This window comes from Platalea leucorodia (genome assembly GCF_965183815.1).
Source record: "Platalea leucorodia genome assembly, chromosome: 1".
NCBI classification, from domain to species: domain Eukaryota; kingdom Metazoa; phylum Chordata; class Aves; order Pelecaniformes; family Threskiornithidae; genus Platalea; species Platalea leucorodia.
This window is the reverse complement of record NC_138823.1, coordinates 93,940,356-94,012,444: the sequence shown is the minus strand read 5'-3', so window position 1 is coordinate 94,012,444 and position 72,089 is coordinate 93,940,356. Positions and strand designations below refer to the sequence as shown.

General features: G+C 40.4%; 1 protein-coding gene across 2 annotated transcripts; it reads left to right on the top strand.

Annotated features, from left to right (window-relative positions):
* Positions 1–35,037: 35,037 nt before the first annotated feature.
* On the top strand, positions 35,038–69,148 carry ECI2 (enoyl-CoA delta isomerase 2). Of its 2 annotated transcripts, none has more exons than XM_082337624.1 (10): positions 35,038–35,108; positions 54,373–54,535; positions 55,808–55,906; positions 57,538–57,729; positions 58,555–58,624; positions 60,505–60,607; positions 62,243–62,363; positions 65,483–65,572; positions 67,653–67,796; positions 68,621–69,148. In XM_082337624.1, exons 1-10 carry the CDS (start codon positions 35,047–35,049, stop codon positions 68,774–68,776), a joined length of 1,200 nt encoding a protein of 399 aa, XP_082193750.1. In that variant the 5' UTR covers positions 35,038–35,046; the 3' UTR covers positions 68,777–69,148. The 2 variants fall into 2 exon arrangements, with proteins under 2 accessions (XP_082193750.1, XP_082193751.1); XM_082337625.1 differs by lacking the exon at positions 35,038–35,108 and adding an exon at positions 35,175–35,217.
* The last annotated feature ends 2,941 nt before the right edge of the window (positions 69,149–72,089 follow it).

The window sequence follows — 72,089 nt, the reverse complement described above, 5'->3', positions numbered from 1 at the left end:
TTCTGACTGTGTGTCTAGTTAACATTGTTCATTACAAGTGAAAACCAAAGCTCCTCCTGGCCCTCCTGATTTGCAAAAAAAGGCTCAGCACCACTTTGCTGCAAATAAACTATATTGCAGCACACACAGAGCACAGCTACCGATTCTGAATTTTGTCCAACCAAACGAGCTCAGTTAGGAAGCACTCCAAGGTTGCACAGAAGTTGGCATTTCCGATTATTCGAGCTGAACGATTCCTACGGGTCAGTTGTCAAGCACAATTTGCAAAGGCTCCTGGCACACTGACCAAGGGGGAATTTCCCAATTTATGTTATAACACAGGGAGCAGCAGTAACATTTTAATCAGATGGTGGAGCCTGCTGGGAAGCTCCATTATAAAGCACTATTATGCCCAACAAGACTGCAGTTCGATATGGCCAGGGAGTCTACAGTGGGCTGTGTTTCCTTAGTGCAGCCACTGTGGATATCAATGCAAAATTAAACAAAAGATGTTTCCCCTCTCCCTTGACACTTACACACTACAGTAAGTGACTGTAGTAAATTACTCCCTCTACATAATAGTATAAGCTATTTTAAGAGCTATCTGCTCTGAAGTTAGATCAGGGAATACCTTGTATGTTAACAAGGGAAGTCCCAGTTAGGGAGCAGAGACAGAGGTCTTAATCTGGAGGACTCACAAAACATGGGTGAAAAATGGATCCTGACAGCTCACTTTGGGCACTTAAATGTGTGTTAAGCGTGAGTTCTCCATCTATACTAAACTTCTAAGTTATGTTAGTGAACACATTTTTGCAATCAGGCCTTTAAATCAGAAGTAGAGTATCTGATTTGCTTTTATGTCAAAACTATTCTATCTTTTAAAGACACTGAGGAATGGAAGGGCAACAATATCAGCCTTCATCTCATTGTCTAGCTGAGGAGGCCTCAGTATAAAACCAAAAATACTTCAAGGAAAAGGGAAGAGGAACAAGAAGAAAGAAACATAAAACTATGGATTCAGTAGAAAAAGAAGTAGTGTATTTAAAAAAAAAAAAATACAGTTCAAATTGAATAAAAAATATATAACCTTGAAATTTATATCCTATAAGTACAATAGTTCCTAAGTTCATGTTTTAAATACATGAACTAGAATTTTTCTTGAAGGAATTACAGTATTCCTAATTAAATTGTGGCTTTTGTACAGTAATATCAATTAGCTCTTTAAAAAACACATTATTAATTTATCAAGGAGACAACTTGATAACATGGTGAAGGCAGTAAAATAGATCAGTCTGTAACGCCCACTGCTTGAGGGAACAGATTTCATTCAGAAGTACACGGGCAGTGAATCTCCACTAACTTCTGTAGAGCCACACTGACTGACCCCTCTCAGGATAGGATCTGCCTTATTAACACTAAAACTTTCTTCTTTATATGTTCTGTTGCCTGTTTTCTTTGTACACAGCCATGAAGAAAATCATATTGTCGTAGAGTATGATCTGTAATAAGGTTGTGTTATAATGGGTTCTTCTTTCGTGTAAAAATGCATGTCAGTGTGAGGGGAAAGAAGATCAGGGCAAAAAATAAGTGTGGAGGGAGAATGAGAACTGAAATCAAAACAAAACAAAACAAAACCCCAAAAAACAACTTCTGCATTGAAAGGTATTTTAGCTACTGATAATGAAGTTTCCAGATGAACCAGAAAAGAAAGGAGGAGGATTGGGAAGTACCTCTGGAAGCTATTTATGAACAGGAGACAGATGGTTGGGATGTCTTGCATGTGCTTGACAGCAGCTACTCTGTGGAGTAATAAAGGAATAAGAGACAACTAGTTGATCTGCTGGTGGGTTTGGATGGCAGAGAACTGTCTGCACTCAAAGTGGCACTACTTTATGGGAAGGAAAATGTACAAATCCTCTGAGGAGGAATACAAACAAACAAGTGCAGAGGGAGAAGTAGGACAAGCTTCTCCCATTCCCACGGAAGTATGTATGCCCCAATCTCTCTCACGAGTGTTACAGGAAAACTTCTTTGCAGCTCCTCGTTTACCAGGCTATTATACTGGCAACTGTATTGACGTATATCTCTCTTTAAATCAAATGTTTGGTGAGTATTTCTCTCAGTTCTGCTTGCTACATCTTGCCAATTTCATTACTCCTTTCTGTTTCTTCTTTTGACCAGATTTCTAACATCGTTTCCTTTAAGCATTCTTCGAGAAACAATTTCTTCAGCAGAGCCCCACAAACATCTTCCTGGTTTGCAAAGGCGTCATTTGTATTTACATGCATGTTTGCGGGTCAAAAACCAAGCTCCAAATCACTTCAGCATTTGCCTGCGATGACTTGGTGATGTCGACATATACCCGCTTTGGGCCACGCGCGTAAAGCATAACGTACAGCTCCACCTGCTGCTGGAGGTGCCTCCCGCTTGGCTCCTCACCACACAGTTTCCTGCAAATACATTTAGGGAGGACACAAAGTTTGTACTGCTGAATGGTCTTTGGGTCTTTTATGTAGTCTGCCATTCACGCAGGCTTCCAGATGAGCCTGTCAGCTTTGCTCCCATGCTTAGTTATAAGGCTGGCCCTCAGCACTGAACTTAGACTACCAGCAACCATCAGGCCCCAAAGCTGCCCTGCCTTGGCTTTACAGGTGCTCTGTTGAAGGCTTCTTGCAAATCCCTTCACTTGCAAACCAGAAGTATAGAGGAAATATCTTTTTCAAAGACACTAAAGCACACTTTCTAAACTGGAATATATTTTCTTGAAGCTGCTCTGTAGACCTGGAAAGACCAGCAAAGAAATGAGAGTGAAAGTCAACTTCACACTTTGGAAGACTGTTTATAAGAATTCACGAAAAAAAATCTGAGCTTCTGATTTGGTAAAAAAGTATGAAATATTGATTTCTACCAGGTTTGTATTAAAACCCTTTTTTTCTTAAGAAAATGGGAGTAGGGGCAAAAAAAAAGAAAAGAATGAGAAGGCAGAACAAAGAGACGTTTCCCTCAAATGAGAACATGTCATTTATTCACAGCTTGGCATAATAACAAGGATCTAGTTCTCAAGAAGTCTGGAAGAGACTTCATGCTGCTCTGTGGCTTATTACCACAGCTGGAGGCCTCCAAGCCTGGCCGGGTCGTCAGCGTGGCAGTGTCCCAGCAGGAGCACTCCCGGCTCGGCTCCCCACGGGAAAGACTCTGCTGAGCTGCAGGGGCTGGGGCTTCAGAGTCCATGAGCTCTGAATGTCTGTCTGATAAACACTGTCTTGGGTACATAAAAAATATGGTTGATGAACTCAGCCTCTGCCAAATGAAATGTTTGAGTCACAGAATTGTCATTTTCTGGGGGGGTAAAAATTGCACCACTGGAAAATTTCTGTTTTTTTTTTTTTTCCTGGAAAATTTTTTACCAAAAATTCAGGGGGTTTTGGTGACAAAAGCCACCTGAATCCTCTGGAATGTGATATAGGAAAATGGTTCCCACTCTTCCAAATTTCTTTGAAAGAAGTAGGTGTGCAGGCAAAAGCTAAGCTGGTAAGCAGATATTAGAGACCCACAAAATATTCCAGCAGGATCATGAATTATACTGCAAGACAAAGTCAGCCAGAAATTTAAAGTTTAATTTTGTTTTGTTAAAATTTTCTTCCAGGAAAAGTGTTTTTCTTTACAAGGAATCAGCTACCTGGCAAGATTATTCCCATTGTGTTACAGATATCTAAAGTAAAATAAAAGCTATAAAAGTTGAGAGTACAGATCTGGGAGCAAGGTTTTTGTAGTCTAACTGGTCAAAGCAACGTTATTGAGAGAAGTAGGTAAAAGTTTTCAAGGATTAAGTGGCTTTTTGCAAGACTTATTAAGAACTGTGCTTTCTAAATGATAGTAATAATAAAGACATACACCATGCCTAGGTATAAAATTGTTCTTCTACTTTAAATTTGGAGATGATAATCACAATATGGCACAATGATTTCAATATGGCTGAAACAATCTGTGGTTCCCCATGACAGTATTCCAGATAAACAGGTAAACTTCAAATAGTTTCATGTTTGGAAGAAAACCAACATTTCTGGCAGGTTTGACCTGATACAAACGTATAAAACTCTGCATCTTCAGCTCATGTATCGAAAAATATACATTTCAGCTATCTCGTTTTGCAGTTAAGTCCCAAAACATCACTTCTCACACAACAGGATCAGGAGGAAATACAATTGTGAAAGACCTCTTGTCTAGCACACAGACAATCCCTATCACAATGCAGGGCTCTGCGAGAGAAACTTCTGCAATACGCCAAAGAGAAGGCAAGAAAAAGAGGAGAAAGACCTACTAAGCTGAAATGACTGGGATAAGTACATAAACCAAATGCTCATTGCCAAACAAGTTTGATCAAATCCAGGAAAGATGGAAAGAATTTTGCAAATGGCAAAGCTCCAAAACAGTGATGCCTTACATAAGGTTCGGGGAATGTTTCCTTTGAAGATAAAAGGTACTCAAGTGTGAAATCTGTGATCAATATAGGAAGCATAATGAAAAAGCAAACCAGCCACAAACGAAAATTTCTGATGGCATTTTAATTCCACACGCATTAGACAGCACGCAGGGAGAAGACCAATGACTGTATATACTTTAAATAAACTGCGTGTAATATATACTAAGTGTTCATCCTTGATAGTACATGTTTCCCTTATCAGTTAGGGGCTCCTTCATTTGCATTTTCTTTTTATTCTCTGAAGTCTTGAAAGAAGGAGATTTTATAAAATTAAGTAAGTCTACTCTTATTTGCTAGGGAGTATTGCCGATCTTTTTATGAACAGTCAGGAGTTTCATATAGCTATAAATATTTGCTCTTGAAGCATTTAGCAACTTCAGGAAGTATCATCAGCAATTAGAAGAAGAATGCATTAAATTAGGAATTAGATGGGATAAAACCTTGCACTATTCCCACTGAAATTTCTCGGGATGAAATATTGGCTGTATGATTTCAAGAAGGCATGGCTCCCACTGACACAAATAATCCAGTTAGGGAAAGCCTAGTGGATTGTCTGAAACAGCTTAAAACTCATTTTCCCACTGCTATATCTTTCAGAAATGAAGTACTACCAATTGGTCTCTTGACTAGGGACAGACCTAAGGAACAAAGCCTGGCTCCAAAGATCAATTTTCCTCAAAACTTGGCAAACATTTGGGTTTGGTTTTCTGATTTGTCTTCTGACTCCTGAAAATGAGATATAAAATTAGACATTTGAATATGATATCTTGTAGCTAATGCCTGTTTTGTTGCCAGTTAGAAATGGAAGTAGAGTGCTTCAGCACCTCAACTGAACACATATTTACTACTCTGTCCAATTTTACACATGTGAACAGTCTCATTGATTTTAATAGGACTACAGTCTATGTCTCCTAACAAGACAGAGAACAGAAGAATGGCTGACCTCCCAGGGCAAACTCAAAACACAGACAACAGTCCTTTCCGATGTGCGGTAAGTCGAGCAGGCATGGCAGGAGGCTGTTCTGGCAAACGTCATTCCCATTTGATGAAGAAAGATATGGGAAGCTACAGGCTGGTCAGTCTCACCTCAGTACCTGAGAAGGAAATGTAGCAAATCTTCCTGAACATCATTTCTGGACACATGAAGGAGATGATGGTGATGAAATGACTGATTCAGTAAACAAGGGGATGGAATTGGATGTCATTTACCTTGACTTTAGTAAGACTTTTGTCACAGTCTCCCAAAGCATCTTTTCAGCCTATCTGGGAAGGTATGGCTTGCATGGGTACACAACTAGCTGAACTGCCAGCCTCAAAGAGCTCAATGTCCAAAGGGCAGCCAGTTACTAGCGATGTTTCTAAAGTGTTGATCTTGGTACTGTTAGTACTTAACACCTGCATTAACAAACAGGGCACAACCAAGCATTGCCTGTTACCAACACACTACTAGCAACAGGACATGGTCTTGGCCAGAGAGCCTCAAGGCTGGAGACAGACATAGTCCTAGTATAATGCTATTGACTGGTGCCACTAGAAAGCATATATAGTAATTGCATAAACACACGTAACAACATATATCCAATATGTAAAAAATGAACTTACTTCATAGTGACCTCACTTTATTTGTTGTTCATCTGCCTAGACACTTCAGAGCAGGGAACAAATCTACTTCTTAGCTTTTTTGAGAAGCAGCTTCAAGAGTCAGTTGTGACTGGAATTTCAAGGAACTATCAGGCAGAGTACGTTAAAGTACTTAGAGCCACAAATTAGGAATCCTTTCTGACTTCCAGAAAATGGCCTCCTTGGATATAAGCTTAAAATTCCAGGATGGGATTTTTGATGGGTAGGTAGACTCACAAAAAATGCCTCAGACCTCTCAAACTTTTAATATGCAATTTAGGTGCCTAATTCACATTGATTTCATGCACTGTTTTGGCGTGTTTCTGTTCCAGAAGCTAGATGGAAATTGTCACTTTCCCTTTGCTTGTCTCACTTGTCAGAATATTCTCTGCTCCAGTCTTTTGGGCAACTACAGACGTCCTGAAACTTTTCTAAATATGAGTTGGCACTGTGAGGTGCAAGTCAGGGCATCATGTTTCGTTCTTTTAACTTCTCTATTACCAGCTCAAGTGACTAAGCATATTTGTCTAAGAACGTATACTGTATACACAAATACGAAGGATTTATTGCAATTTTTCCATTTCTTTAAATATGTGAATAGTATTCTGAGATGTTAATTCAAATGTTAATATAAGTGTTGGGAAAGAAATCTCCTTGATAAAGTTCTTTTTTTAAAAACTAGAAAATAATTTGTCTGGGAAGTACTCTTTATTATTCCTAGGGAAGTATAAAGCATTTTAAAAAAATCAAACAAACAGCCCCAAAAGATACTTCATGCCTCCTGCTAGTCTCTGGCATGACTGAGTAGAAGGCAACTGACAGATGCATGACAGATGGTGTTGGGCGTACCTCTTGGCACACACCTCTTCAGCTTCTGTCCACTGTAAGAGACCTGGACATACAAGGGCTTGTAGTCTATTAATTTCTGTAGGTCTGTTTGATGGTGCTGCAGCACTGCAAGTTTTGCTTGTTCACTTTGTTCCTGTCATAAGCCTCCATGAAAAAACACCTTGTGTGCATCGGATTAGCAACTCCTCTATGCTATATTCATCCAGAAAGCCTTGAGATGTAGGCAACTCATCCCAAAGACTTCCTTCAAGCCAAATACAGTCAGCTACAATGACACAAGTAGTACCTTCTGATGATTTGAGGCTGATGGAAGACTACTGTGGAGGGCACTGTGGATGAAAAGTGTTGCATTCATATCCAATTTTAGGTCTGCTTGCTGACTTTGTATCTCAGGTATGCACTAATGCTCTTATTGACAAGAAAACGCTTGGACACAAAACACTGCCTGACTGAAAGCATCTGTTTGATGCTGGATTCTGCTGGAATTGAGTTTCCTTGAACTATAAAATAACATCCCTCCTAGTTTTCTTATCCTGTTTATAATTTGAACTCATTCATTCTGGAAGACATTGACTCTGATAATTGTAAATGCAAATAAAAGACTCCTGCAACTTACCACTAACAGCAAAACCAAAGCAACAGTAAACCACCCAGAAAAAGCAATGATACCAATCTTGAGATGCACTGAGTAATGCATATACCTTAAACTACAGATTACCAAGCTTGTGCAATGAATTTTAAGATCTATTTGAAGGACTGTCAAAGAAAAGTTGCTGATCCCACTAACATCCATTGATTTCAACAAAAGTGTAGTCAGGATAAAATGAAGCACATCTAAGCAAGTGTATGCTGTCTATCAATCAGGAGCATGCCTAGATCAAGACTGGACACAATGCACTGAACTTTTGTTCTAATCCAAAGAAAAAAAAGTGTAATTTGTTACTGTTTTGCTCTTTTATAAGTAAATATTAAGTAGAATTATAAACGGTCAAACAACACATATAGTAAACAGCAGTTTCCAAGAATTCCCCTTAAAATGTAACTATACCTGTTTATCCATGCAAACAATATCTTATCACCAAACTTACTAATTTAAGTGGGGTTCCATCAAAAAGAACACCTGAACTTCAGCTAGCAGAGTAAAATCTCCAGTAAAACTGAGCAGTATCGAATTTGGGATCCTATATGAGGCTATGGATTTATCTTTAAAATTACTCAAGCAACTGACTGAAGTCACCTCCTTATTATTGAACACCAGGTTTTGTAATTATAGGTAAGAGATTTGTTCCAGCCTGTGAAGTTTGTTTTCAGAACAATGATGTCCTCTCAAATTAGTCCTGCAGTTTACAAAACATTAGTGCACTTGAATTTTAGTAATTGAAGTTCACGATGTTTTTGTTGAAGGCATTCACTGCCAACTAATGGTTGGGGAGGTGAAATAGCATGCATTTGAAAAAGTTATCAAGTTTACTAAAATTTAAATATACCTGAAATTGACTTAAGGGAAGGCACAAATACCTTAATATTCTGTTTCTCACTTGCTCAAAAAGAACGGCAGGGCACAAACTGGTCTATGATTTGTTCATAAAACTATTCATATCAAATACAATTATTATAGATTTCAATAGCTGAGCTGAGTATAAGCCAAGTTCTATTTAGTCGCATTTCTGTAATCCTTCTGGAGTTAAGGGCAAGTCAAAGAACTGAGGAAGTCAAAGAATTGGGCCTTAAATTTATCCAAAATATTAATACGCCTGGAAAGCTAAACAACAAAGTAATCTAATTGAAACTATGGGATCATTTATAATAAAGTCTGCTGGTTCTCAAGATCTTGGCCGTGATTACACTTCTACCAGCACCAGCGATGTGTAATTCAACTGGAAGCAGTGTAAAATGAGTAGGCGAGACCATTCATGCCTTTTGAGTCCAGTATCAACCTCTTCACAACTTTTATTTAAATCAAAAATTTTTTCCCCTTGATTCATATTACACTTTTCTTCCTAGAAATCCTGGCAGAAGAACAGTCTCTCTTATTCTTTCTGTCTTTTACTCTTTTTCCTCAGAGGTACATAGAAATTACGCAGCACTTAGAGAAGCTGCCAAGGACAGTTCAGCTAGAAGTGTCATAACAGGCATCACATTTCACATGTTCCTTAGCCAGCCTTGATGTAATGCAGGAAAGATCAGATGATCTTTGGCGTGTGTGAGTGGAGGACAGGCCGATCTACCAGGTCAAAGCTACAGCAGGAGGAAGCTGGTGTGAATGCAAGGAGTTTAGTTTACTTCCCTGGAAATCTTCCAGCCTCGAAACTCATGGAAAGCCCTTCAGGAAGAGCTTGAAAGCTTAGAAGACTGGGCAGGGAGCTGAATACTTGCATCTTCTGAATCTCTCTGTGGGCATTTACTGCCAAACTTGCACTGACCGGGTTACTACACATCAGACCGACTCCTCATTTCTGCCTCCTGCCTTCTCGTATACAAGCTGTAGAGTAAAGCAAGGGGCTCCAGGAACGGATAGGCCTGTAAAGAGGACAAGTCTATTAAAGGCCAGGCTGCTGGGGAACCAAGCAGGGACAGCAGAGAACCATGGCCAGTAAGAAAAGGGAAACAGGGAAATGTCTGTGACCTCTGTTACAACTCAGAGCACCTTTAACCTCTGTAATGCTGTGTTACTGACAGCCAAAGGTGAGCATCTGGAGGAATCCCGATTAAAATAAAATACAAAGCAGCTGAGCCCAGTTTTATGCCTCATCACCACTAGGAGGGCTGGTCTGGATCCCTTACCCCATCACTTGCTCTGTGCCTGATAGACACAGCTCCATCATCGGGCTGTACCTGCTGTAGAAGTGGCTGAATCTCACTTTTTATGAACAGCGTCAGTTTGCGTTGGCGTGCTTAGGAGACTTCCTCGTTGTTTCAGGAAGTGGCAATTACTACTGTCACGGGAACAACTCAACAATTTTGCAGAAAATTTGGAGGGTGAGTAAATAAATTAAGAATGGACATTTTAAAACTTTGGTCTGTAAGAACTTGAGCCAAGGATCACCAAAGACAGCAAAAACACCCTGCTGCAAAGCCTCTGCTGGTGCAGCGACACTGTTTCCAGATCTCAGGTAATCTCTGTACTCTAGACAGAACTACAGCCTACAGATGGAGTGGCTCAGTTTAGAGATTGCTGCGTTGTTATCTGGGATACAGGCAAGCTATGGGCACTGTTCTGAGACAGATACACATGGATTTTGAAACAGCATGTGTACCATCGCAGTGGTAGTTAGCTGACAACAGCAGTTTTTTCCAGGAAACTTTATGAGAATTCAGGAGAAAATAGGACTGTCCCTACATCGGTCTATTTGCAACACAAGTCCCACAGCTTTTTTAGCATCTCCTCCCACTACAGATCTTAATTATTCATGTATCCAGCCTCATTTTACTGCATCTCAGACTCCTATAAAGGCTTTCGCACTCTTTTCAACTCTCATAATTCTAATAACAGCTTTCAGGAAAAATAAGTTTTTGGTCTGCTTACAAGGGTCTTCCTACATGGAATTAAGATTTTCAAAGTACTAAAAGTCCTTCAAATATCAGGTAAGTAAAATGTCAAGCCACCTCACAAAGAGTTCAGAGGTAGCCGGTGTCTGTTGTGACTTACTCCTTTGCGCAATGGTTGAGAGGGATTGAGGCAGGAAGGGCAAGCTCTTGCTGCACCAGCTGGAGCAGCGGAGAGGCTCCAGGGCAGGGAGGGAGGGAGGGAGGGAGGGGAATGAGGAGGGGGGAGCACCATTTTTCAAGACGGGAAGAGGAGAGTAACCTCTCATCTCCTTTAGCAGAGAAACACGGGTCTAGATGGAACATTGTAAGTTAATGCCTTCAAGTGCCCTGCTAAGGGATTCCTGCTAACCACAAGATTATTCTGTTGATGGCCAGCTTATATCCATTTGCTCTTGGGACAAGACCAGGAAGAGGCACATGCCTTTCCCTTATTTAAAACTCAGTGCTTGCTTGTTGGTAATAAAGACAGATAAAACAAGATGTTTGTTTCATTCTTATTTAAACAACCCTTTTATCTAAATAAATCCAGTTCTTGCACTTCCCTTCCCCCCCCCAAAAAAAAAATCTTAAGACAAAACCAAAATAGTCAAGACCTTCTTTTCACTTCTACTTTATTAAAAAGGCTGTTTAAAAAAAAAAAATAGAATTTTCTTCAAATGTCAGGGAGAGTTAAAAATAGCAAGGTACCAGAAAAGCCTTTTATAGCGCAGTCATAACAGTACCACATCATTGTTGAGTACCACAATTAAAATGATACATTATGACAGTGATATGATACATCTCTGCACTTGGTCTTTCAGGATGCAGCAAAAAATTAGTACAATTTTTGTTCTGTCTGCCAACCATTTTTTTTCAAATGGGGTACTCATATACTTTGAGATGGTAAAGTATTCTTTCCTTTAGATGCTGCGATATGGGTATTTCTCAAACACATTTTTCAGGTGTTAAATAACCTTATGGCATAGCCACCAAACCTGCTAAGACAAGAAAAGGAAGACTAAGAAAAACTCTGGAAAATGTAATACTTTTAGGTGGACTCAAGAGCCACAGTTTGTTTGGAAGACTGCGGCCAGGATAATTATGTTGCCTTTTGTGAATTAGATAAGAGTTGCAGGTGTGAAATTACTTTTGATATTTAGATAATTAAATTAATTTAGGAGACAAATTCATGCTGACATTTGTGAATGTGGATGCTGCTACAGTTCAGATTGAAAATGAAATATGAAAACTCTTTAAAGCCGAAGCCATTTAAAGAGGCGTTTGTGAATTATATGAGTACCATGTTTTCTTTACGGTGAAGGACCGTCACAAGAGAATTGTTTTCTTCAAAAACCAATTCTGTTCTATAATGTATAAATGATTATAAGTGTCTACGGTACACTAAAATTTAAGTAAGTCAATCTTAATTTATAACTAGGCTTATTAAGATATTCATGCATATTTTTTTCCTTTATAATATGTGAATTAAGATCAAGGAAAATTGCAAAGTTAAATGAATTTTCAGGTGCATTTATTAAGTAGATAAAAGGCAAAAAATTCACCATTGCACCAAATCTTGAATATGCAATGAATCACGCCAGTGAATGTGAATCTAAGTTTAAGCACTCATAGGTATTTGCAGTGCTGTGTTAAAAATCAGTGAGAACCCCAGTGGCCAGCCCATTTAAGACCCATGCTCATGAAGCTCCTCTCCAAGTTGACTTGGCCATGGAATCATCTGTTTGTGACATGAATGCTATGTACTCCAAGAGGTTTGGTTGATACTTCTTTGCAGAGAGGACTTTCAGAAACTGCAGATTTTTTTTTAATAGATGTTTTTGCCTATACAGATGACACAAACTTGCATACGTCAAGATCCAGGTGTCTAAGTCAGTAGTATTGCATCAGTGGAAAAATGTGCAGGGAGGTAAGAGCCTAGTTGCTGTTTAAGCAATGTAACTATTCTTTATAACTCTGAAGACTGGGAAATTTAGATTATTTATTTATCCAGGTTCAATAGATCAACACTACAATTGGTAACTCAACAACAGAAGTGATGTTGAAACTAGAAGACAATTCACAGAAGAGCATGCTACCAATGTGATAAAAGTGTTGCATGAATCAACACTGAGAAGTAGAGAATATAATAATGACATATAACTCTGAAAAAAGGCAACAGGGGAAAAAAAAAAACAAAACCAAACCACAACTATTTACCCTAAGTGGGGCAGAGGGTGAGGGGGGATGACATGTTAGCTAGGGCAGAGTAAGTTATTTCATATCATTACATCTGAAAAGGAACATTCATAGAAAAAAAAAAATTCCTGATGTTAATTGTAGTGGTAGGAACAACTGGTACATGGGACAGTATAAAGGCCATTTATAGAAGCTGCACTACTGGAAACACCTAAAAGTCAACTGAAGAATAAACTGAAACTATTAGAATTGGCAGTTTTTCTACCACCTAGACTGTAACACCCCAACCTGGGCAGAACGATGTGGTGTGAGACCTTGTCACCCTGCTAAAGTCAAAGTAAACAACATCCACTGCTTCTTCCTCATCCATAGATCTAGTCATTTCATTATAACATGAAGCAGGTCAGCCAAGCACGTTACCCTTGGCAAATCCACACTGTCTGTTCTCAGTGACCTTCTTCTCCTCCATGTGCTGAGAATTGGCTTCCAAGAGGACTTGGGCCGTAATTTCCTAGAGACGTAAGTGAGGTTGACCCATCTGGTCCCATGAATTTGTATGGATTGAGACTTCTCAGGTGAACCCTGACTTGATCCTCCTCCACTACCAGTAGTTCCTCTCCTGTTTGAACCTGTCTCCAGGCACAAAGGCCTGGGAGATGCTTGTAAAGACAGAGGCAAAGAAAGTGTTGAGTACCTCAGTCTTATTTGTATCTGCTGCCACTAATTTACTCGTCCCATTTAGCCATGGGCCTACATTTTCCTCATTTGTTCTTTTACTGCTAATGTAGCAGTAAGTGTGTCCTTGATCTTTATTGTCAGTTTCAGCTCTAGCTGAACTTTTTCTTTCCTACTACCACTCATGCCATCCTGGGCAACTTCTACCTTCCTTCTTTGTAGTCTGCTCCTGCTTCCGCCTCTTACATATGTTCTTTTTGCATTGGAGCTCAGCCATGTGTTCCCTATTTGGTCAAACCAGTCTCGTGATATGTATACTCTTTTTCCTGAGTCCTGGCATGGACAAGTATTTATTCCTTAAGGACAATATATTCCAAGTGAGTCAGCTCTTTTGAGCTCCTTTGCCCTTTGGTGCTGCCTTCTACAGGATCCCACCTACCCGCTTCCTGAATAAGCCAAAGTCTGCTCTTCTGAAGTCCAGGGTCTGTTCCCTCTTCTCTGTCTACCTCACCCCCCTCAGGATCTTGAACATCTGTTTCATCGTCACTAGGGACAAGGCTGGCATTGATCTCATCAACAAACCACATAATCTCAGATCATAGCGTTCAAAGGGCTGAGGTACTCAGTCCTACAACACATGTCATAGAGACCACTCCTGTAAGGCTTAAGTCCCAGAACTCAGCACACTTGCAGAGGAAGGTTCATTGTGCAGCAGAAAATGTATTTCTTTTTCTTCCTAAAAAATGTAAGAAATAGCAAAGATTGTACTGTATGTATGTATAGATTTCATTATTTAGGGGAATTTATATCAGCTTTTACAAGATACAGTTGTCAATCCTGACATGCCACATAAATACATTTATTCTTTATAGAACAGGGCACTGGGAGATTTTGAAGCTGTGCTCTTATCCACTTTCTTTTAAATGCCCAGCAATGACAACTGTACCAGTCTCCTACGAATTCAGAGGCAGCTGTTTATTTCTTTATGCTTCACTGTCTTTCTCCACCCTGTTGTCTTTTAAATTGTAAGCTCTTTGTGGCAGAAAAGCCTTTTGTTCATTGTTTTGTGGTGGGTTTTTTTGGACAGCACCCAGCACAATGAGGAATGAGGTTCCTAAGCTTTGCCATAATACTAAGCAACACATGCTCATGCATTGTTTTCTATTTTTATATCTATATAGGTGACATTTCAGAGCCTTTTTACCCAGCTCAGCCAAACTCCAGAAACTGCTCCACACACATCTTCCCAAAGATAGTGGTTTCAGCTGCAGTGAGCATAAGATTGTTCCAAATACTCTTCTTCAAATATGTATAATGTAAATATGGCCCAATATGTAACCTACAGTTATAATCAGCTTTCTGAAGAGAGACAGAGGCACAAAAAGATGACCAAGTTATGGGCTGCTATTGCCAGAGAGAGCAAAACGATCTTTGTTACAGTGAGTGGTTTTGTTCAAAAATAACAGAAGGACAAATTGGAAAGAACATGATATTGTTCTTCATGAGAGAGGAAGAGAGTTCTTATTAACTGCCACTGAAGAACTGGCATATTTGTACTTAAGTTTTTACGGTATGCACTTAGGCCTAGAGAGAGGTTACTTTTTATTTTTGAAAGCTTTGGAACACCAGAACAGCAGTGTTCTGTCATGCCTTCAGTGACACACAGTCATGTAGAATAAACTTCACCTTTAAAAAAATTACACACTCCCCACAAGTGTAGGTGCATATTTCATGGAGGGTGAAGAAAGTAAAAACAGTCTGTCTCTAAAGCCTTTGTTTCCCCTTTTCACAGGTACACACAGCGTTCCTTCTACAATTAGTTGCTAAGATGAGTTCCTTCCAAAGTTTAGCAAGGGCTACCTAAAATGCCACTACCTGCTGGGGAGAGGCAATAAAATATATACATTGCCTCTGGAGATGACACTACTCAGGTCAGAGAGGTGGTCCAACTACCTGACACCTGACCCGTGTTTTTCAGACAGTTCATTACTGACAGTCACTCTCATCTCAACAGCTGCAGTGTTTAAGAACAGAGTCTACGGCTATGTAGTCTATTCAAGCATAATCAAAACAGCACAGGATTTCAGGAATACTGATGAATGACTCTATATTCTCATTTGTGTCTATATGTCAGAACCGTTTCATTGTGGTGGTACTTTGGGTGGGACACCTTTTTGTTCCAGCAGTGACTATTCTGAGCAAGATTTGAAGAAATTAGTCTCTCCTTTCAGCTATGTGAATAAATTTCCAGCACTTTTAAGCAACTGCAAAACTAAAAATCAACCTTTCTTGAAGCCCGACCTGCATAATATTTTGTACTTTGTGTGTATTTTTCTTGAAAGAATCTCTCGTGCTCTGAAACCTGGGTTTATGCCATATGAATTTGTTAAAATTTCAGCTATTTAGGCCTGTAAACTGCATTAAATGTGTCTGTAATAAACTGCTGAAGCAAATTCATCACATCTACCTTCCTTACACCATGCAATTCTATCAAAGATTGAAGAACTAAGGAACTAGCATTATGTCTGAAGTGTAGCTGTAGAGCTCTTGCAGCCTGCACGTGCAAAACGTTTAACGTCTGCCTCTCAGAGTTTTTGTCTATTATCATTTAATAATTTGTTCCCAAGTCTGCTAGTTTTTCTGAGATGCTCATAATAACCACTTTACTTTAAGACATTACTTCCTTTTACTGCATGTGGAAAAGAAACAGCTAGATAATTTGAGCTCATTTTTAAGTGATCCTGCAAACAGCAAAGGATTCTTGTGCATCATCTTACAAGGCTGACTTTTCTTATTTGTTTTATACTGAGAATAGAGTCCCTCGCATCTCTACTGCCTTGCAGTACTCCACATATTTCAGCTGAGGACTCACAAGGGGAAAGAGACAAATGAAGTGACAGTTTTCTACCTCACCCCATCAGTACTGGCCATACCAGGACATCATGCGAGGCAGAAGACCGTGCTGCCTTTTCCCAGCCAACATCAAGTCCCTTAGAGTGATAAAAATCCAGTGAATCACCAGTGGTGCCAAGTCTATTTAAAGGGGTTATCAGAGTCTTATGGTATACAGGGTGGCTTTTCCATACGAGCAGCTTTTCTGAGATGGTCACTGACATCAACACTGAGTGCAGCAAACTCAGTGTTGCTCCTGCACCTACTGGTATTGCAATTATTTCCATAATACTAGCAAGTAACTGATGCTGTTTACAACAATACTGAATGCACGTTTGAAGGATAAATGCCGAAGGTATGGAAATAGCAATAGAGGAGTAACTAGTGCATGCCATTCTAAATGAGAACATGTAACATAAAATTCGCACAGCTTCAGAAGATCCAGGTGTCCACCTAGTGTTACTCCAAAGCATTAATTCATGGGATACTCTCCTAAGAGCTCCCCAGAGCTTCAATCACATTATAAATCCACATGTTGCCTGACCACCTGAACTAGACTTAAACAAAAGAGATTCAATAAAGTGCTGCACCCCTGTTCTCAGTGCAAAAGTGTTCAAATATTATTGTGTCAAAAGAACAAGGCAGCTATAATTTCAGCTAGGAATAAATTTCTAGGAAGCGACAAACAAATTTCATGCAAAACAACAATACAGAGGCAGAATGTTTCTTTTGTCAGACAAGAAACAAATGCTTCAAGGCACAAAGGAATCACGAAGGATTAATTACTTCACTGATATTGTCTACTTGAAGTGGGCACTTCAACCAATCAGCAGTACTTACGATGACATCTACCAAGAAAAATTTAATACCATCTTTCAGACTTATTCATTTTCACAAATCATACGTTTACTGAAGTGTTCTTTGCTTACCCATGAGATCGTAGTAATGGAAACCTAATCGTTTTTTGGATGTTTCTCCTCGGTATAATGCCCATCACGTCCTTACGAGTGGAGGCATCTAATAAAAGGAACTGGATGCTACAAGTGTAATTACTAAGGAGTCAGAGATTCAAGGCACAAAGGGCAAGACAAGCTGAACTATCCATGATATCTGTTTGTCTACAATGTACATACAATACTGGCCATCTGGTTGCCTACACACATATTGAAATAGAAGATTTTTGTTCAGATTGTATTTCAAAGCCCTTTTGAAAGTACTCCCTTAATCCAGGTGGATTCATGCTTCTCGGACTTCAGGCATTTTAAAAGGGTTTAGTTTTATGAGAGGACTAGGTATCACAGAATTGCTGACCACCAGAGCACTTGTATACAGACATTTGGGTAAACACAGTACAATTGAATAACTAATCTGAACTCTTGCAGATGACAGAGGCCTAGGATTCAAAGAGATCAAGAGGATGTTGCAATCTTGCTCAAAATACTCAAGAACAACTGGATGGATCCAGCAAGCAGTGATCAGGCAGCTGTCAGCCTCTAAAACTAGTCCTGCCATATGTTTCTTAGGAGCAAAGAGAAGACAGCTTCCAGATCTGCCTTGAAAAAAAAAAGAGAAATGTCATAGTAATACATCTACTAGAACTTTATATGGGTTTGGATCTACTCTGAAAGAAAAGGGTGCAGAGCTCTCAGGAAATAACGTCATAGTCAAACAAAACAGGTTTCTTTGGACCATGTTAAGTGTTGCTCTAATGTCTTATTTTTGCTCTGAGAACTGCCCTCCTCCCCCCATAGTAGGCTCAATTTCTATAAATCATGATTAAAAAGCCAGAATGAAGCATCTTCAGGAAAAGGAGCAGCAAAGAATGCAAGTCGTGCTAAAACCAGCCCCAGGCCAGGTTGGTATTATTGCTGGCATAAGTCTGAGCCAAAGAACAAACACTGCTAATAGTAATTTGCAGAGTTTGTGGAAAGTGCCTGGTCACTGGCAAAGCAAAACGGCGCAAAAACCTAGAATTGATGTGGTAATCCATACATGCTGGGGCATAGCAATAAAATGTGCTGACAGGTACAACAGAGACTTACGAAAGTGTTTGTTTTTAAGAACACAGCTGCAGGTCACAATATGATAGATGAATACTTTTTTTGCATAGCTTCATCAATAAACTGCATTTTATCAAATGCTTGACAAAAAGGACAGTTAAAAAGATATTACAAGCGGAAGCATGGCAAAGGTATCTATAATAGTATCAGCTCCTCTGCTTTACACTAGCCAAAGATCACTGTGAGGAAGCTTAACTCCTGAAATTATCTGTGGAGGAGAGATGCACTCCTATTATTTTGCTCTCAATAGGTACAAACAAATCAGTCATTTCTGAAGACACAAATGTCCCTGTACTCCAACCAGGGGAGTAGAGTGATGAAATCCTACGCAGTATCCCAGAAAAGGAGGGAGCGGGGGGGAAACCAAACCAAAGTTTAATATGAGAATATGCTCCCTTGGAATGGGTACATGCAAACCAGTGACTGGCCTTGGCAGGATTCCTGTTTACAACTTGCATCAGCACTGCTAGGGAAAAATGAAAACACCGTAGTTTTTGCAAAAACAGGTGAATTTATCAGCAGACCTCTTCAGAGCTTCAGCAAGTCTGCAGTTTTCCCAGCTCTGTTTCAGAATTTGCAGGAATTCACATGTCAACTATATGTCCCTAGAAGTGCAGCAACTGATAGTAGTAAAAGACATCGGCAATTCTTCTGCTCCAGAAAGCTGCTATTTCATTCCATACAGCTCCTGCTGTGCAGAAGTTACCTATACCAGCTTGTGCTCTATGCAGAAGTAAAGCTGGATTTGGGAGATTTCTGCAGTATTGGCCCATGGTATCAGTTCCAGACAACTAACTGGCTGTCTTGCAGCAAGTGACCTAGAACATAGAGCTGTATTAGCTATAAACTTACACTGTTCAAAAGACCAGTGAAGTAAAGGGTGCTAAGGATCATTCTGAGGCGGATTGGTGGGAGGAGCATTAGCAGGTTGTCTCAAGTTTACATTTAATTCCTTATAATTAACTGACAGTACATCTAGTGGCCTTTCTCCAAGAAGAAAGATACTGTGTTTATTTAGAAAACAATGGGTATGTGTTATATTTCCTAGATCCTGTTAAGAATCTTTAATTACTAAAGAAGCATGGCTTAAGCATTACACCTAGTGTTTGCCAGTAGGGGGAGGGTAATGTCATTAAAAATACACACGAATGCTGCTATGTCCCAGGTTACCAAAGGCTACTAAACGCTGGATGTAGAGAGATATTTTCAGAAAGCATCATTAGAATTTATGCTTCAGATGTTACCCATTGCTAATGTTTCTGATCTCTACTTCTTTTACTTACTGGGGTTACATTCAGCCCTGCATTTTCTATTCTTTGCAGCTTGCAATCTGAAAGCCATTCTACAGGAAAGCAGGCATATACAACACTCTTAGTTCTCCACACTCAGTTACTTTAAGGATTTAACAAATTATGAACCATTTGACCAGTGGGGTTTTTATATATTGTATTTGATTATCTGCGCTGCTCCAGTACAAAGGATACCGTCTTAACATCTTCCTTGTCCTCATTTTGCAATGCTTTACCACCGGGAGGAGCTGTAAGGTGCTTCGTAACGAGGTAGAAAACTCCCGGAAAATTTATCTTTGAACACACAAGTAGCAAACATTTGGTCCAGACTCAGCTACTACTGGAAACAAGTATTTCAGCCAACTGCTTACAGCAACATTTATAATCAGAATACTTAGCATGGCTGAAAAATCAAAGGCTACATTAGACTCTGGTCTCCTAAAATTACCCAATACAATTTCTGTTCTTTTAAAAAACACTTTTGAGGTTACTAATAAAAAGAGTTAGCTATTATTTCTAGCTTCCACTTCTTCTCCCAAATGCAGGATGAGTGGAACCAACTGCTAGCACTAGGATTCATGCATCGTCACATCCGTGTGTGCGTGCAAAGGTCCCTTCTGTACGGGAGGGGTTTTTTTCAAGCGGTCAAGTCTATCACAAGCTGAAGCCTACACTAAACTGGCTGAGTTGTCTCCAGAGAAGCAGGGAAAATGGATTAGCATATATTACATTCTAATGTCTTCCAAAAATTTAGTGTACACATTATTTTTAAATCCCAGAGGAGAAATTAGTCAAAAATTTTGTCTGAAGCCTATGGAATTTTATGTTATTTCCTGCTTCATTTTACAGCGGCTTTACTATTTAGTTATAGAGATGTAAACCACCAGTAGCCTACTGTGAACATGCTATTCAAGCAATAGTCATAACGAATATTTTACAACCCAACCATATTTGAAATGTTTTAACTTTTTTCCTAACTCACATTAATGACACATTTCTTTAGGAAACAGAAAAGGATAAGAAAATTAACACAATTTTTTCACCAATTAACAGGAAATAAGTATAAAAATGAAATAATATCACTATATCTTTCTTCTTTTCATCCTATTTTCTGTGTTTCAGCATCTAGCTTTCTCTCTCCTGAATCAGATACTTCAGTCATTTGCTGATATTTTTTCTGTCCCAACCTTTCCTTCTCATTCACTTTCTCCCAATGTATGAGCAGCAGAAATCAGTTCATGCTTCAGGTCTGTTCACTCTTTTGCTTCTCTACTGCATGCTGCTGCCTACCAGCATGACAACTGGTGCTAGTGACTGGTAGGATCTGGACACCTATCTGCTAGGAATTAGAAGCAAGCTTGGCCTAATTCCATCATATGCCTCTTTAGGACTGCATTTTACTTTGCAAAAGAAATCCCTATTTCCAAACTTGACATGTTGTTCAAATGCATCATCCCAGGACATTCAGTCAATAATGAAGTTTCATTTTAACTGCAGGAAGTTGGCAATTTTGCTTTCAGTGATAACATAAACAGGATAATTTGGAGCACTGAGATGTTTTACTAATAGCTTTCATCACTTATGCTGAGGGTCTCTAGGCCCACATATGAATTGCAACTATAGGTAAAAAAGCTGCTGTCCTGAATATAACTGCATACACCATATACTCTTCCAATAAACTAACACTCCATTTTCTTTGTGTATTGCCAGAACAAATCCAAAATCCACAACAGATATATTTAGGGTCTCCAAAGACAAATCTGTTGAAATCTTCTGAGAGGCATATTATGCCTCTGCACATTCCAAATACATAATAGTCCAATGCTAAGACAAATGGCTGGAAAACGTTCTCCACACATGATTACAAGCGTGTTTTAGAGCTGGACAATGAAAGGTTATCCACTGTATACTGGAAGAAGCACGCCATTCTCCTTTCCTCAGCCAAGCATTTCCAACATGACAGAGTAAAATTCTACTGATTTATTACAACAACACTAAGTTCTTTGTCAGGCATGGCCTGCCCCTTTCAGAATGAGGCAATGCTTATGGCTCACAGTGTTTATAGCACAGGTGGGATGCACAGCAAACTTTACCTAGTTGAGAAACAGTCTTACTTACTGGAACAAAATGGGTGACATTAGGACTTGACAGGATCTCAAGAGGTAATTTAATATAACATTTTGCCACTTTTAAAGCTGCTCTCCCAGTCATTTGCTGGCCATCTTCTGTTACCCAGAGAGCCATGAAGAAGTCCATGAACCAGAGACTGAAAGATGCTAATTTCTTCTACTTCCAGATATGCCAAATCCATTTCATGCAGCTTGGGCTTCCCTTTTGAGCACGAGCAGTCTTGCCTTTCATTGCACCTACAACTTAAGGCCATTTACTGGTGATGCTCAGGTTCTCTCAATGAGAGGTACAGCGCTCCAGGATTGCCCCAGTTCATTCTGTAATCAAGCTGGAGCCCAAGTTCTCTCTTCATTCATCGTCATGAGATCACTCTGATTTCATTAGTGGTGCTTCCATGCCACGGAAAGGAAAGCAGCAATGGAGGGTCAGATCATTGCCAAACGGATAAATGCAGGTAAATGCCTCAGTTTCCATTACAACTACTTCATGATTTAAAGGTTTTCTCCATGATTTTAGCAGCCAGGGATTTGCACCAAACCCAAAATATTCTAAAACATAATTGGGAAAAGGCATTTTCATAAACAATCCCCTCTAAGAAAAGCATCTCCACCATGTGGATAACCCTGTCTTAGATTACTATTGATTGAATTGATTTAAAACAACTAGTGAAACAAGTCTGAGGTTGGGGGGGGAGGGGTGGGGAGAGGGGAGTGCAAGAGAATAAAGACTGAGAGGGTAATTTGACAAAAGAAAACAGATAAAGGGAAGAAAAAACCTATGGGAAGAAAAACCTACAGGAAGTAAAAACAGAAATTACTTAAGAGGAAAGGAAGACTAGATTTTAAGTATTGAGATTTGAAGATTTTGACCAAGTATGGTAAGTTTTCACTTGAATTGACCCTCAAGTTACAGGATTCTTTAAAAAACAGGGGGGAGGATTTCCCCTAGGAAAGTACTGATATTATTCTAATGATTAATGGAATCCTTTATATGAGCTGCTTATCAACCCAATTTAAAAAAATTACAGTTTTAAAACAAATGAAAGAAATCAGACAGATTAGTTACACAAAATACCTCATCAGTTCAGAGTAACGTACCAGGATTAAAGTATCTAGTATCAAAGCATCTAGGTAGCAGGTATACTTCAACTTAACCTCATAACATGCATATGATGTAGAGGCATTTCAATCCAATTCATACAGATGTGGAACAAAGATGCATAGAGTCAGCTGTTTTAATTGCTATTCAGCACAAAACTGATGTTACATGGAACTATCTATTATAACTCTAACTATCTATTACAACTCAAATTTTGACCCTGAGTAGAACTAAACACTTCAGCATCTCTATTCAAAATGACTATTTTCTTCTTCACATGTATATCATTTAACATTTATCCGGACTGAATTAGTCTGCCTTTTTATCATCCAGTCACTCAATATCATGATGTCCTTCTGCACATCTTAGCCAGTGGCACACATCGTTCCTACTGTGAAGAACTTCTCATCTACTGACCTGATGACTCCTGATGGAAAGAGCAGTGCACCTTATTTATCTTGACTACAGTAAGGCTTTTGACACTGTCTCCTCAAACGTCCTCATACACAAACTGATGAAGTACAGACTATATAAGGGGACAGTGAATTAGACTGAAAACTGAACTGCTGGGCTCAAATGGTTGTGATCAGCTGCATGAAGCCTACCTGGAAGCCAGTCACTAGTGGTGCATCCCTAAGATCGATACTGAGACCTGTACCGCTTAACCTGGATGACAGGACTGAGCACACCCTCAGCAAGTCTGCAGACAATACAAAACTGTGAGGAACAGCTGGTACACCAGAGGGTCGTGCTGCCAGTCAGAAGGACCTGGACAGGCTGGGGCAATGGGCAGACAGAAATCTTGGGAAGTTCAACAAGGTTCTGTACCTGGGACCATGCACCAAAACAGGCTGGAGGTTAGGTGACTGGAAAGCAGCTTTGCAGAAAAAGACTTCGGGGGTTCTGGTGGCCAAGAAGTTGTCCGTGACCCATGGATGTGCCCTTGTGGCAAGGGCAGCCAACAGCATCCTGGGCTGCATTAGAAAAAGTGTTGCCAGTAGGTTGAGGGAGATGATTCTTCCCCTCTACTCAGCACAGATGAGACACATTTGGAGTTTTGTACCCAATTCTGGACTCCCCAGTAGAAGAGAGACATGAACATGCTGGAGAGGGTCCACCATCCAAGATGATTAAGGGATGGGGACATCAGATGTACAAGGAGAGGCTGGGAGATTATGGACAAGAGAAGCCTCAGGGGAATCTTATCAAGGTGTGTAAATACCCGATGGAGGATGTAGAAACAAGGGAGCCAGACCCTTCTCAGTGGTGCCCAGTGACAGGACAAGTGGCAATGGACACAAACTGAAATACAGAAAATTCATTTAAACATAAGAAAAATAACTTTTTTACCGTGACAGTGGTCAAACACTGGCACAGGTTGCCCAGAGAGGTTATGGAGCCTCCATCCTTGGAGATATTCAAAACCCAATTGGACACAGTCCTGAGCAACCTACTCTAAATGTTCCTACTCCAGATGTTCCTTCCAAACTTAACAATTCTATGACTTCAGAAAAAACATGCCAAAAGAATATATCATATTTATCTATGTCCTTACAAATTCTCTTCTTCTTTTATAATTTCTATCAATCTCACATAATTAAGAGGTCTTTTAATAGATACTGACTAAAATCACATTTCAAAACTAAACTTGCCTTAAAGCAAAAAGACAACGCAAAGAAGAATTACAAAGGAAAAATGTCATGTATTAGGGTAGCTTCCAAGAACACCATCAACACCAAAAAAAAAAAATCACTAGCTCACATTTAAAGACGGGTGACCAGCCTCTGACACCTGAACTTTGCAAGCAATTCAAGCACAGGTCCTGACACGGACCTACACCATATCCTTGTCAACAGGCCTGTGGTGGCCTGAAGTCTGCTAGGTCATCTAAGCCCTGGGCTGTGGGAGGAAGTGAGTTAGCAGGAGCCAGGCTCCAAATGACACTGGATCCTAGCTGAATGCCCTGCCCCACTTACCTCCAACCCAGCTGTGATTTACTGCTAAAATTCCTTCTCTCCCGAGTTTGCTGGCACCTGTCTTTGAGCTCTTAGCTATATGAAGATCTTGATACATGACTATATTCATGAGAATATTGATTATCCCTATACTAGAAGGTGATCCTTACACTTTTGGATAAACATAGAGAAAATATCGATATTAATATAAACAATAAGAATGAGAGAACATGATTGCAAACCAGCACTTAAATAAACATATACCAAGGCTGCTATTCTGCCAGCACACATGTATTTTATTTTGTTCAGCTGAACAGTCCCACTGAGATCAGCAGAAATAGAAAGCATGTTAGAGTTCCATACCTTACAGAATTGATGACTTAGGAAAATTAATCAATTGGAAATTATGAGCTATACAGCACAATTATAATCAAAAGAAAGGACTGGTGTCTTCCAACGAAAAAGGCTTAACCAAGATCTAGTGGCAATTTTGATTTTTTAATGAATATAGAAATCCTTACCTGGAAGGAAAACAAGTAACAGTCATCTCTTGAGCTTGCAACCCAGGCCAAATCTGAACCAGCTATTACTGCCTGACAACTTGTTGCCATGGCCTCCAGCCAGCCCAGCTGTGGCTAATTGAATTGTCACAGGTGCAGCAGTAATCAGCCAGCAGGAGCCAGGGCAGTAGCCACAGGCATCCTGCAGCAACCAGTCACTCACTGCAGGCAGGGAGCTTGAGGAAGTCAAGGCTGAGAGGACAGCTCAAAACACATTTGCAGCTCCCTCAAGATAAGATACAAAGTTGACCGGTTCTCTTTTCCATCTGCCCTATGCTAATTCGATTGCAATTAAAATCAATGTAAGAGGACAGGCTGTACAACTGCTGTGGAAACTGCAGAATGCTAGTAAAGCAATACTAAAATAAATGTAAGGCTCTTTTTTAAGAGCTGTAGGCTTGAACCTAAGTCTCTCAAGGCCTGGCTGGGTTCTTTCACCTGTAGGTAAAGTGTAAAAGATGGGCGCCTACTTTTCCTGCTCCATCTCTTTCCTTGCCATTTCCTTCATTCCTATGTTAAAATAAGAACAAGCTCTTTAAAGTCGTCTGGAGAAATGAAGATAGGTACATGCCCTTGGGGGAATCCTACGGACACCATCCCTCATTGGAGGGTGATCCTATCTGCAACCCTGTGTCAGCTCTAGGGAGGAATGAGACTGAAAGCATTCCCCTAGACTTAGCAATTCCTGCCAGTGAGCTTTAGGCAGCTCCCTAAACAGCAGATAAATTTTAGTCTCATCCTTCTGAGGTCTTTTTCTCTTGTACAAGTGCATCAGAAATTAAAAGTTGGGCAACCATAGGAGACAATTCAATCCTTTTGAGGTATAGATCTCTTAAATAAAATGAAAGCAAGTTATATGCCACTTCTGGATGCTGAACCTGGCAGCAGGTACATAGACTCATATGCCACTGTGACTGTGGTTATAGACGCTTTTCCACTGAGAATGTTTTAGAAGATCAGGGCCTAGAATTTATTTTGGGTTTTTTTTTATTTTTTATTTTTCCATCTCGTTAAAAATTTGTGACAGTTCAGGCATATCTACCACCAATTCCTCAGAACCATTGTTTTACTAACCTTTCCTAGTATCATCACCAGTATGCCTCAGAATGGATCTAGTTCTCAATGTAAAATAAATTGAGGTTACAAAAATTATAAAATATAAGTATTTTAATACTCTGTTTTGTACCTGACAAATATGAAGTACCTGACATGCTGAGACCATTGCCTGTTCCTTTGACCAGTGTTGTCACTGCTATGTCTTGTCTCACTCAGTCATATTTGTATGTTGCCTCTTGATTTACAGTCTTACAAGACACTGTAAACCTTAATCCTTTTGATGTGGAATGTCTTCTTGCCTTGTGTCTGTACAAAACCTATCACGATGGGGAGCAGGCCTAAGACTCGTGCTACCACAGGACAAGTGTTCAACAACAAAGAAAGAAAACTTGGGCTTATCAACCCTCCAGAAGAGATGAATGCTCCTCATTGTCCCCTTGAGAAATTCAGAGTTGTTCAGTGCTAAATGCAAACTAAACGATGCATATGTATTGACCATAAGGGACAATTTAAACATGCACCTGAATAAATCAAGGACTAATTAAAAGTCACCTAAATCCTAAGAAGTAAAAAAAAGTATGAGCACTGCCATCTGAAAATGCCAGCTGGAATGCCGGTCCTCATTTAAAAAAAAAAAAAAAAAAAATTCCTTAACCAGAATTTCACTATCATTCAAGACCATTGCTAAGTAATAAATACCAAATTGGCTGGATTCCAGTAAACTGCACTGTGGTGGATGAGCCCAAAGCATTCTGACAAACATTCTTTCTGGAAAAAATCCAAAATAACTCACACTAATAATTATTATTTTTCACAGACGTTGTTTGTGATTACTTTGGCTACCTAGTTTAACCAAAAACATTTCTACAAGAAAGTGGGAGAGATGCTATCAAGGAAGGTGAATATCCTGGTGATATCCTGGTCTAGACAAAAGCAGAGGGAGATTAAGGGTTGTGGAGGTGCAATGTAGATACCAATGAATAATCATCAGAGCACAGTATGAAACCTGTTAACTCAAGTGGCATTATTTTATAGTTTATTTAAAACTTTTGTTTTTTCACCGTAGATTAACTGCCTGAATGTATTATCCCAGCCTTATGTCAGGAAAGGTGAGAAACTGCAGGAAAGCACTGTAACAGATCTAGATGAGTAACTGTCCATCAGATTTGGGGGGAGAAAAGGGGATAGTGGCATACACTAAAGGTCAAAGCAACACAGACACATTTTGCTAGACTGCAAAGTTACAGCTTGAAAGAACGACAACAGTTAAACTTTGTTAGGAGACAATGTGATTACCTATGATCTCCTAAAAGCTAACACAGAGAGAGATGGAAAGGGGTCTGCCGTCTCTCAAATGAGAAGGATGTTACTATCTTAAAGAGATCCACAAGGGACGTTTTGAGGTGAATTTTGCCTTTACTGGAACAGAATTGCCATAGATGAAGAAAATCAGATCAGAAATCCTCCCTTAGCAAAAGGATATATTAAGTATGTGCTGAAGTATTTTGGGAACACGCAGACAAAAAACATGTTGAATTACTTAGCAGTCTAATTGAGACCATCCTGAAAAAAACCCTGCCCTTGATAAGTAAACCAGTCCTTCGCAACAGGCAGCCTACAAAGCAAATGACACACCGAGCAGCTAAAAGGCAGCACGTACATGCTGCAGTCTGGATGCTCACTGGGCCAAACTGGGATTGCTGAAGTTTTGGAGTTGTAAGTGGTGCAGTCCAACACTGGTAAACCCAAGTCTTAAATGGTTTAACTACTCTAAGTTTTTATGCTGCCCGGAATTCAGCAGCTTGGTAGGAGTCATTAGATATAGCTGATACCTTTTTCACTAAAGTTCATGTTAACAAAGCCAGGCAGAGACCTGCCCCAGTTAGACTGCGGTCACCATATGGAAAGTGAGATATACTAACCTAGTGAAGGAACTAAGTCTTACTAGACATAGGGATGTAGTCCAAATATAAATGTTTCAGCAATCACGCCATCTCGAATAGTGACTATGCTCTGAGCTGTGTCAGCTCCACTGTTTTTGTGGAGAGAATAAATCAAAACGGGAAACTGGTCCAGCTGATGGGCTTTCTTGGGTGGGTTGTTTTTTAACTGGATCAGTTCTCTGATCTGGTTCACTGAACGCCCACACACAAATACCGATGTCGGCACAGCACAACAGGCTATGCAAGGGTGAACACAAACAAGCAGAGGTAGAGATTGCTGCCACTTACAAGGCATCGAGGCCCAGAGAATCCCACACATGAGAAAAATGTTTACTCCGAGAATTGTTTGATAGAGGGTGAAGCTCATGATGCAGTCTTTTGCTTATTGGGACCACTAATAGTTTCACCTTCTGCTGTCAGCCAAAAAAATGTGTAGGGACTTAATATCTTCCCCCACCCCTCTGTCAATTTTGGTTTTAACATGCTAATAGATGCACATTACTACCGCTTTATAAGGCACTTCCTAGAGGAGCAAGCTAACAGCCCCATTTATACCTACTTACAGAGATACTTTCTGCGATATGACAGTAAAACATTTTAGCAATATAAACAGCCCAAGACAGAAAGCATACCAAATCCCTCAAAGGCTATGACAGAAAGCGAAACAAATCCCTCAGAGGCAATGCATTAATGCTTTAATGTCCTAAGCTGACGTAACAAAGCACTGCTGCTGAAAGAAGCAATCCTACTGCCTGTCAGGCTCCCTTCCGTCTCCCTCCTTGGCACCGACACGAGCGTGCATTCAGTTGTGTGATGAAAAGGATCAGGGGGTTGATCTGGCTCACAATTAACCTTTATTCATTTACTTACTTGGTTTTGCCTGGTTAATTGTCACTCAGATCAATTCCCTGAACTGGTTCAATGCTTGGCCATGAAAACAGCTGTGTCAGCAGAAAAGGCGGCATGGGAGTGAACCGGGAGGGACTGAGGAAAATAGAAAGACTGCTCCTTTCAGAAGCAGTGTTTGCTTATGCTGGCTTAAAGTTTAAACTGTGAAATGATGGCTCAAAATACTTTTTTTTTTAAAAGTGAAAGTACAAAAAGTAGGAGTGCCAGTTCTTTGGCAAAAGAGTCTGACAAGCCCACAGCCAACACCTGCATCGTTTAATGGTTCAGGAAACTAAAAAGGACTCCAGCTTAGGAAGATTTCAATTCCTTTAATTAACAACAATTCTGTTGTTAGTTGATTCATATGTAAAATAAGACTCCTGTAACCACATCTTCTGATTGAACTCCTGCCAATAATGTTTCTTTCCCAGGTGCTCTTAGTGTGAAAAACCGATGCAACCCAACATACCACTTCAGATGCATTCAAACAGTACCTTCTCATTTCCTGCATTTCGCAGATGACTTTTAAGTGGATATCTTGCCAGTCCTGGCAAATAGGATATGATATGTAACCTTTCACAAGTATTTGTAGCACTTCAGAACAGCAGGATGAGAATGTACACATTCCATAGATTGTCAATAGGGGTTGCAAATCTACAACATACTTAAAAACATATAGGTCTTTCAAAAGCTAAATATATAGATTTGCCAGGTAAACCAGGTAAACCTCTACAAAATCTCTTCGAGGTTGTTTTGCATGCTATTTCCTCAAAAAAATATTATTTGTAATTGCACTTTTGTTTCTATTCTGGTTAAGTATCTTAAGAATAATATTCCTATGCAGCTTAAATGTTCAGTCAATACACTGAGCAACCTGCTGAGGAAAGTGCAGCAATTTCTGAACACCAACACACTAGTTACACAGAGAAGCCTCAGAACATGATTACCAAATAGTTTATTTAAACACGCAACAGTGACTTGTAAGAGCCGCTTAGAGCTGGTGATAAGAAGCACAAAAAGTTATTATGACTACATATAGCCTTCTCCTGTTTCTGAATACTGGAAGCAAATGGTGAATGACCAAAGTAAATAGGAATCTGCCTATGTTCTACCTAAGGAAAATTGTAGACCCTGCACAACACAGACACCTCCTGTAGCTGTATCGTAAAGGGATCAGAAAGACTGTACAGTGAAATACTGAGAGAAAATATTGAAAGAGAGTACAGCACATAGAGAGAAGGACTAAGCAATAAAAATACAATGTGACAGCTAACTTTATGGCACACTTGAGGCAAGTCCTTCAACAGTGGCAAACTGCCCAAATAATTACAGCACTTTCCAGACATAAGGCTCAGCCCTTCAGATCCTCATTTGTGAAAATACCTCCGTGAGGTAGGCCTAAACTTGTAGTCCAGCTCCTATGATCTTAATAAAAATGATATGTGTTGTCCAACTGAATGCTGAGAGTTCTGGAAAGATTCATAATTCAAGATAGAAGAGATTATGTGTTTATTAGAGGAGGATAATCTGCAGCTAGATGGGGTAAATGAATTTGCATAAAAAAACTGCAATGATTTTGAGTAGCAAGGATGTTTTTGGATGGAACATTATTGCAGAGTGTGAGAAGACACAGACAGCTCAAGGCATGCACCAGTTGGTCAGTGGAGGTGATTAATGAGAATTGTGGACTAAGAACTTGGTATTTTAGATCTTAACTAAGGGCATTGCTACAAAAAGGCAATTCCCCCAGAATTACTGATTGCCTGAGAATGAACCAGCAATCCAGCCAAGAAAAGTGGAGCAGAGCACGGTATAATTAGTCAGCTGCTGATTAAAGCTCATGTTTATATTTTTCTGTCGATAAAAATCTCTGCTTATGTAAATGGGTCCAAGTCTAATTTCTTCTTAGGTGTCGGGAGCTGAGCATACCTTTCATGCTGAGGTAAGAACATGGCCCACATAAACAGGAGTTTCCAAAACTAGGCTTACAAAGACGTCAGTGATTAATGCCCTTTGCTAAGATTGTAGTTTCCTACACTGTAGCAGCAAAACTATGAAAACCCCTCTCTCACGTGTCTGAAATGGCTTGTCATCATCAATGCAAAAAACATAATAATATCCTCACACACGTAAGTACTGCTGGATTTATTGGACTGATTTTCAAGGGGAAGGTGAACAAATCGTCAAGATAACTTTCTGTTAAATATGTATTAAAGTTCCCTGTAGTGATAATGCAAAACCATTTGCCATGGAAATCAAATTTTGAATAATAAAGTACCCGACACATCTGCTTCCTGGATAAACAATTTCTATCAAAGAGAGAACAGCTGCCTTGTCATGGTAAAGGATGGGAAATATTCAACTCCTTAATACTGAGTTCAGTTCAGTGACACTACAGAAAGCATATTTCAGAATATCTATGGGAAAAACTGGCAAACACTCAACATAAAGCCTGCAGAAATTATTGCAAAGATAAAAGAATTATCATTACAGCAAAAAAGGATGATTGTGTTCGTCAGATTGTAGAATATTTTGCAATCTTGAAGAAATTGGAGATGCAGATGATACAGTGATCACCTTGATGTATCAGAATCGGCTCCCGTGATATCAGCACCATTCCTCCCTTCCACCATGAAGTTACACAAAACACGTTTTGTTCAGCGTTGTATCAGCATGTCAAAGAACCTGCAATTATGCCAAAACACGTATCTTCAACCAAAACATCAAGATCCGGCGGTCTGAAAACTAACTGCGTGATTTTGTGTTTCATAATAAGGGCACAATAGTTTCTCTAGCATACACAGAGCTTATAGTTATTCTGATAGGACATATATGGTAAAATGCACTTATGCATATATACAAAGGGCCAGAACAAAAGTGTGTAACATTAAGCCACATGTAAATCCCATCCTGTGAGGTATGTGACTTTGCTCCCCCAAGATCCCACTTCCACAAGTAAGAATACATTGCAAAGAAGAAACGGTTAAAAACATGCTAAGAAAATAAGTAACGTCACGTATGTAAGGAAAAGGTAACACCACCAATAGAATAGAAAGATGTTTATGTGACATGCTATTCACAAAATGCTTTTTTAATATTTCAGCTCACTTGAGCAGTCAGATGAATGCTGAGAAGCTAAGTAGTTGAGTGGAAGACAAGAGAAGAAAAACCAGAGAAGAAAAAAGGAAAGAGGACATCGGGAGGTATAGGTTTCTAGAGACATACACATACAGCAAATGGCACTCTTGTAGACACAATACATGGCTTGTGATATATATCTTAGAGAGGTGATGAGAAAAAGAAGTCACTGCAGTTACTACTTCTCTATGCCCCTCTGTGGTGAGCACTGAATACTGCTAGTGTCTATATTTAATTCCTATAGCATGCAATCCATCTTTGACTGAACCCAGAGATGCCTTTTTGCTGTCTTCAGGTAAAACTGGAAAATGTTCATTCATTCTCAGAAGTTCCAGTGTGACTTTATTAAAATAAAGGCAGGCCTGTTGAAACTGGTATATGTTCAATAAAAAGAAATTAAGAAAAATAAAATCTAAAATATTTAATCTCAGATATTTAACAGCAAAAGCTTTCTGCAAGTGGTATTGGGTGAGAAGGAAGCTCTCAAATAAAGCACAGCTGCTGTGCTTTGTATTCACTGGCATAGAGGCAATAGAAAACATACTGCAAGAGACTATTTTGCCTTGGAATCAAAATGGGTGAGCTGGTTCTAAGGGGTCTCTTTCATTACTCTTAGTTATCTTCAACTAAGCAAATATATAAAAGGCTCTTATGTTTTTAAGGGGGTAATAATTTAAAGGCAAAGAGAATTCAGGAGACGTGCACTTTTTTTTTCCTCCTCATGCACCTTCTAGACAGTAGCACAAAATATGAAGCTGTACTATTTTGAACTAAAGGAAAGAATATGAGAATTTTACACAAGGATAAAAATGCAGCCAGGAAAAACCCTTCATCTTACCATTAACAATAAAATGCTAGAGAGGGCATTGTCATTAGGGACTTGTCAAACAATAAATCTGAAGCAACTTAGCAAATGAGTTCACTTGGGAGTCCTCTCTGGATTCATTACATTAGTGCTAACAATACTATTACAGTGAACTTTCAACTGGTGTTTGTTATATTACATTTCTGTAATGATTTTTCTGGCCTTTTGAAACTACAAGACTAAAACTGTTGTGTGTGTAAGCTTTCAGTAAAAAAACTGTTATTATTTGACAAAACAAATGCTAGTATTTTAAAGCCAAATTCTCCTCTTTCTTATTCACAGAAAGTCTCATTCTTTATCTCAGAGCAAAATTTAGCCCATAGTTTGTTTTTATGTATTCAAAATACTGTCTGTGTGTTACAAGGTACGTACTTAAAAGCCACGAGTTTTGCTTGATTAGGGCTAAGTAAGGATATAGATCAAGAATTAGCATTTACTATAACACTTTTGGGAAGGTGTTTTCGAAGTTTTCTACAAACATGAATTAATTTCACCTCACAGCCCTGTGTAGCAGAGAAGGAAAATGCCACTGAGAGGCTAAAACACAAATAAATGACTATTTTAAGTAGGTCAGCTAGAGGTGCAAACCAGTAAAGGTTGTGTCTGAAACTGAGAAACGTTAGGCTTTTACATCTGTAATCTTAAGCAGAATTCAAGGTGTATCAAGTTCAAAGAACACCTGTACTTGAAATCCAAGGCTATGTTAGAAAAAGTCACCTATGTGTGATTTGACCAGAGTCACACATCACGATCTTGGCAGTATGAGGAAAAAAAAGTGCCGCCCTAATTGCTAATCTCTAACAGTTACGTACACTTTTGAAAAACTGTAATCAAACACTTAAGAAAGGAGAACTCCATAGTTCATTAACGGCTTTGAAACATATATCCTTGAGGGAGAACTCAAAGTCTTAAATGCGTTTACTTTTGGGGAGAGGGAAAAAAAAACCCACAGGACTAAAAGGTGATTTTATTGGATGTGTTTTGAAAGGAGACTGACAGAGCTGAGTAGCTGAATTGTGAAGATCTTCCCAGCATCTGACTGAACACAGAAACGTCCTTCACAGAGCAGATAACGTCAGCAAGGAAAAATTAATTACATCCTCAGGAGCTGAAGCTGAAAGAGCAAAAGCTTAGAAATAAATGGCAGTATCTTTTAAGTTAGATGGGGCAGACATCAGCGTTTATTCCACCTTTGCATGGCACGAACCCTTCTGAGGTACAGCCATGAGGCCGTCCAGCAGCCCGCCAGGTGGTTTGTGTGGAAAAATGACAACGCAAACATTTTTAAGAGCTACCTATCATGAAAAATAGAAAGATAATACAATTAACGGCCCTGATTAATAACGTTAACGTATGTTACAAGGCACTTCTGGGGGGCTGGGCCAAGTCCATGACTTTTGCCATGGAGGGGTTCTGGTTTCACGTCCGTTCATCCTCCGTAGACTGCTCTGGCGACTTTGGCTGCCCGCCAGCTTGCACGACAGCCTGTTTCCTTTCTGACCCCGAAGTGCATTTTCTAGGGTACGGCTTCCGAGCCGCACGGCCGTGCCTGGTTGCTTGTAGCGACGGGACAGGGGCCTTTGCCGCCGGGCCTCTCCCGCCGGCGGAGGCCCGCACGGCCGCCTCACGCCTCCCGCCAAGGCGGCCCCGGCCCCGCCGCTGCCCCTCAGCGGCTCCCGGCGCAGCTACCGCCCGCAGCCCGGCCTCCCCGCGGCGCTGGAGGCGGTGCCCTCCCCGGGGAGCGAGTGGGCGGCTGCCATCTCCTCAGCCGAGGGCGCGGCGGCCCCGGCGGGGCGGGGTTTGCCGTCTCCTTCTCCCGCCCTCACTCCCCCCCCTCTGGTCATGGCGGCCCCGGCCCTGACCTTCGTCCGGAGGTTGTGCTGGCGGTCGCACTGCGAAATAAGGTGAGCCCCGATCGTCCGCGCACCATCCCTGCGGCCGGGGGCTCTGGCGCCGTCCTGCCCCGGAGAGGGAGCGCCCCGCGAGCCGCTGTCTCCCCGCCGCGCTCCCGGGGTGAGTGGCCGGCAGCGGGGCCCGGGCGGCCTTCCCCCTCCCGCCGCCCCGCTCCTCCGCCGCTGCCCGGCGGGGCCCCCTCACAGGGGCCGGGGGAGGCTGAGGCAGGCAGCGGCGGGGCCGGGGGTGTAAGCGCCGCGGGGCGGCGGGAGGGCCGGCCGTTGCCTCAGGCCTGGGCAGCCCCATCTCCCTCCTGCCGGGGCCCGGCGTGGAAAGCGGGTGCTGTGGCGCTGGATGGACGGGGTTGGGTTTGTCTGTATGGCCCGTAGGTGCGCAGGACGAGACGCTGCTTTCCTCCGAAGAGGAGGGAGATCGCTTTCCGCCTAGGAGAGGGACCCTTCCAGCCGTACCGCCCGCCTTTTGGGTGGTGGAACACACCGGGGGAGCGGGGGACCTGCCTTTGATGCCTCCCTCAAACAGGGCCCGCACCCTCATGTGTCTGTCTCCCGAGGCAAATGTTTAACTACCAAAGAAATTGGTGGTTAGGCTGGGGGTAAGGCATCTGAAACTGTACTGAAATACCGGCAAGAATATGTGATTCTGTGTTTTCCTGTTTGGTGTTTTTTTTTTTTTTTTCCCTCCTCATCAGTCCCACAAAAACAAGCTTAATTGTGTGTCTAACCTTTAATTTAAAGGTTTCTTGCTAAGATTGCTCCGGGTTTCCAAATAGTGATGCAATATCTCCTGCGGTGTGTCTTTATTACATATCGCTTTTAAGCTGTTTCCAAATAAAGTGTCACGTGCAGTAATGTGCACTGGGGCAGCTGTGCACCTTCAGCATTAGTTGGGCTGTGGGAAGCAGAAAGGATGGCTTGACCTGCAAGTAGACTGAAAATTGCAGGATTGACATTTTGGTTTTATTGAAAATGGTTAAATTGGAAATTCCACTGTAAAATTCCTTGTGTATGCATAAGAATCACAAAAGATGTCAATTCGTAGAATTTCTTCTTCCTATCAAAAATAGCTTAATAAATACACAGTTAAAGAAAAGTAGGCATTTGGTGCGTTAAGTATACTCGGTGAGTGAGTTCCTAAGCGGGACAGTGAAGCGGGCATCATCATACCAATAGATTAAAGACTTGCGATACTCTAATTGTTAACAACATGCAAATTTGACTGTTATAATGCACACTTTTATAAGTTAAATGCTTTTACTCAAGTATCCATGAGTGCATCTTGACTAGAAAACTGCAGTCATTTATGCATTAAATTGTAATATTTTTCTCCCAAAGCTTTGTGAGAAATTATTTGAAGTATGTACGTGAACATGTTAAGATACAGGGAGAAACAAAGAGAAAACAAATTGTGTGATCAGCATGACTTCTGCCCTCGTTTAAAAAAAAAATAGCTCTTTAGGCAAGCTTTCTACAGATAAATAATATTAATTTAATATAGCTAAGTTGTTACAATGAGAGAGAAAGCAATTCTAAATCGGAAAACTCGTAAAAGACTGTCTTGCTGGACATCATTAGGGTAGTGGAATCAGATGTATTTGAAACAGCAAGATTCTGTATGTGAAATAAGGTCATATATCAATACTAATAATGGGTTAATGTTTTCAGTATATAATCAGATATAATCCAGGAAAATGGTGCAATTTTTCCAGTGGTGGAACACCAGACAGGTGGGCTTTATTTTCTCTTCTACTAGCAGAATTATATCAGAGTGGCAGCCTTGCTGTGCCAAATGAAGCTTTTTTTCAGTCTAAACTTGAAAAAGAGAGGCATATCCTTGGAGCACTGGGAGAGGAAGACATACAAATATAAGGACAAAATGCAAGAATTCCTCTCACTTTGTTGTTTTGTGGTTTTTACTTGGTTTTGTTTTGTTTTCCCCAAAGCAGGACATTCCTAATGCTTTCAGATATGGAGTTGTGAGTTCCACCGTCTCTTCTCCCATGTGCCCACTTCTTGTCCTGTCCTGTTGCAGTGTGTAATTTTTCCAAGTTTGAATTTGCCTGAGGAGGGGGAACGCTGACACAAACGCACATTCAGAAGAGCCTTACTGGGGCTGTAGCCATTTGACAGTCTTTGCATTCAGCTGTTAGACATCGGAGGCCCCGCAACTCCGCTGCTATGAGGCAGGCTGCATCTCTGTTTACAGCAGGCCAGACCACTGGGAGCAGAATGTTTGCTGCTGAGAAACCTGCATCCACGCTATCCTTGTTTTGGGAGTTTCCTTCAGGCTGGTTGTAGTATGATCCCAGCACTGAATGCCTGTCAGTAGCTGGAGGACATCTCCCAATTTTATGTAATCTAGAAGGGATCTAACTCCTATGTGCCAAGACAGCTCTGCAGCACAAACCAGGGGAATGGAGTTGGCATCAAGTCGGCGCTGCAGCACAAACCAGGGGAATGGAGTTGGCATCAACTTAGGGCCTTGATCCAAGAGTACTCTCCTGGTCCAAACTAAGACAGTAACGTAGTCACCCCCTAACTTCCTAGTTGGTACAGTTACCTCAGCAACTTTAACGGAGCTCAGATCTTATCAAAGACCAATCTTTCCATGAGCTACTTTTGTTTCTCAGCAGCTCTGAAGAGCCTTTTTCAGAGGAGCGATATTAAATGCTGGTCTTTAAAGTGGATTGAAAAACAGTTAATTTTCTCTTAAGCTGTTGGCTTGTCCTTGCTTATGTGGCCTTGTTGGTCCTTGCCTGTGCCTGGAATACTTCCTGCTTACAGTAAATCTGTCTTTACTACAGTATCTGCTCTTCAGCTTGGGAGGCAGCAGTCTTAAGGGTTTGAGTTCACTTCCATCCTGGCTCTTGAGCAGTGTCACAAATCTCTCCTTGGCTTCCCTGCATCATCTTGTCACAAGACATCTGCATGTTTGCAGCCCACCCACACGGCAGGAGCTCAGGTGCTATTAAGTCCCAGCACAATATGCAACAATCCTTATTCAGACTCTGCAGCTGTTTTGTTTTTTTTTTCTGTCTGGGAATTGATTGAATCTGCTCCCTGAATTACTTATACTTTCCTTGGTAGTGCAATTGCATTCTTTGGTCACTATATTGAGGGTCCTTTGATACATTTATGGCAAAGCAGGACATTATAACCCTTGCATCTCCTCCTTTTCCTGTTTCTGCCTGCAGACCTTATAGCTCTCTTTTGCCTTCGCTCCACTAAGCCAGTCAGATGTAAAGTCCTGGGAAAAGGCCCAGGGGGTTTGTCTTTGCCCTGGAACTGTGCATGTTATGAGGAAGCTCCTCTGTGGAGGGTGGAGGAAGAACTGATCTCTTGCAGCTGAGAGATTATTTCTGGCTTCATTGAATGGCTGTGCTCTGAGGCCTGTCTCAGTGAGGAGAGGGTCAGTATTCCAGGTCATTCCCTGAAAATACTTCTTTATTGCTGTTAACAGTCTATCAACTGCATCATGGGTTTTTGTTTGCTTGTTTTAAATATGTGAGGAAGATGGAAACACAGTCTTCCACTGCTACAGAGATGCAATAAAGTTTCCTGCATTTGGAGATAATTGCAGATGTCAGCGCACCCAGAGTGCATGTAAGCCTTGCCTTTTGGAAAACCTCCAAGATAGTAGCCTCACTACTATCGTCCTGGAGATGACCAGTAAGTTTGGTGGTATCCCTTCTTCTGTCCTGTTTCTTTTTTCCAGGTTTGGCCACGAGGAGCTAATTGGTCTCGGGGGGAGTCTGCCCTATAGTGGGAAATGTCTAGTCCTTTCTCTTGATGCTATTCAGATAGCTGTGGTTGGATGCAGAGATACAAATTTTAGTAGCTTCGTTCTGATATTCTCATGCTGGCTGAGCAAAAAGGACGCTATTGCCTCTTCACTTCTCACCCACTTTCCTGCTGCCAGGCCCTATTTCTGTATTGCAGCAGCTGCTTTCATTCTCTTTCCTGCTCTCCACTGTCACCCCCATTCCAATCCCCTTTTATAAGGAGGAGGACCAGATTTTTGTAGTGTTGCTCTCAAGTTATATATCAGACTACATTCTTAACGCCCCTGTTTGCTAACACTCCTGAGTCTTCTCTGGTGCTGGCAGTAGAAGTTGCTTTTATGCCTTTTATGCCTGAAACTTTTGCCCAGATGTTGGGTCTTGCCTGAGTTGGATATGGTTTCCCTCCTGATCTGAGTGTGGCGTAGGCATCACGTGTCCTGCAGCCTCCTGAATGTCTGCCCACCAGCTCCCCCGCCCGCTAGCAGTTGGATGGAAGTGCATCCTGGCATGTTGACACAGGAAATACGTCCATGTACAGGGTTGTGTTTTATCCACAGCACAAAATGCATACCCTGATCCTACACCGGGGAGGCCTTGTGGACTATGGTTTTTACTCCCTGTTGCTGTCTTACATGGGCTCTTGTGTTTTGGTTTCCGAGCCTCTTAAGTCATGCCTCTCGGTGCTGTGTCTCAGGCTGTAGTAGCTTGCCTTGCTCAGCTGTTTGCTATTGTCTGTCAGCCAGCCAACATTTTTTTTTTTTTTTCCTGTGACAGATTTCTGTTTATCAGCTCTCCTTGGCTTACGCTGGATTCTGTAGGTTTCAGGTACTCATCTCTGCTCCTCCTGCTCGAGATAACTGCGCTTATCTTTTCAAACTTCCCTTCGGTAGGTCATGCCTCTAGTTCTAGTTGATGCTTGTGAGCCAAGTTGTCTTGCCCAACCTTTGACTAACTGTGGACGACAGGTCGTCGCCTGACTACCAGAAAAGCAAGCAGAACACATAACTTCCTTGATTTTAAACCTCTTTCTGCCCCGCCCCCCAAACTTAGTCTTTTCTGTCTTGGTGCAAGGCAATAAAAAGCTTAGAGAGCTCGTCATATTTCCCTTACCTTTTAAGAAGTAATAATTTTCTCTTTATATTTTAAGAAAAATTTAAAATCACCTTCTTTCCTTTCTTGAAAACTTGCCTAATTTGACTTTTGCAGTAACTTTTTGCAAAATACTGGTGAAATCAGCTTCCCCTAACATTGTGACTGTAAGGTAACTTTCAGAGTCTTTCAGAAAGGGTCTTCATACCACCAATGAATCTTTAATTTCTCTTTTTCTTTAATGGTTGGGATTCTAAGACATAGCCATTAGAGTAAACTCATCCACTGTCTTTTGAATACTGAGCCTAACTGGTCAATGGAAAATGACCGATTAAATCTCTTTATAGGAGGCTTTTTCTGAAAATACTAATGTTAATTGCATGAGTTAGTACATCTTGTTTACACACGCTGGTTTACCAATGCGACTTAAAAGGTAGTGGTGAAATGACTGAACAGTTGTCCAGAAAAGCATCTTAATATAACTTTTGTCCTTATTTAAGCATCCTCTTAAACTGTTTTGAACAAAAGTACACACAGCAGTTAAAATCAACAAAACAAAATCCAGAGCAGCAAGCTCACTAACTGTATGTAATTGAGCCGGATTTGACAGTTCACAGCTAATATCAAGCCAAGGTGTCTGGAAGTCTTGAAGATGGATTGGCTTGGAACACAGCTTTCTGTTGTAATTAATTTGCTTTGAAGCAGCTGTTCACTGAAGTCAGTGTGACCTTGTCAGCTTTGTCTGCTGAAGTCAGTGATCGCTAGGTGGTTCTGTAGCAGCTTTGCTGCCAAGTTCAAAAGAATCTGATAATGTGAATGCAAATAAGGTGGTGCTTCACTACACTTTTTGTTGTTGAATTTTGCTAGGCTTGAACAGCCGTGCTCTCCAAAGTGGGCTCTTGAGTAGCTCCCACTTGACATGAGGAACCACAGTTTCTTTCTGCCCTTGCTTTATAAGATTTCTCTCCCCATCAGAAGTTAGTTATGAGTTTCTTGAGGAGAATGTAAATACATTTGCAAATGTTTGGTGGGTTTTTTTAATTTAATATGCTGCTAGGAATTAATTTTCAGCTTTTGCTAGGGTAGAAGATACTGTCTTTGAATAGTACTGTTCTAAGAAGCTACTTATTTCTCGCTTCCCTTCTACTTCTCCCCCTGTGCAAATTATGTTCTGTCTGCAACTGTGATCTAGTGAAGAGAGCAAGCAAGTAAGCTATACTTCATTCTTGCATAGCAGTCCTCATTAGGATGGAAATTGGTCTATTTATTTCTAGCAAAATTTTTGGAACATTGCACGTATGAAGAAGTGAAAAACACTTGAATGTCAGGAATTCAGAATTCATAGTGCAAAACATTACATTCTACCTAGGCTTGATATGCAGACTTGATTCACTGTAATGAACCTTGTTTACAAGTAACCTCCATTTATAGTAATGCCAAAATAGACCCCAGAGGTTTCACTGGTAGTTATCTTTGTTAGAGTGAGCACATACAGAAGATTGAACCAGTTATGTCAGTCTCTTTTTTTCTTTCCCCCCACTTTATTGTATTCCGCATAAGAGTATTTGTGATTTTTTTCCTATTTCCTGACTGCTCTATTTTAAAAGAATGATTTAAATCTTGATCAATGTGAAATAGTCTGCCCAAAACTATTATATATTGATATTCAGTTCAGATTGGATGTTTTTTCATTATTCTGATGTAGTAAATGATTGAGCCTTTCAGTTGTGATGAGCCCACTGATTACAGCGAATATTTTTCAGGTTCCCTTGAAGTTCATTATAATAAAACTTAGACTGTAATCAATAAACTCCAGCAAAAACTGTGAGCTAAGATTTTATAGGTCTTATTAAACCATCCCTTATTTCACAGAGAAACAGAAACCATTGCCAAGTAATTCAGTACTAGATGCTCCACCAGAACAGAGGAAGCAAAAGCTCTCTTGGAATGGGTTCTGGTTAAGGCTTCTTTCTTCCATCAAAACTCAGGCTTTAAGTCACTGAATAAGTGGTGCTATTTGTTTGGCTTTGGAGGGGCCTGGCAGTGATTAACACGTAGCAACTTGGTAATTTGCCAACATCCTGGTTTTTAAATTATCCTGGCGGTAGTCTTTTATGCCTGAAAGCAATGATATTGAAGAAAGAAATCACTCTTAAAATTGTTAAATAGTATTTTATCAGCTAGTGCTTTTAATATGATGGTGTTAAGTAATGCAGGTTAGCCAGCCACAGGAAGGAGACCATAAGTATTATCGGTGAGCTAATAACTTCATTATTTTGTTCATAAACTATTGACTTTTCATGCTGATCTAAATACCTACGGAAAGGATAACAGCACTAGATAGCAGTAAATTCAGTAGGTAGACAGATTTCATTTGTACTGAAATCCAGAGAGAACTTGTGTCATGTTTTGTTATGTTGTTGTTTGGCTGTGTGTATGAAAGCTACCTTTTTTCTGATGATGTGGAGTACTCCAAGTGAAAACTTCTGTGATCCAGTCAGTGAATGAAATCTATTTTAATCAAAGATTAAATGGAAATTATCACTGTGTTGGTTTAGAAACAAGTAAACACAACTTTGCCCTCGGTGCTACCTGACCACATAGTTCATAGTAGCTTTTTGACTGTGGTAGGGCAAAGCCATGTTTAAAAACAAATTAAAAAAACCCACCCCCAAAACTTCCTCCTATCTAAATATCATAGAGTCCTTTTAATGTGCTCACAAAATTGTTGGCTTCTGTTGGCATCTGACTCCCCAGAGGGAAGGGCTTTTTTTCTCTTCTTTCCCTCCCCACCCTTTTTTTTTTTTTGCTTTCTTCCCCCCCTGTCTTGTTGCTCTGCCAAAAATAAGGCTAGGTTGGAGAAGGAAGCAACACAAGAGTTGTGTTGCAGATGAACCTCTTTGCTTGTGGCAGAGGGCATGCGCACCTGCCCTTCATCCCAGCCTGGTCTGTGATTGTCTGAGCAATGGCAGAGGGGGGAACTTTGGTTTTAGCAGGTGTTATGATTTCAAGGAGTTCATAGTGTACTTTGCTCTGTGAAAAATCTTTACTAATTTAGGCAGTCAGTAATTTGGGGGATTTTTTTTTCTGTCACTATCCTGCAGATTCATCTTTATGATTGGACTTCCTGGCTACAAAGACTGGATATGTACATTCATCTTGGTACTGTTTTTGTCCTTAAATGTAGATTGACTTACAGAGTGAGCCTGCCAGGTGGGAATTTAAGCAGTCACAGTTCAATAGCAAATGTAGTCTTCCTATTTTCTGAGTGTCCTCGAGGAGATCATTCCAATTCCTCCCCCGAAACAAACTCTGAAGGCTTTCACATGAAGGTGAGAAGAGCTATAGCTTCAAAGTCTAGTCTAGAGATGAACTGTTAAAGTTAGTGGGCCGCTTGTGTACTGCTTCAATATAGCTAGCAGGTTAAATGTGGTTTTTTCACAGAATCGCAGACGGGTTGAGGTGGGAAGGGACTTCTGGAGGTCATCTGGTCCAACCCCCTTGCTCAAGCAGGGCCACCTAGAGCTGGTTGCCCAGGACCATGTCTGGACAGCTTTTTAGTATCTCCAAGGATGGAGACTCTACCACCTCCCTGGGCAACCTGTGCCAGTGCTTGGTCACCCTCACAGAAAGAAAGTGTTCCCTTGTGTTCAGGAGGAACCTCCTGTGTTTCTGTTTGTGCCCGTTGCCTCTGTTCCTGTCACTGGGCACCACTGAGAAGAGCCTGGCTCCGTCCTCTTTACACCCTCCCTTTGGATATTTATATACATGAATAAGATCCCCCTGAGCCTATTCTTTTTTAGGCTGAACAATCTCAGCTCTCTCAACCTCTCTTCATATGTCAGATGCTTCAGTCCTTTAATGGCCCTTTGCTGGAGTCTTTCCAGGATGTCTGTCTCTCTCTTGTACTGGGGTGCTCAGGACTTGACATGGTAATCCAGTTGTGGCCTCACCAGTGCTGAATAGAGGGGATTCCATTCTTAATTGGAAATAAAAATGATTTCTTGAGGATTAGATTAATTCTGTTGTATGGATTCTTTGCTGACTCTTTGACCCTCCGAAAAAGTAGCTACTGTTTTTGTAGTAAGGTGCTCTGATAATATTTATTCTGAAAATACGGTGTAAGAGGTGTATAATTTGTATAATGTACAATAATTCTTGAATAATTTGGTCCTTAGAAACCAACCATTAAAACAGAGTAAAATTTGTTTCAAATATGCTATTGTATACCATGATAAATGTGCCTGTAAAATGCTTACTGCTTCAAGTACATCAGCATAGCAAGCCTGTTCCTGAAACAAAAGAATCTCTCTGTTTGGTTTTGTGTTATTTTTCTTAATTGCCAGTAAGATGCCAGATCAAACACACTTTTATTCTGGGGAGGAACTTCCAGGTTATTTGGGTTGTCAGCCACTTTCCCAGACCAATAGTTCTTCATAACTTCTACTTGCCTAATAATAGTAGAAGCCAATATGACTCTGTACATGTTGTATCCCCACTAAAAACTGCCACGATCCAACGTGAGCCTCTGACCTCTGTCTTGGGAGCTGCTGCTGTAGGTGCAGCCTTCTAAATGCTATGATTTAAGTTTTTTTACAGTGTTTTAGTAAGACATGACTCGGAAGTCCCTTGGAACATGTATAATTGTCATTTCCAAAAGTGACAAACATTCTCAGTGCTTTATTTTGTATGCAAGACTTAGTAGTGTGTCACATCTACAAGATCAATCGTTCTCTGCTAAAACTAAATGCAAGGTATATTACAGAGGGTATCTAAAGAGAAAGTTATCAGTTGGAAATTGATAAAACTTTTCAATAACATTGTTATTCATAGAGCAGCTGTAAATTGTGCTGTGACAGAAACGTACTTGCAAGTCTTGCATGTATGCAAGAACTTCAACTCTAAGCCCAAGTCACCATCAGATTTTTATGGAGTAAATTGGCCTGGGTCTTTACAGGACACCTGTAAGTTTGGTTGTGGGTGCTGGAAATAGTGCCAAAACCAAGAGCAGTGTGCTACTTCGTGTTTAGACCTAATTTGTTTAATTCTAAATTATCTGGAAGAGTTCTGGATTTGGACAGGATAAGCCATTGATAAAACTGCTTCATTATTGTCATATAGCTTGTTCAGTATTCTTTGTGTCCATCCCCACTGTATCTAGGTGTCATGGATTCAGGAGAGAAAGTAAGCTTCAGGCAGATTGTTTGTCGTCTTTCACTGGTTCAGCAGAACTAACAGGAGTGTCAATGGGTTTTTTAATGCAGGTGCGAGCTCCAGCAGCTGGTTGTATCCTTGTGAGAAACCTACCTACCTTGGCCAAAAGCCATTAACATCAAAGTGTACACTTTCTTGCTCTCCATACAGTCAGCAGGATTTGTCCCCAGAAGCCAAATAAAAATGGCTTTTTTCCTTTCTCCATTAGCAGCAAAATTATTTTGAGTATTTGTTCATAACTGTTTTGTTAAAGTCACCTTGGATAAGGATGTACAAAGAACCTATTTGACTTTGTTTCTTTCCAAATAGTACAATAAACTTTGAGTGATTCTCAGCAAATATTACATGTATGAGTATCACAGCTCTATATTTTTCTGCTAACGTTCATATTTACAACTTCTGAATGTGTTTCAGAGAATATCTGTCTGTAAGTCTTCCTGCTTGCAGAGATGTCTTACATGGACTGAGGATGTACAGGAAATTCTCTCATGCTTTAGTCATTCACAATGTCCAGCTGACTTAAGTCTGCTGGAAAGAGAGCTCTTGCAGAGATTTCAGGAGATGATCCCAGTTTCCTTCCCAGCAGCTGTGATGAGAGAATATTAAATGTGCCTGTATAGAGCACAAAGAGCAGACCATTTCAGATCTCAGTGAATGGTAATCTAGATCTTTGATTCTTAGCTATTCTTTCATACTGAAAAAAAAAAAACCCTATCAAGCACAGCTGAGCCACTTACACTAAACAACAGTGATTCAGTGCTTCAATTTGCCAACAGACACATCATTATCTTCTAGTTTTTATATGTCAAAACAGTGTAGGAGTGTAAAACAGTAAAAGCTGATAAGGATTTGTACACCAAACTTGTGTTTAGAACAACTGTTGAAATGTTCTGATGTAAAGGAGGAAATAATTTGACTTTCATTTCTTTCTGTTTATTAAAGCAGTAATAAGTGAATTGGTTATAGAGTATTTGCACTGATCTTTTCTGCTAGCTAGATACATTGGAAATACTAGAATACTACAAGCATTCCTATTACCTGATAGCAATACATTTCAGTTGGTCCACACTAGCTACAGTACGATGGGGTACTGACAGGGACTGTGTTGGTAGAACAGGGAAGGATAGTTATTTTCTTATGGTTTTTGGGAAAACTGAAGTTCTGTCTACTGAGTTATCAACACCTCCATGTTATCACCATGGTTAACGAAAGCTTGTATTTCCCCAAGTGAACCAAATGAACTGATTTCTAGACAATAACTTTGGTTCTAGTAAGACTTTCTTAGGCTATTGGGGTTTGGTCCAAGAAGTGATGTGCTTGTTCTGATAGATCTCTGCAGGAGCTTGGTGAACAGTAGCGTTGCTTTACCAAACAGACCTGTGCATTAGTTCTTGCTGCAGGAAGAAATAAAATTACTCTGGCTGCTAAGCTCGTGTTAACCTACTGCTAACCTACTGCAACCTACTAACTTGGATTACTACTAACCTACCTCCATGGTGCATGTTAGCAGGTGGTAGCAATGCAGGGCTTAACAGAGTGAGCCTGGGAGCTTATGTTGGGAAAGTACAGGCTGCTTTGCATGCAGCAGTTATTGCAAGTTAGTTGACTTGTTGATTGTAAGGTGTAAAAGTTGCTGTCATGAAAAGTGTGGGGTTTTGGTTTTAACTCGGAAGGAGCAACTCACTTAATTAACTGTGTTTCCTTCTTTTGTAGTTGCTAGATATCAAAAAACGTGCTAGTAACTGAAATTTGAACAGGCAAAAACTGTTAGAGGCAGTCTCTGCTTCTCCATCTTCTGAATGAAGACTGAATTACATCTGCCCATGTTCTGAACTGTTTTAGTTTTAATTAATGGCAGAGGATCCTGAAAGAGGTGCATACAAATGAGGGGAAGTGGAAGTTTTCACATGGGGTGGTTGTGGAAGCAGATGCGGGCTTTGTCAAGATGACAGAAGTTGCAAAGGAAGATGTTCACGTGTCAAGTATGGTTACTCCACATTTCCCAGTATAGCAGAAGAAACTTGAAAGGACAGGACTAGAAATTAACAGCTGAAGTAATTTTACTTTATTAGTGTAAGAACTGTCAAGCCGAGGTTTCTTTAGTATGACACTGTGTCCTGGTTTAACCTCAGCCAGCAACTAAGCACCACCCAGCTGCTCACTCACACCTCCCTGCCCCCAGTGGGATGGGGAAGAGAAATGGAAGGGTAAAAGTGAGAAACCTTGTGGGCTGAGATAAGAACAGTTTAATAATTGAAGTAAAATAGAGTAGTAGTAATAATAATAATACAATAATAATACACAAAGCAAGTGATACACTATACAATTGCTTACCACTGGCCGACCAATGCCCACCACGTCCCTGAGCAGCGATCGCTGCCCCCTAGCCAACTCCCCCAGTTTATATACTGAGCACGATGTCATATGGTATGCAGTATCCCGTTGACCAGCTGTCCTGGCTATGCCCCTTCCCAGCTTCTTGTGCACCTGGCAGAGCATGGGAAGCTGAAAAGTCCTTGGCTGGTGTAAGCACTACTTAGCAACAACTAAAACATCAGTGTGTTATCAACATTATTCTCATGTTAAATCCAAAACCCAGCACTATACCAGCTACTAGGAAGAAGATTAACTCTATCCCAGCCAAAAGCAGGACACACCGTCACTGCCTAGTACACAATTCCTATTTGTAACAAAGTGTGTCTGTACAGCTTACCAGGGATACTGCTTTCCACTTAAAATTCTGACAAGATATTGTAACAGACATCATATTCATTTGTTAGACACTCATGAAAAACAAAATAATTCTGCAGGGAGAGAAAAAAAACCCCACAAACTTAAAAGAGTATATGACAAGAAATAGTGTGTATAGTCAAATGATCTGAAGTTCTTTGGGAGAAGCCTGTAACAGGATGGCATAAAGAAAGAGAGGGGTGCTTTGCTTCTACAGCCAGAAGAACTTCCACCCAGAATTTCTGTGTTAATTAACCATCTACCCCCCCACATACCACTCCTTTTTTCTCCAACAGCGAAGGAGGAATGATTGCTCCAAACATGCCACAGGCTGCTCAGTTTGCTTTAGCACTGTCAGATGCCTCTTCTTGTCCCAGCTCAGCTCTAGGTAGTTTGTATGGAGAAAATAACTGGAGGACTGAGAGGTGTGGCAGAAATTTCACATTAGCCCTCTCCGCTTTCAGCTATATGGGGAAAGCTCTTATATTGCTCTGTAAGTGCTCGGGCTATGTGAGAATTTATGAATCTTTAATGTTACATTATTGTGTAGGTAAATATCTGTTTGGATTCAGTAGTATGTAATCAATGGCATGATGAATGGTGATTTGGGCAACCTGCAGGTTAAAACTTCTAATGATTTTTATGCTAGCAGCATAGATAGTAGCTTCCTCTCACTCAGTAAAATAAAGTGAAGTACAACTTTAAATTTATTGCATGAAGAAAATACTGCAAGTGAATATGGAAAACAGTAACATTATTTTCCTAGTTACCAAGAAAGCTGTGAAATAGTGGTACTGCTAATGCTTTGCTCATTGTCATTATTTGGTTATCAACCTGTCTTTTTCCTTTTTTTTAGTCGTCTTTTTAGAGATTCTGGTATGAAGTCTTGGGGGAAAAAATAAGAGAAGTCGGTGTCTTGGGTTGAATTTCTGTTTCCAGATGGTCCACTTATTTTCTCACGGTTACAGTTTAAATACTGGTTTCTATTTCCCTCACAAGCCTAATTTCCTAAAGTTGCTGCAATTGCCAATGGTGACAACCTTTCCCACCAGCTCTGCTCCTGTGTCCCTTGATGTAGCTGAACTAATGATCAACTGTTGCTATTCCTTCTCCAGATCCCTTTCTTTTTCCTCCATGAAGAAAAATCAGGATAATTTTGAGGGAGGATCAAAATGATAGAAGTGCTACTGAAAGAGGGGACTGAAGCCTGAGACTCTGCTTGGAGCAGGAATACTCCATGGCCAGGTGCCAGCAGGCAAGGACTACCCCAGTCACCCCACCGGGGAGGGCTCGTGGTTCCTCCGCTGTGGATGTCTGTGTCCCAACAGCAGGAGAATAGGGAGCGAGGAGGTCTCATTTGGTTGCTCCCCTGCTTGACTTTGGAGCAGCCTCTCAGAGCAGTGGTTGCTGGTGCCGGAGCAGTCCCAGTGAAGCACTTGGGATAAGTTTTAGACTCCTGAACCTTGTGGAACAGTTGAGGCTCTGGCTGGCGCCTCAGAAATGGTGATGGGCTGGGCTGGGCAACGTGTGCTGTCCGGGACTCCAGAGAGGCGTGAAGTCAGAAGCTTGGTTTAGCTTGTAACCAAACACTTGGTGCCTTGAGGTTTGTGGGAATTGATTGCTTTGTATCCTAAGAAAAAACAGCCCATACAACTCTTTGTACAGTAGCAGCAGCAAAACAGTATTTTGCTTAATTTTCTCTTAAGATGGAAAGAGCAGAAATATTGCCACTTTATGATGCTGTAGTACCAGGTCTGTGTGAAATGGCAAGGGGCAGTTACCGTGTTGCACACTGTTCTGCATGAGGAATGTGTGGAAAGAGCGGCGCAAAAGATCACAGCACCTTGAGACAGTGATCATTGCAAAGAAGAGATGTGTATGTGTTATCTGAAGTATTACGCACAATGTACAAAAGATATCCACATCTTCTATTAAACATAGGTTCCAGGATTCATCCGAGTGGCAGTTTAATGTACTGCTTATTTCTGGCTGATAATACTTCCTATTCTTTTTTCTGCCTTGTCTCTCTAAAGCTGGTTACAATAACGTGAAATTAGCATTTTCCAGTTCTGTCAGGAGTTTTAAATGCGCATGTTTCTAGCACCACCTGCTGCTTTTAATCCTAATAGGATCTTTAACTGCTTTTGTCTGTGCTTTATTTCCGCAGGATCTACTAATGTTTAAAAGAAAACCTTTATTAAGTAAATGGAAGATGGAGTTCAGATATATCCATCCCTTTCTTTTGCTGAGCATGTCTGATGTTTCCTATGCAAAGAGATCTTTTGGATTCTGTTTAGTCTTAATGAGGAAACTGCTAAGTTGCTTTAAAAGTTAGAAAGTGAGCAGCCAGCATTTTACACAAAGTTGGCATTTTAACTCCGTAAAAGTCCTTATACAAGTGATAGAACTACACTGTAATGAGGGGCTGTGTCTTTAACAGGCTTTGCAGTCTTTGCTAAACAGTGATACACTACTTTCAGTGTAATTGACTTTAGAAATCTTAATTAAGAGCCTTATGTTTGAAAGTTTATCAGGAAAAGAGACATTTATGTGAACAGGTGGAATGAATAGGATGGGCTTGCAAGATATCCAGAATGACTGAATGGGAACAAGGAGATGTCTAAGGCAAGGGAATAAATATGAAATTATTGTCAGGCTGGATGTTTCAGGTTCAGGCAGTGATGCCCAGGATTTATTTCTTTTTTCAGAGCGTACAGCTTGCGAAGTACCAAGTGAACGATCTTGCAGGAGTGCGCGTGGACTTCGTGGCTGCTCTGCCAAGTTGTGACTCCTCTTGCTTCTCTCTCTCTCTCTCTCTCTCTCTCTCTCTCGTGGGAGCTGTTTTTTTTTACCCAGCTGGGGGAGGTTGCTGGGCCCTCACTGCTCTTCCATGGGTGCCAGTACAACAAAGGTAATTTGTAGCAGTGGGGCAGTGGCAGCTAATTGCCTGCAATGTGCAAGGCAATAAAGAGAGGAAACTTTGCGAAGGAAGTCATTTAGCTTTGTTGCAGCGAGTAGATGAGAAGGGGGAATACAGAGGGGTTTTTGATTGCCTTTCCTAGGCTTCTTTTTCTGCTTGGACTGAAACAAGTGCAGGTTCGACATCAGTGGTTTGTAGGTCAGGTTCCAGGCTCTCTGCCTGCCTTGTGGTGTTTTGGCAAAATCTTGCGTAGTTTCAGTGAGGCTGCTAAAATGCTGCATGGATTTGCTCAGTGAGGGAGTAAGAAGCATTCAGTCTCACAGCAAGGGAGCAGCAGATGGAGGGAGTAAGTCCTCCCTGTAGCAGGCTGCAGCAGCAGCCTTTCCTGCTCCTCGGTCTTTGGGATCATGGCACAGCGTCACTGGGTGGTCCCAGAGATGGCGGTGCTGCTGTGTGTGCTGACAGGTGGTGAGTCACCTCCTCCTTGCTCTTTATGTGATCTACTTCGGGTCAAGGAGCTCTGCTCCTGTATTTTGTGTATCTCTCTGAAGAATGAGGTCCTGCCCAAGATGAATAAATTGTGAAATAACTTAATTTCTCCTTTCTATTTTCATCCTTTGTTATTTTAATAGAGAAATAGTAGCAGCCAGCTTAGCCTTAGCATTTTGAGAACTGGTGATCATCACCAACGTATAGTAAATGTCCTCTGAGATCAGAAGGCAGAGAGAAAGGACTGAATCATAGATATCCTGCAGAGAACTGAGCTACAAGCAGCAAGGAAGAACTAAAGAAAAGAGGCCTTTTCTTATAAACTTTAGACTTTAATAAACAGCTAAGTTGTACAATCTCCTATTATAAAGCAGTAGGTAGGAGGAAAAGAAGAATGGAAGATGGAGTATTTGAAGTAGATAGGTAACGTACTTTACCCAAACATTTTTGTAGCTAAGATGTAAAACTGGATATAACCAAACAGCACAGGAAAATAGCTCTGAGTGTGGACTTACTGAAAGATCATTCCACTTTTCCCCAGCCAGATTTTTTTTATTCACCTAGTTGTTTTCTCATCCTCTTCTAACTTGTCCGCTTTGCATCCTTAATAAGGAAGAGAACTTGTGACCTACTAAACACCAAAACCCTTAACCCTGAATATATGTGCGTACATACCTTCAAGACTGGCTGCTGTGCTGTTCCCCTCTCCCCAGCTGCCCATCCTCAACTCTTGTTAATTTATGGTCACTGTCAAATTGTATATAAAAGAGATTCTTAAAGCCTATTTATAAGAGTAACCATAACCAAGCTGGAGTGAAGTCTAGATTGTCAAACATGTAAACCCAAATCTCCTTTTTTAAACACTGAATCCACTTCAGTATAGTCACTGCCTAGACTGACAAAAAAATTTCTACCAGATACGCAGGTCGTCTTGGGAACAGCAGCATTTAAGTAGTTCCAGAGATGGCTGGCAAAACTGGAGCAAAAAAAAAACCCAAAACAAGCCACTAATCATCTTCCTGCACTCTCATTTTCTTCTTCCTGTAAATGTGACTTTAAAAACATGTTTGGGGATAGGATCTGAAAGTGAGCATCATGTTCTGTGGCTCCAGGACAGACTAATCAAAGAAACTTAGTACTAAAAAACTTGTATCTGTATCCGTTTAGTACATTTTTTTCCTGTCAAAGGGCTTTTATTGATGCCGGAGGTGAAGTCTGCAAGTTGGCTAAATAGCCTCCCAGTTGGTTAAGGGATAAACTTTTTACACTCTGACACAGTCTTCTGAACACATCAGTTTGAACGTTAGATAAACTGGCAGATGGTTAACTCACATCTGTCTGGGTGCACTGCTATGTTAATAGAGGCCTACAGCTGATCGATTTAAGTAAGAACACTTTCTGTTCCTGAAACAGTTTTTGATAGCCTATTCCATTTTGTATTGTTCAGATAGATTTCTTTTTATGAGCGTAAAATCTTGAAGCAGATTCTGGAATTCTTTCTTTTTGAAAGAATTTCTATATGTAACAGAAAATATTCTTTCCGTTTCTGTCATTCAAACTCAGTAGCCCCGAAATACCAGGAACTTAGATTTTATTAATACAAAAGGGCTGTAATAGGACCTAAAAACAATAGATCTTACAAACATTTTTACAAGACAACTAAAATCTTCTATCTGCATGAAATGAAAGAGTAATAAAATTAATTGGACACAGTTGGCATTCTTCACACTTCCTGCCTGCAACTCTTAGGCTTGCAACAGAAAATAGATTATATTTAAGAAACAAGAGCAATGAGCATGTTTTCAATGTAGGCAGTAGAATGTCTCTAAAATTCTCATTAGGTGTGTATAAGGCGGCAGAATTTTCATGTTAGGTATGATCTTTAAATGATGGTTCTATAACTGAAATGTTAACAGACTAGATTAATGATTAAACATTCTATCTATCTGCATTTGAGATCATTAATTTTTCAAATGTGACTGGTTATGAAACTATATGATGTTCTAATATAGCAGCTGTGTCTGTAAGTTAAAATGGGGAAAGTTGTGGGATTTTTGTGCTTTTTTTACTAACATAGAGAAGGAACATGGATACATAAACTGCTAACATTTTAAAAATAATAAAAATACTTATGTATATTGCAATTTAACCAAAGAAAGCTGACACAACATGCTTTTGCCTTATTGGAACAAGGCAAAATTATTAGACTTCATGGCTTTTGATTCCAAACTCTGTTGAAGTAAATGTGCTTTTACAAAGCATTATAGGTTTGGGTTAGGTTTGGTTCTTTGGAGTGGGGCTTGGGTGGTTTTTTTTTGGTTTTTTTTTTTTTAATGTAATTACCTTTTTTCTGGTGCAGAGTTCTTCTCCCAGAATATTTTGACCACCTCTTTTTTTCAAGTGTCTACAGGGTGTTTCCCTAGTAAATTTTGAAATTAGCCTTCAGTTATGCTGCCGTGATTGGACAACCAGGCTTTCAGACTGAAGTGTTTCTAGATAGAAGCACAAAAACTTGAAAAGATCACAAAAAACAGATAGGCTGCATACTCGTTTTAATTCATAGATGTATAAAGCTGTTAATATTGCATATAGAGATTTAAACCAATAATAAAAGTGTTGTGTATTTCTTATTTGTTTGTCATGGACAGAACCTGTAGGGCTCTGATTTATTCCAGAAACAGCAAAACATTAGTTTACCACTACAGCCGTTTACTGGTCTATAGATGATCATCTGGTATATCACTGCAGTTCCTTTGTCATCTGGCAGCATTAAATCTAGTAATTTACATACTAGAGAGAGATAATGTCATGTTCTCCAGAGGTTAATTATGTTGCAGCTAAAGCAAACTTCTAAAGCAACTTTCTTGTAATTTATAGTATCTTGTGTTGTTGTTGTTGTTGTGTTAATCACTTCAGGTACAAATATTTGATGTTTTATGTTTACTTTAAACATTTTTAAAAAGCAGCATATTTGTTTCTCCTCTAGTCTTACACAAAAACCAAGCAATGGGATTTTTTTTCCATATACTAACAGGCGAGCGCAAGCTGCTTGCATTCCAGCAATTCACCTGCACATGACTGCAGCCACCATGCAAGTCAGCCAGAAAGACTTTGAAAAAGCTCAAGAACAACTGAAGCTTTTGAAAAAGGATCCTGGGAATGAAACTAAGTTGAAGCTCTATGCTTTGTTTAAACAGGTAGGCTTGACTTACTTTGTTTCACAAGCAGCATTTGTAATCTGAGGGGATGGACCTGTAAAATATTTACTTAAAATAGGCATTGTTCAAATATATTGTGTCTTAACAAGCTCTTCACGTGCTCAAATTGTTCTTGAAATGCCAGCCCCTCAAACCCTGACTGAATTCCGAGGGAAGCCAAATCTGTTTCATCTGATAAATCATGCTTTGAATGGAAACCTTTATGCAAAGAAATAGAGCCAATTTACATCAATTGTGTGATGCCTTCCATATAATATAGCATATATTGATGCAGCTCTGGAAAATGGCTTATGCCTAGGAAAAAAAGAGTATGCCACATGCTTCCTCTTAAATTTTTTGTATCTACAGTCAGTCAGCTGGGCCTATAATGGTGTTGACATTGGAAGGTTGATTTCTGGGGGTTTTTTCTTTCCTTTTTTTTTTTTTTTTTTTTTTTTTTTTTTTTTAATTCGAGGAACTGTTTGTTCCTCCACGCTTTGAGTGAAGGTTATTCTTTACTATGGCATGGAAGGAGACCTTTGTAGAAATAGCTGCAAGTCCTTAGCGGGGTTTGTACTGGTACTTGGGGAAGGATTTGTGGATCAAGATTGGCTGCAGGGTCAGTACAGGCTGTGGCTTGTTATAGAGAAGCTGGCAATCAGTTGCTCCTTTAAATAAACACTTAGCTGACTGTTCCGGGTAGTTTTACTAATTAATAATAATGAGCTCATAAATGTATTCTTTCTTTCCTACCTCCCACTTGAAATATTTCTCTGCAATAGTGTACTTTTCTTCAGGAAAACCAGTCATAGAATACTTCAGGATAGCTCGGACTCTTGCAGTTCAACTGGTCCAACGCCCTTGCTCATAGTAGGACCAACTTTTGAAGTAAGATTCACCTTAATAGATCCTATGCAATGGTTTCTTTGTTCACACAGCTTACAAGTCTTTAACTTTCTTTTTAAGTATAAAACTTCCAGAATTTTTGAGATGGGAGAACTTAACATACATGGGCGTTTTGGAAACTAGTGTCTCATATTGGTTAGGTGCTTCTGAATGCCCCGCATCAGGTATTAGGAAATAGCAGACACCGAAACCTTCACAGTATGTGAACTGTCTGAATATTGCCAAACCACTAGGTAGTCCTTCTGTCCCAGAGTTGAATTCTGCATCCTGATCAGATAACTATTCCTAACAGTCGTCATCTTTTCTACCAAGGCGTCTGAACTTTAATCAAAGGTTTAAACAAGTTTTGTTTCACTCTCTTTTCAGGCTACTGAAGGTCCCTGCAGTTCTCCAAAACCAGGTATGCTGGACTTTGTCAAGAAAGCCAAGTGGGATGCATGGAATTCTCTTGGCAATTTGTCTCAGGTGATGATACGTAGATACTTAGATACTTTGTAGATTACTCTACCTTGAAATGCCTGGTCTCTAAGTGAATGGTTGATGTCTAAGCATATTATATGCTAGTTGAGTGACTCTGCTTCAGACACCAAAATGTTTTGTACTGTATTCTACAGTCATTTCACTGCTTCAATGTTTGGAGTTTTTTCTACTGTGTAAGCCTAGTTCTACATTATTACTACCAGCTTGTACCAGTGTAAGGTATCTTACATGTGTGTTGACTTTCAGTAAAAATAGTGTTTTTCACACTATGTTCTATTCTGCTCTTCCCTTTAAGAAAGAGAGATTGAGCTTCTCTGCTCTTACAACAAAGAGCAAATCTGTGAATCCAGCATATTTATAACTTTGTCATTTTAAAAAGTCAGCCTTTTATGCCACTGACTAGAAGACTAGAAAAAAGTGGTGTATTGAGAGCCTCTCTTCATTCTTTCTTGGTGTATCTTGACATCTTTAATACCTTTCTTAACCTTTAGAGAAGTCTTTACTTCAAGTGAAGTGAGCAGGAAGAATATAGATGCAAGCATACATAAGTGTTCTTTTTTCATGCAGACTGTAGTAAGTCTGATAGCGCACATAGCTACCACAGTTTCTTTAGCTACTATTAAATGAAGGAAACATAAGATTTACAAACCAGCTGTGTCACTGCTGCATTAGGCCTGCTCTTCAGGAGTAGTTTCTGAAGTCAGTCAAAGATACTGCTTAATACAGAGGGGGTTTTTGCTTTTTTTTCTTTTAAAAGAAAGCATGCTTGCGTAATTTCATGAACATAACATTCTTGTGCTGCTTTGGGGTTTTTGGGGTGTATTTTGGTTTTTTGGTTTTTTTTGAGATGGCTCTGCAGCTTTTAGGAATAGCCAAGAAACACTTAAGGAAAACAATCTGCTCTTGAGGTTATAGTGGAGATGGAATAGACAATTTCATGTGATACAGATTATGGATTATAGAATTGTTTGAAGTGTATTATCCTTCCAAGAAAATGGGCTGTAACAACCAAGAACTTACAATTTGTTTAAATTACTGTAGAAATAGGGAGGCAGGATTCTTTAGGCTTTTGCATGTCATGTTTGTGCTAAATGAAAACTAGTGTCTTCAAGCAATTTTAAAATGCCATAGACCCATTTCAGCTCTCATTTTCAGCAACACATGTTCTAAAATAAAAACTTCTATTTTGTTGGAGAAATGTCCAACTGGTAAGCAGAAACAAAGGATCCATAGAAATGTGTAAATGCTGGGAATGTGACAAAGGTCTCTCTGGTAATCTTAGGCATGGATGGGGGCACTTCTCCAACAAAATAAATGCCAGCATCCCGACATCTACGTGCTTTTATTTTGTGGATCCATTGCTGCCACTTTACAGATGACTTTAAGCATGATCTGCAGTGTTTAATATAGCATGTTCCTCTTCTCGGCCTAATTAGAATGCTTTCTAATTGAGATTTTTGTTGTTGCCTTTGTCCTGAAGCACAGTTCCCTTCCGCCCTCCCCTCCCCCAGATACCCATTTTATGAATAGCATAACAAACTGATTTCCATTTCAGCCTTTGATAATCTTGTGTGATTTTTTTTTTTCTTTTTTTTTTTTCTTCTCTTTCATTACAGGATAATGCCAGACAGAAATACACTGAACTCGTCTCAAGTCTGGTCTCTGCAGAATCTGCTGGCCAGAAGAAAGATTCTTCTCCAGAAGAGAGCAGACATGATGGCTATGAAACAATATTAGTTACCACCAAAAACAATATCACAAAGATAATGTTTAACCGACCTGATAGGAAAAATGCCATCAACCATAAGGTAAAGAAATTAACTTGGGAGGATTAGTGATTTTTATTTTCTTGGGTAAGCTACTTAAGTTTCTAAAGAATCATTACTACAGGTTGAGCAGAACTGACTGAAGCAAGGTGGTCTGAATTTAATGAGGGCTTAGTATCTCAACTCCGATGACAACCTAGGGAATAAATATCCAGTACAAAATGAAACCATTCAGCTAAAATTTTGCAGATTGGACTTTTCTGTGTCTCTTGGTTTTTTTCAAACTTATAGGATTATGGTCTGCACTAAACTAAAATGGCAAGCTGCAGGAAGACTAGCGTGTTTTGTGGATACAAGATTTGAGTGTAGCCTTATGTATAACCAAGCATGTGTGGAGCCTACTTTGGCTCAGCACTGTTGCGTGTATGCCTAGATAGTCTTTCAGTTCCCATAGCTATCTTCACGAGGAGGTCCATCCTGTTGGAAATGTGATCATCTTGCGTCACAATTGCAAAGATACCAGAACAGGGACTTCACTCAACTGCTGCTAATTCTTTAATGTATTATTTTGCCCACTTAAACTACTTCTCAGGTTTTAAAACTAGCTGTTTAATGTCTGTTTTCCAAAGGACCTTATTTTGTCCTTTAGATTTGCATTGAAAGTCTTGAGGATTGCAAGCATGTGTCTCTATGGTCAGAAATACCTCACATGTAATACTTAACTGTCTGTGGATGCAAATTTTTTTTTTATACTTAAAAAGACCATAGTTAATCTGTCTCTCAAGTTCCTTGTTGTCAGTGTGAATCTCCTTTTTATGATCTTTTGCAGCATCACATTTGTATTTTGTTGATTTTCTTCTTATGCAGATGTACAGAGAAATTATCAAAGCGCTTGAAGAAGCTGGCAAGGATGATTCTACCATAGCAGTTATTACTGGTACCACACTTCATATGCCTCTCTTAGATTTGTTTATATTATGCCAAAGTACAGTACTGACGTGAGCTATCTACCTGTATTTAAACTAAGATTGAATTGTGTAAGTGAGGAAATTCTTTCCCCTAGTATAGACCAAGGATTTTCCAAAGTGTTTTGACAAAATTCTCTCAAGGTGGTGTTTCAAATTCTTTAGCAAGCTTGCTGTTACATCAAAACATCTTTCTGAGATGAGAAGATAGACATGGAATACTCCTAAGGACTTTTATTACTTTTGAGTAGCTGATATATCTGCTCCACAACATCTTCACTACTGCTTTTGAAGTTCATTGGTATGGGTTTAGTCAATATTCTCTACCTTTGTGATACATTGGAACATAGTAAAAACAAGCCACTCAAATCCTGCGCTGGCACGGCCAGTAGAAAGTTTACACTGCATATTTACCTATGATCATCAGAAAAAACTGATACTTCGTGTTGATTTTTTTTTTTTCCTGTGGCTGCCATAGGAAAGGATTGGCCAGGCAAACTGCAACCTTGTCCAGCTGTATACATCCCCGTCACCAGACGTGTGCAGCTGGATGGCTGCAGCAACAATGTGAAAGGGCAGCCCAAACTCATACTGCCTGTGAAGTCTAGCTGCTTTGGGGACATGTCGTTTGGATTTTTTAGAGGACCCTTTGGAGCATCTCTGATGCTGACACAGTGGCAAGGGCAGGCAGGAGGGACAGAATGCCTGAGGGCAGGCGCTGCCTGTCTGGCTCATCCTTGTTGCAGATAGGTGTGCGTTTAGGAAATTAGCCAAAGCTTGAGTTTTGGCTGGCAGCTAAGTAGTGTGGACGCAAGGTGAATTTGGGCTTAAACCCATTTACTCATTACATCTGAGGTAATTGCATACGTATTCTTCTCCACTGTCTTCTTTACCAACACCTTGTATTCCCAGGATGCTGAATTTCCTTTCAGTAGCAACGACTAGCCACAACAACCCTTACAAAATGAGAATCATAGTTTGCACAACTGGAATGCGTAACACATATATAGCTAGGAGTAAATAGCAAACACTCCTGCACAAACCTTTCTGTTCCATTTTATGTAGTTAGTAAGAGCACTGCAGCGTAAAGTAATGGACGTGCAAACCAGTGAAAGGTCCCGTCCTGTGAATGTCTTCACGGAACACAGGGTGATTTAGGCAATTAAATCATGCAGTCTAGCTTTTAAACACTCCTTGCTTTTTTGATGGTGTCTCAAACTGACTTACACATTCGCTAACAGGTTATCTGCTTCTTATTGAAGAATACATCTTTCAGTACAATGATTTCAATGCAGTGCTGTCAGTCTTCTTAGAATGCAGTGTCTTTTCCTTAATTGGTCATAAAAAATGTGAAACTTCTGGCACATATTAAATAGGTTATTCTGTCTACTTTTGATTCCTTCATCAGTTTGAAGGGGGATGAAGGGAGATGCATAAACTTAAATTTCCATTTTCCTGTTTAAAAAAAAAAAGTTTCTCACATCTTATTGTGTGAATGTTTGTGAATTGACAGGAAAAAAGCCTAAGCAAGTATGGAGGGAAAGAAGTAAAATATTTTTTTTCCATCTGACACTGTTACGGAAAAAAGAAAATCCTTCCCCTCCAGATCTTTCAAATTTAATATTCTTTGGCTTTTTACCCATTGTTTTTCAGTGAATTGTCAGTCAAAACTAACTTTTAAACCATAGATGTCCTTTAAGGTAGTGTGTATACTTTGAGACAATCCCTCTAATTACTTAACAATGTTAGACACTTAGAATGAAATTCTTTTTTAAATGTAATAAATGGAAGCTTCTCTTCTCTGACCTGCTCAGAAACCATTGGTGCATTTATTCGTATGTGTTCTCTGCAGGAAATGGAGACTACTATAGTAGTGGAAATGATCTGAATAACTTTACTAATATCCAACCCGGTGAAATGGAGAAGATGGCAAAAGATGGAGCAGTATTACTCAAGTAGAACATCTTGATTTCATATATGCATAAGTTACTGTAATGGGTAAAATATAATCTGCAAGCATTGTTAGAAAACACGACAGCAGGGACCCAGTTATGCTGTGATACATCCATTGAGATGACTGTGTCTAAGGACTTACTATGTGCACAAACACAAAGATCATGTGGGAGAAGTAGTATTAATTGTGTGAAATAAATGAGGAAATGAGATTAATATTCTAAGTCTTTTTAAGTCCAGTGATGCTAAAGACTCGATTTTATTTTTTAGTCCCCAAGTACATGCAGATATAATGACAAAAACATGATTTTGACTGTGTTGTTTGTAAGCTGCAGTGAAAAATTTGTGGGTTTTTTGATATCCAGCAGTGTCTACACTAGCAGAACATGCCAAAATACCTTCACTATCAGATGACTTTGAATAGAGATGACGTGTAATGAACTTGTTCAAAATTGCCCAGCAGTTCTGAGATCTTGATTCCATCTTTGAGTCTGAATCTACCTGTTAAACTAATTTATTTTGTGCAGCCAAGGAGACTGGGGGCATTATCTGACACAGTGGGTGAAATTTTTTTTTGGGACAAGCAACACATTTCTTCCCTATTTAAGCAGATTTTTGTCTTTTTCTTCTGTGTATGATGATTATATCTGAGATGCTTGCAAGTTGGATTGCTTCCTCAAGCACTTGCAATTGATGGAAAATCTAAAATACACAGGAAAGCAAACAGTGGTTTTGGTTTATATTTTAAAGATGAACTGCAAGTAAAGTACTCAGTTTTGCAGTTCTTATTTAGGCAAGCTGTCTGTGGATCACAGTTGCCCCTACAAAGTGATGATCACGCAGTCCGAATCTGTTGCAAAGATGTTATTCAGTGGTATCTGGCAAGCGTTCCGGCCTGCAGTGTTTTGTAGGGTGTTCAACACAATGCAGAGTCTCACGTGTGCTTTATGGTCTTCCATCTTGCTCTTGTGAGAAGACTATTTGCTGTGCTGTTACTGTTACACAAGCACAGTGCTTCATTACAGCTGATGTGCAGAGATGCCAGAGAAGTAGAGTTTTTACAACACTGTTCACTTTTGAAAAAATATTATATTTTGAGAATGTATTTTGCACTTCTTGGATCGAGAAGTAGCTGTCAAATGAAACAAAACACCGTTTCTCAAACCCAGGTGGAACAGCGCTAGGGAATTCTGTGTTGTAGCATCACAATTTTGGTGCCTGCTGGGGCTTCACTGCAGAACAGAACCTGTGAGGGGAATGGCTGTCCCGTGGGTGGGGTTGCGATGGATGTATGGGTAGATAGATAGACAGGGCAAAGGACGGTTCTTGTTAGTGAGCTGTATTCAGTAACTGTAGCTGAAGAGGACAGCGCTTTCATAACCTCATTGCAGGAACTAGGAAGGCTGTGCTGTCATCCACATGCTTGGTTCTTAGTTGGTAAGGAAATGCAGGTATTTCAAATAGTTCTTATTTTCTATGTCAGAATGCATTTGGGAAAGGGACAAAACCATATGCTATATAGAATCTAGCTCATGGTTTTTGTTATGCAGTATCTAATCAGGTGTTTTGAAAGTTGTTTATATTTGATGAAAAGGATTAGGATGTGCCTCTTACATTCTGCTTTTCCTTCTCTCTAGAGAGTTCGTGGGTCATTTTATTGATTTTCCTAAACCACTGATTGCAGTGGTGAATGGCCCAGCTATTGGAATCTGCGTAACAGTCCTTGGATTGTGTGACATTGTCTATGCTTCTGACAGAGTAAGTACCTTACATAGCTGATCCCAAAGCAGCCTTTAAGCCTCTTTCTGTAGCAAATATTATTTGGTTTGGGGCAATCTGACAGAAAAGAACAAGTGTAAAGGCTTTTTACATCACATCAAGGAACACCTATATTAATTACCAGCACAGGGTGCATCAGCCAGTGGTTAACACATGTGGAATTTCCCTGCTGTAGTTATGGTTATCAAGTTACTAACTCCAATTTAGAAACTCTTTACTGTATCAGTGGGTAAAGTAAAGAGTAGCTGATGTGAAATGATGGTTGTAAGGCCCCTTTCAGGTGTGGGAGGGGGAGCAAAAGATTATTAAGGAATGGAAGTGCAGTAACTGGCATTTTATCTACTCTGTGTTCCAAAGTAACTTTGGAAAAGCTTTGATTTATTCAACTTAAGATTCCTTTTAAGGAAACTTGCCAAATACATAACCGAAAGCTATATTAAGGCATAGCACAGAATCCCATTATATGGCTTATTTTTTTTATGTTCTGTGCTGTTCATTTGTATAAGGTTATTAAACGAATACAGAACTTAACCCAAGGTCTTAATTAATTTTAGGCAAGCTTTTGCTTGCAGAAGTGTCTATGATGGGTGATACTTTGACTCCTGCTTCAGCGCTGTGTCAGATTTTTCCACAAAGTCCCTGCTGGATTGGGTTTGTCACTGTGAAACTTAGGAAAGTTGAGCTGTAAGGGACCAAGTCCTTCTGCTTGCCCTGTAACAGGATCAGCTAGGACCACATCACTCCTGACATAGGCATGTATAATGTGCATGATTTATTCAGTCTATTCTGGTCCTTAGATCTCTTCTTTTACTAGAAGATTCTTGGGTTCTACCTCTTCCTCCCCTCCCATCTGATCTTTTTTTGCTGCAGGGTGAACCTATTGTTTCTTGTTGCAGAATTTAAAGAACAAGACTATTTTCATCCTCCCTTACAATAGCCATAAGTGTGCTTAGCCATCAGTGTACTTAGGCTGTTAGATATATCTCAGGTTTACATCCACTTGCTCAATCTTTTCTTTTTTTGAGCTGAATAGCTGCAATTCATTCAGTTTTTTCTTATGTGCTTTTAGGCCTGCAGTCACATTCCTCTGGACTCCTTCCAGTTGTTTCATGTCTCTTTAAGTATAGTGGCACAAACTGGACACATCGCTTCAACTCGTGTCTTACTGATACAAAATAGAGCAGAACAATTTCTCCTCATTCTGCAGACTGTATTTCTGTTTTGACATCCCACAATGTTACTTAATTTACATACTTGTGATCTCCTATAACACCTGGATCCCTTACTGTAGAGTTGCCAGTTAAACAGTTGTCCCTATTGTATATCGTATACTGTATACCACGTTATTCGTGCCAAACTTTAACTTGACGGTATTAAATAGCATCTTCTTACTCGTACCTCGCCACTTTATTAAGAATATCTTGAATTCTAATCACTTCCCCCTCAGCATAATATCTCCTGCAGCCATAAGTTAGTATAGATTTAGTTGAAGTTTAATCCAAATAAGCATTAAATGTTTTGTCCTGTTAGTAGTATCCTTCTTTCTTGAAGGATTCATACTTCATACTTTGAGAGTCATCCGTGAACCTCCTTGAACTACTTGAACTACTCATATACATAACTATTGGTAAATGCATCTTATTTTTGCCTTGTATTTCTATTTTTTTAATCTCTGCATGCTTACATTCATTTCAGACTTAGTTGTCTGATGCAGTTTTCACTTTCTGTGTATTTGTGTTTGAAGTCAGTGATGAGCTCATGATTTAGCTGAGGCAATCTGTTAGTACCTTCCTACCTGCACTGGGACAGCTTTGCTTGTGCCCTTGTTAACAGCTCTTTGAGGATTTCTTAGCTTTTCACTTAGATTAGTCTTCATGAGAACTTTCCTATTAACTTCAAGTTTATTGAAGCCTTCTCAAAGGTGGTTGTTCTCTATTCTTCCCTTTCCAGGGTTGTGAATTCCTGGGCAGTAAGATCATTCTCATCCAAATTACTACTTAATTTCACATTCTCCAGGAGTTTGGTTGGAGTGCCTTAGGCATTGACTACCTACTCCAGAAGTAGCCAGCTTTCCTATGTCCAGGATCTGGTTTTACTCTCAGCCAGGTATTCCCAGAGCAGATCGTTACCAACCACATTTACGGGACACTGCGCAGCCCAGTCTGACAACAGATCAGCATTTTGGGCAGTCAGTTGACATTGCCTTCTGCACTGGATTTTGCTCCAGTTCCTGGAGCGCCAGTTTGTACTCATGGTATAGTTCATCTCCCCTTGCTAAAGCAGGACCAATTACACTAGCCTGTATCCTGGCAGATGTCTAATCTTTTGTTACAATGATCTAATTGTCACTTTCTTCTTAGGGAGTCTATTGATCTGTCTTACTGCACGGCCATCTGCAGTACAGTAAGAGATGATTACCTTCTATTACAGTGAAAGCTGCTTTGGCAACTTGTGCACTCTTTGTGTATCAGTTCATATTTTTAAATGGAAATAAAGGCAAGCATTTTGTCTTCCTTGCTGAAGTTGATATAAGTTGTCAAAATATAAAATTCTTCACTTCAGCTCTAACTTGCAATTAGGGTGTTGTTTTGTATGATCCCATGATGCATTTCTGCCACAGGTTCTTTTAAAATTTGCATAAAATTTGAGGACATAAGATTCAACGACTTGAATTTTTCAGGAGTAGAATAAACTTAGTGTGCCTACAGAAAGCAAAATGCTCTTTACCTCTTAAGTTATTTGGGCTATGTATTTAATAACTTTTAGTGCAGATGTGTATGAACATCTATTCTGTAAAGATTTTGCACATCCAAATTAGTTTCTCTAAGTACTGAATTCAAATAAGGTAACTTCATCAGTGGGGTTGTTAATGATAAGGGAATTGAATTATACAAAGTCAGCTCTTAGGTGCACTGAGAGGATGAAACAATGTTACCAAATGGTATTTAAAGACTATTATGGTAACAGTTCAAATGTATTTCTGGTGAACTCTGTCACAGTAGAAGCTTTAAAATGAAAACTAAATCAGTTACTTTAGTCCTATGCTCTGTTGTGAGATTTGCTTTGGGTTTTTTTGTTTGTTTGTTTGTTTTCCCCAGGCTACATTTCACAGCCCATTTAGTCAACTTGGACAGAGCCCAGAAGGTTGTTCCTCTTACCTGTTTCCAAAAATCATGGGCTTAGCTAAGGTAAGAACGTCTGCACTGTATGTGGGGTCACCTGACCTTTGCGTGTTGGTATCCTCCAACTGTAAGAGCAGGTGGAGTCTCCGCAAGAGTCCTCAAAGAAAGTTCCTGTTCATATCTTTTGAAACAAAGATCAAGAAATGTAATGACAGTGTCAGCACAGGCACCATAGCAGAGTAGTGACCGCTTGTAAAGCCATACTGTGGTACTGATGAAGGTTTTCTTTCCCATGGCTTCCTCCACCTTCTGGAGACAATTTCTACATGGCAAAAAGTTGTATCTTTCTTCCAGCAATGAGAGGGAATGATGTAAAGAAGGATTAAAATGAGAAAATAAGAGCACTCTTAAGAAATGTCTTGGTAGGGTGCCTTTATCAGGCAAGGGAGCAAGTGTTGCAGTGGTTTCTGCCAACCCTGTGGGAAACTTGTATTCAACCATTCCTCCAAATGTGAATGTGAAACAATCCATTTATGTATTTACTTACAGACCTTTTAGATGATCTGTTTTGTTCTAATATATATTGGTCTTCTGTCCATACTCTTATTTTCTCTGTCTGCTCTAGAAATAAGGAAACTAAATAATAGTAATTAAAAAAAAAAAGAAGAAAACGCAAAGCAAAAAAAGGAGAGACAGCAGAATCTAAATTTTCTTTTCTTAGAATGGCATAACTTCCTTTCTGGTCTTTTGATATCCCACAGAAAAAAAATTGGTAGTTTCAAATACTTATCTGATATTATTGCCTGCATTAATATAATGTGTTTTTGTTGAGCTGGGTGTAAATCTTGTAAGGAGTAGAACAAGTGCTTCATAAACATCCAAGTATCAAGGGTCGTCTATTCAGTGAGCTATAACCTACCAGTACATGTTCTAGGTATCTTGGAGTCACTGCAGGAAGTGAGCAAACATATTCATGATGCGGTAATTTCAGGTGACAACCTTGGAGCTCTGCTCAAAAAGACATGTAGACTCTTGGTGAACAGTAGGAGCTGGAGGCCAGTCGCCAGTGGTGTAGCCCAGGGGCTGATACTGGGTCTAATACTTATGTAACCTCTTCATTATGGCCGGGATGATGGGACTGTGTGCACCCTCAACAGGTGATACAGAACTGAGAGGAATGGTTGACACACCAGATGCGTTGCCATTCAAAGGGACCTGGACAGGCTGGAGAATTGGAGAATCTCATAGACTTCAGCAGAGGAGAAAGCAGAGTCCTGTGCCTGGGAAGAAATAATCCCACGGACCAGCGCTTGCTGGGGGCTTACTGACTGGAAAGCAGCTTTGCAGAGAAGGACCTGTGTGTCCTGGTGGACAAGTTGCCCATGAGCCAGCAACGCACCCTTGCAGCAAACGGCATCCTGGATTGCATTAGACAGAGCGTTGCCAGCAGGTTGAGGGAGGTGATTCTTCCCCTCTGCTCAACACTGGAGAGACCACAGCTGGAGTGCTGTGTTTGGCTCTGGGCTCCAGCTACAAGAGAGACATGGACATACCGGAGCAGGCCCAGCAAAGAGCCACAAAGATGATTAAGGCACTGGAGCATATTACATATGAGAAGAGGCTGAGAGAGCTGGGACTGTTTTTCCTGGAGCAGAGAAGGCTTGTTTATAAATACCTGATGGGAGGGTGTAAAGAAGATGGAGACAAATTCTTGTCAGTGGTGCCCAGTGACAGGACAAGAAGAAAGGGGTACAAATTGAAATACAGGAACTTCCATCTGAACTTTAAAAAAAAAAAAAGTTTTATAGTGAGGGTGGTGAAACACGGGAACAGGTTGTGCAGAGGTGCCGTGAAGTCTTCATCCTTGGAGAAGTGTCTTCATCCTTGGAGATACTCAAAACCCAACAGGACAGAGTCCTGGGCAGCCTGCTCCAGCTGACCCTGCTTGGGCAGGGGGTTTGAACTAGACAGTATCTGGAGGTCCCTTCCAACCTCACCTATTCTGTGATTCTGTGTTCTTTTCAGAGGGCGGACATTAACGAGCAAGAGAGTAAAATAAATGTGACTTGGAAGCTTGTACCTTTCCTGTCAGATTACTCAAGTCTTGCGTCTCATTGAATCACACTTTCTACTTTTCTTTATACAGGCAAATGAGATTTTGCTTTTCAATAAAAAGCTGACTGCAGCAGAAGCCTGTGCCCAGGGACTTGTGACTGAAGTCTTCCCCGACAGCACTTTTCAGAAGGAAGTTTGGGCAAGATTAGAAGCTTATGCAAGCCTCCCCAAAAATGTCAGTATTTTAATTTTTTCTCCACCTTGTAAGCCTGTAGCATTCCCAATCCTCCTGCCAAACCTATCCTGTTACTTGGTTTCACTTCACCTTAATTGAAATAACAAGACTCGATATATTTTCCTTCAAGCACAGATCTGTCCCTGTCCCTCTGCTGCTGTGAAACAGATATCTCTCTTCTACCCTGGCTGAGTCTAAAACAGTGCACTGTACACAGAGATTCGATACCTGAAAAGCCTTAAAAATTAATCCACTTGGAATCTCTGTGCGTGCCTTGGGTTCCTTCTCTTAGATTATGGGGGTTTTTTTTTGGCAATAGTTTAGGTTTAAGAGCCTTATCACTGGTTCTGCAATATTAATGGTACTGTGTGCAGTGTGGGTGCTCAAGATGACGCTGGGTGGCTTTCCTTTTTGCTGAATTGAGTCCTCCTGCTTGCTAGTTTGGGTTTTGCAAAACTACGTGAGTCACAATGGTATTATGTTACATTGAACAAGAGGAGACACTCGTGGCAACTGCTGATAATGTAGGTTGCATTTGGCACTGCAGACAGTTGAACAGAATTAGCTACTTATGCCCATCTACTCTGATTATGAGCACTTAGTGGACTGCTGTTTTGCTTCCCATGAACCTCCTCCACCTTTTTAGCAGTCTTAGTAATTAAATGCAATAATTACTTCCAGCAAAAGGGTTGGCTAAAAGCTAAAAAATACAATGTTAATACAACTCTGTTTGAATTGTAATGTGTTTATTGTGCTATTTTCTGAAACATTAAATTAAGGTATAAAAAACATAACTTCCTAATGTTCCTCTCTTTCTCCTCCAGTCCTTGGCAGTGTCAAAGCAACTGTTACGAAGCATGGAAAAGGAGAAGCTCCATGCAGTCAACAGTAAAGAGTGTGAAGTCCTGAAGGAGAGGTGGTTGTCTGATGAATGTGTAAATGCTATTGTCAGCTTCTTTCAGAAGAAATCAAAACTCTGATCTTCACCAGTAGAATAATTCACCTTTTGACAATAGCTTAAGCTGCCCTTATTGTTAATAAACTTTTCTCTTCAAATAATAATTCTTACACCTTTTGATGTGGTATATTTCTGTTCTGAGTACTGGGTTAAAACTGGTTCATAAAATTAATACAATGGTATGGGCCTTGGATGCGTTATGGGTATTCAGGTTGGGGAGAAAAGGTTCATTATTCTGTAGGCAGCAGTGATGTTTCTGAATAAGACTAAAGCAGATTGTCTTCCAAAAGAAGCAACAGATTCAATAGCACCATATTTTGATAGCTCTTCAATAAATGTCTTATGAGTGATTCTTTTTATTCATCTGTGGGGAAGGAAACACTGTATTAATGAAAAAATAAATAGAAGTATTTAATTACTGTTGTGCTGATTCTTACTTCTTCTGTTAAACATCCTCAGTGAGAGGGAAGGTAGTTCCTGGAGGTGTATTAATATAATAGTCTTACAAAAAGTATTCACTTGAATAACTTGAAGATTCTCAAAGATGTTTGTAGTGATCTTTATGGTTCTAATCTTAAATATATTTTTCCATTAATTGCTTCATATTGCCCTTTTTCTGTGAAAAATTCCATTAAAGATAGTATGACCTTTCATCATAGCCATTTTGGAGTTAAATTAACAAAATAATTATTTTTCAACAGAAAATTTCTCCACTGTTCGTGGATGTCTTTGGGTAGAGAGCATACCAGGCACTGCAGAGGACAGGGTCAGGCTGCTGGAAGGAGGTAGACGTTTTATTCATGCTAACAAAAGGAAATCGTGGAGGAGCAGCAGTTACTCATCATGAAAAGCTTCTCAATGACAAGGAGCTTATTGTTGTAGAAAAAAAAAAAAAAAAAATCTTTAATTTCAGTGCTCTAGACACTGATCTCAAGAGCGTCGATGGTGAGAAACCCAAAAGGCGGCGCGCTGGTCCTGGCCCTGTGTGCTTAGGCAGGTACGTACATAAAAGCAGGGGTGCAGCGGGTGCCTGCGGGCGATGCAGAGGGAGGCTGGCGTAGGTGCAGCAGAGGTCAAGGTGGATGCCAGTTTCTCGTCTGGATGCGAGTGCCGGAGCACTGGGGTGCAGGACGGGGGTGGGAGCTGCTGGAGCAGAGCAGCAAGCTGCCAGAAACGGACGGCTTTGAGCGCCGCCAGCGTGCCTGGGCCGAGAGCTGCGGTGCCGCTGTTGGAAAGTCACCTGCGCCTGGGCAGTACGGGCATGCAGGGTGGCTGCTTGGCAGTGACGCTGCTGCCTCGCATGATAAGCAGGTCTTAAAATCCAGACTTTGCCTCCAATGTGGTACCTGGCCCTTGGGATTTAACTACTGAGAAAGAAAAAGATAAATGGGATCAGAGAAAAAGAAAACGAGGAGTGTGGATATGCATCATGCAGCTATGCTACAGCAGTTAAAAGTGACACGAAGAACTACTAAATGTATTTAGGGCCCTCTTTCACCCTCTGAGAGAGATGATGCTGCCACACAGGATTTACCAGCAAAACCAGGTCTGCTGTCGCACGCAGGATGGCAGAAGCAGGGCCAACAGAAACACGGGGAGAGCGAAGCGGTAGAGAGGTACGGGGGAGAAGGAGGGCAAATCTGCCAGGGAGACCCGACACCGGCCTTGAACCCAGCTGACAGGAAAGAGAGGGAAGGCAAAATAATTTCCCGTTATGATGAAATAACACAGAAGAGGGTGGGGGAGGGCGTGCTTCCAGCAGGTGTGAAACAGCCAAGGGACTGGGGGGCTCTCCTGCCTTCCCTCCCAGCACCCAGAGAGGGGATGTGGCCCTAGCCCCCAAGGCGTGGCGGTGGGAGGAAGGGCGCCTCTGTGGGGCGATGTGCGCGGGCGATGCCGCAGGGCCGGTGCAGTGGTGGGCCTGAGGGGTGGCTGAGGCCCAGGGGATGGTGGCAGGAGAAGCAACGAGAGAAGAAACAGAGGCGGAGACCCGGGCGGGAGGCAAGTGCTGCCGGCAGCCTAGGCAGGCTCAGGGCCACTATGGTGCCCCAGCCCCATGAGGCAACAGCCTCCACTATCCCACCCAGGTGCACCCTGCTGTGGATGGGGCAGCCATTGGGCAGCAACAGGTAGCCCAGTGGGGCCACCTTGGCTCCGGGCAGGCGTTGCCAGGGCGCCCCAGGGTGTGAGGCTTAGTGCTGGCTACAAAATGGCGGCAGATGTGCAGGGCAAGGAAGAGGCCAAGAGCTGTGGCCCTGGCCCAGGGCAGCCCCTGGGCTTGGGGCAGCAGAGGGGACGTGGCTTCAGGACCAGAGGGTGAAACATGGATTTGCCTTGCCAAGGCTTTTTTTTTTTTCCCCCCAAGCTGCTCACATAATCCTAAAATGCTTTCTGTGGGGTTTTTATGGCACTTTGGTGGTGGTGTAGTGGTGGCCATTGTTGGCATAGCTGGGGATAAACAGTTGTTCAGTCTTTTGAAAGCTCTTTATCAGTGATAATGTTTAGTAGATTTAATAGTGCATGAGGTAAGTCATCAAGTGTGTTTTGTGTGTGTGTGATGTGTTTGCTTTCCTCAAGGGAAAATGCAGCCATTGATAATCTGTTGATGGATGAAATAGCAGAAACAGGGTTTCCTTGATCAGTAGGTGCCAGCATACCACTCACAGCAATGGGAGATGAACCGTCACTGGTTTTGTAATGAATTAGATCTGTTGAAATATTTTTTCCTGTTCTGACTCTCTCTGAGTTGTGAGAATAAGTCAACATTGCTTCTAGGGAATGGAAATCCTGGGTGGTTTTAGTTAACTTTTTGAAAAGTTAAATCATTGTCTCAGATCATTTCTGAAGTCTACTTCATAACTCTTTTGTTCACAAAACACGTTTCTGATTAGCAGCATCTTTAGTAATTTTTACACATTTTATAGGTGTCTGATATTAAGAACAACAAAGCACGTCTGATGAATCTCTTCCAACAATTTCTATTTACTCCATACAACAAATTAGCAACTTTAGATAATTTCTTCTGAAATACAGTCACTTGCTAATAATATTTATTATAATTGGATTGTCAGGATTACATCAAACGTTCCTGAATGTTCCTTATGTTCCCATCAAGGTATCACCATTGGGTGGTGTACATCTTGCTAATGTGGGGGTGGAATGCACAATAGGATTCAGGTCACACTCGACACAATTACGTACGTGTTTAATAATCTGCCTCCATTTTTGTATAGAATCACAGGTAAGTAATCAAACAGATCACACAGAAATACCAATGGCAAGATATCTGCACCTAGTTTCAGAAAATAAGGTGTTCTAAGCTTACACTGGATATA

Bases quoted from the DNA above. Each gene is read 5' to 3' on its own strand.
- ECI2 (XM_082337624.1), top strand. From the start codon at position 35,047: ATGGCGGCCCCGGCCCTGACCTTCGTCCGGAGGTTGTGCTGGCGGTCG. The intron at 54,536-55,807 runs GTAGGCTTGACT...CTCTCTTTTCAG, and splicing joins TCTATGCTTTGTTTAAACAG to GCTACTGAAGGTCCCTGCAG. The intron at 62,364-65,482 runs GTAAGTACCTTA...TGTTTTCCCCAG, and splicing joins TTGTCTATGCTTCTGACAGA to GCTACATTTCACAGCCCATT.